At 33.8% G+C, this 72,089-nt stretch overlaps 3 protein-coding genes across 4 annotated transcripts; all 3 read left to right on the top strand.

The window, feature by feature from the left end:
- Positions 1-27,574: 27,574 nt before the first annotated feature.
- Positions 27,575-32,735, top strand: LOC108475731 (branched-chain-amino-acid aminotransferase 2, chloroplastic-like). Its single transcript, XM_017777721.2, has 9 exons — positions 27,575-27,731; positions 27,833-27,903; positions 28,328-28,499; positions 28,911-29,087; positions 31,636-31,767; positions 31,846-31,944; positions 32,024-32,236; positions 32,307-32,419; positions 32,488-32,735. The coding sequence occupies exons 1-9, from the start codon at positions 27,663-27,665 to the stop codon at positions 32,600-32,602; spliced, it is 1,161 nt and encodes a 386-aa protein (XP_017633210.2). The 5' UTR covers positions 27,575-27,662; the 3' UTR covers positions 32,603-32,735.
- A 1,094-nt stretch (positions 32,736-33,829) lies between these two features.
- Positions 33,830-36,137, top strand: LOC108476378 (uncharacterized). 2 transcript variants are annotated; one of them, XM_017778585.2, is made up of 3 exons: positions 33,830-34,537; positions 34,605-34,691; positions 35,789-36,137. In XM_017778585.2, the coding sequence occupies exons 1-3, from the start codon at positions 34,100-34,102 to the stop codon at positions 35,933-35,935; spliced, it is 672 nt and encodes a 223-aa protein (XP_017634074.1). In that variant the 5' UTR covers positions 33,830-34,099; the 3' UTR covers positions 35,936-36,137. The 2 variants fall into 2 exon arrangements, with proteins under 2 accessions (XP_017634074.1, XP_017634076.1); XM_017778587.2 differs by lacking the exon at positions 34,605-34,691 and having other exon boundaries at positions 33,987-34,537.
- Positions 36,138-36,146: 9 nt separating this feature from the next.
- On the top strand, positions 36,147-39,585 carry LOC108476377 (amino acid transporter AVT6A-like). Its single transcript, XM_017778584.2, has 6 exons — positions 36,147-36,249; positions 36,730-37,494; positions 37,590-37,742; positions 37,820-38,023; positions 38,424-38,889; positions 39,039-39,585. The coding sequence occupies exons 2-6, from the start codon at positions 37,071-37,073 to the stop codon at positions 39,070-39,072; spliced, it is 1,281 nt and encodes a 426-aa protein (XP_017634073.1). The 5' UTR covers positions 36,147-36,249; positions 36,730-37,070; the 3' UTR covers positions 39,073-39,585.
- The last annotated feature ends 32,504 nt before the right edge of the window (positions 39,586-72,089 follow it).

Below are 72,089 nucleotides of genomic sequence, written 5' to 3'. Positions count from 1 at the left end.
GTTGTTATGGTAAATCAAAACTTTTATTAAAATGATCAAATTACGAGGTGATTCGATCACACCTCATAAAAAGGATTGGTGGCGACTCCATTTTCATTTTTTAAAATAAAAAGTTGGTTTTTCAAACAAAAGGTTTTGACAGCTTGGCGACTCTACTGGAGACAAAATAAGAGAGTCAAGTCGCGAGTTGATTACTTTTGGTATTTTTGTCGAAAATTGATAATTTGGTTTAAATTTACGATCCCTTTTATTACATTTCATTCTTCATATTTTGTCTTTGATCTCTCGGGTTATATAATGATCTAGTACATTTGTTTTATTATTTAGGAAGTTTCGTTTTGTGTGATTTATGCATATTGCTTTTCATAATCATTCGATTTGGCCTTTCTTAAGTGGGAGTGAGAAACTATTTCTTCGTGAGGTCTTCACCTCCGTATAGGATAGTGGATCGCTTTCGGGATACATCCATACCTATGTCTTCGTGAGATATTCGTCTCCGTATAGCCATAGGGAAATGTATTCCCCTAAATTAAACTCAGTCTGTATGAGCTTATAATGGGTGAGGATCGATGAATCTATTGGATCAGGTACCCTTATTTTAGAACTGAACTGCATATAATGAGTCCTAATAGGCTACCTTAGGTAGAACCATACCAAACCCCTAGTGGTCACCTGAATATGTGATCTATTTATTATTTCTTACTTGCTTTAAATTCTAGCTTTGTATGAAATGTACTGACTTGTTTAGTTTTATATTGACTGTGATTGCATTGCATTTTCATCATAAAAAGGGTGTTGATTCACGTTCAGTTGCTAAATAGAGAGCTTGTCATGGAAAAGGGATTTCTTGATAAAGTGGAAGACAATGCGACAGTCCGAATATGGTCTGAGAAGACACAACAAGAGAAGGGCAACAGCCTTGCGAAGGGATATATGTTAGAATTATGGGATTTTACTTGCATCAGTGTGACTTAGAATAATCTGCAAGAGTTGAAAGAAATATAGAACCAATGGGATGACAAAACCAAGCAGTTATTTTACTGTAACTATGGGGATTTCCATTATTTACCCGATGTCAAAGTGGATAAGCATTTATTTCGAGCTCTCGCCCAATATTAAAATCCCGCCTGTAGCTGCTTTACTTTTGTGAAGGTAGATTTGGTGCCCACCGTAGAAGAGTGCACAACTCTACTTTGTTGCCCGAGGATCCAAGTCGACAAAGCCTATTCTAGAGCCACCAATGTCCTGACTTTCTTAAAGAGGCTAATGAAATAGTTGGAACGAGTGAGCAATGGGTCGCGGCCCGAATTAAACAAAAAGGAGATAGTAAATACATCTCTTGAAAAAGTTTGCGAGATTTTATCTTGGTACATCCCGATATGAAAAAAAGAGTCAACGTCTTCGCCTTGAGTATTTACGGGTTGGTCATCTTTCCCAAAGTGCTAGGGCATATAGAAGATGCAATTTTAGATCTATTCGATCGGCTTGACAAAAGGGTCATGCCTGTCTAGGCAATTTTGGATGAAACTTTCAGATCTTCGAATACATATCAGAGAGTGGGTGAAGGAAGATTTATCGAGTGTGCATAAATCTTACTAGCTTGGTTTCACAGCAACTTTTAGAAGGTTAAAAAGGTCTCTTATCAATTATTCTCCGAGGAACTACTCTCTGTTGAAAGAATTCATTGCTACATCAAGACAAGACAACATTTCTAAAGAAAAATGGATGGCAATTCTCTAGAGTCTCCAAGACAAAGACGTTGAATGGAGTGCCCCTTGGATGATCCCTGATGAGATTTTGTACCTATATGGAAACTTCGACTGGGTCCCTCTACTCGAGATATGGGGAGCTATTGGATATGCCCCTCTACTTGTATTGAGACAATATAGATCGAGGCAGTTCACACCATTAACGCAGGGGTTGGCTTAGTGCGAGTTTGAGTACAAGAGTGATAATTACAAGAAGAAGGTTTGAGAAATATCCAATGCTTGGAACCAAACTCACAGAATGAAAAGATTTGCTACAAATCCTATGAAGACCACTAAGTATGATTGGTGGTGGGGCAAAAGAGTCAACGATAATGTCCCTATGTCAAGATAGGAAAACACTAAGCCAATAGAAGAACACTTACAAGTAATCCTATCTAAGTTAGAGACCGTAAAGTTAGACTTTGAAAATAGGAGTTCAGAGCTGTAAAAAAAGATAGAATAGTTGGAAGAGGAAAAGAAGCAACTAGGATTAGACGTCGACGTCTAGAAGTTAGAAGCCGAGAAAATGAGAGAAGTAAAGAACAAGGCTGAGGAAGACTTAGATAATCTAAAAACAGATTATAAGAAGTTGCGCTTGTCAATAAGGACTACCAAATTGGGTAAAACATCGGAGCAATGGCAGCAAGAGATCGAAGAAGAAAATATTAGAGCTAATTAGTGGGAAAAGAAATTCCAAGTTGCTCGACGAGAAGATGCTTTAGAAAGGAATTTGTTAGAAAGCTGAAATTAAAAGCCTGGATTAAAAGCCTGGGTAGCAGAATTAGAAAGGTCATTGCGTCAATATCATAGTCACAACTCCGCAATTGAGTTGAAAGCAAGCCTAAATAAGATTGAAGAGTTCAAGAGAAAGATAAAAGAGCTCGAGACTATACTGCAAAATTATGAACTTCAAGTCGAGCTTCTTGAAACAAGCAATGAACACTGGAAAGAGCAATTCCAATGCTCTCAATGTCAGATTAGAGATAGAGATCACATCATGGGCAAAGCTGTGACTCAAGTACAAGAAGTAGTTTGTAACACCCTTAACCCATATCTGTCGCCGAAATGGGGTTACAGAGCATTATCGGAGTTTACAGAACAAATATAATTAATTCATTTCTTTTACTATTCATATCAAAAACAAAACATAATTCAATCATGTTGTCCCTTAAATGGATCCTCGAGGCCCAATTTATGCATTAGAAACAAGTGGGGACTAAATCAAGAACTCAGAAAACTTTTCACAAAATTTTAAAGTTTTTTCTAAATATAGGAGACATACACCTGTGTGTCTGTCCGCGTGGACAGAATAAGGCCATTTTTCAAGCCTTATTTCTCACCCTTTTTACCTTGCACCTACATCAACATTTCAATATATTCACCAACCAATTCAAGGAATATAAATCAATCTAATGATCAAGTTTTATGCATGGCACATTTACTCATGCTTTCAAGCATCATCTTTACATTAAAATTATATACATACCCAAACTTAATTGCATCTAATATATTAAACCAAACACATTCATGTACTAAATATAATAAACTTTATGCATAAGTATGCATTAAATTTACTATCACTAGCCATTTCAATGACTAGTTATGACCAAAACATTTACGTACGCCCAATTATTATCGTTAACCTATACATGCCATTACATCAAGGGAAGATTTCTATTTATACCAAAACGAGCTGGAGGATAATGTGATGATGCTCCAACCAATCTCCAACCTTTACGAGCTTCCGAGTACTATAAAATAGAGGAAAGAAAACCTAGTAAGCATTTGATGCTTAGTAAGTTCGTATAACAGGAAGTTCACTTACCAATCATGTTCATTTAAAATAAGCATATCAATAATATGCATCCCAACAAAATTAGTCATTTGCCTAATCACATACGCTAAATCAAACAAGTTAGTCATAAAATTTCTAAATACTTTTCAAATAATAATAATGATGATGATGAGCTCATCAGGTAATAACTTTCATATACATAATCCTTTCATATCGTATTTTCACTTAACTCATATGTTTCCATAACAAGTCATCTCAAGTTCAGTGTATACATGTTAAAACTTTACCCGTTGAGTTTATTTGAAATATTGATAGATACATCAGTAGTACACTCAAAGTGTACAAAACTGTAAATCTGTCAATTCGTATTCAAGGGTACCCAATTAGGGTACATTATCAGGAAGCATTCTCTCAATCCATGTAATAGGATGCTCATGTGAGCCATGTGTCGGAAGCTTATCCGGGATAAACAGAAAACTCATAAGAGTTTTAATCACGAAGCTCATTGAGCTTAACAGGTAACTCTGAAAAATTATTATCAGAAAGCTCTGGATAGCAATTTAATAGGAAGTTCAAGCAAGCTATAATAGGACACTCATAAAGAGTTGCGTTTGTGTCCGAAATATATGCAGGATCACAATCGATCATATAACAAGATGCTCACAAAGAGCTGCGGTAGTTCACAACACATGTAGGATCACTACTGATCAGGATGCTCATAAGAACAATATAATAGGAATGCTTGAGAAGGCCTTTAACAGGATGCGCGTCTGAGCTATAATGTCCGTAGCATATGCAGGACTATAATCAATATGGGAAAATACTGTATCCCTCGCATTTCATTATTCATACGAGACTTATCATTTATCGAAAAATATCGCGTATGTGATTAATTTCATACATTAAACATTTATGCAATTCACACAAATACAACATGCGATTCAAACATATTAATATATATGATTAAGTTACACTAACTTACCTCGACACTTGTTCGTGTATGAAAATCTACTAATCCAACCCTTTTTCTTTTCCTCGATCTAACTCTTTATTTGATCTTTCTGAATTTATATAAATGAATTTAGCATCAATTTAATTCACTTTATACTCAATTCAATTCAATTCACATTTTAGGAAAAATTACCAATTTGCCCCTATACTTTTCATAAATAACAATTTCGTCCTTAAGCTTGGAAAATGATATTCATGCAATTTAATTCGTATTTCAAGCCAAACTGAATTTTACATGTTACAATAACAACCCATGAATTTCACAAAAATTAGAATTTTTCAATTGGTTTTTATCATTTTTTTCAATTTAACCCCTAAATCATAATTTTATCAAAATTCTCTTTGTAAAAGTTGTTTATCTACGAACAACCTTTCATTTTCTACTATAAATTTCAAAATTTCAGCACTTACGTCCATGGAAAAAATTTTATACTTTGATATCTTTACAAATTAATCGCCAAAATAGATAGATTAAGCTATTATGAACTCGAAAATATAAAAATTACTAAAAACGAGATAAGAATGCTTACCCAATTAAGCCAAGAAAGCTTGCTTGAATGTTTTTCTCTTTCTTAGGGTTTCCATGTATTTTGGGGATGAAGATGATAATAATAATATGTTATTTCTATTTAATTTAATTATCATCCATTAATTTTTCAACATTCCAATTTAGTCCTTTTCTTTTTCTAATTTTCAATGGGTGATTCACCAAAAATATCTACTAAATTTTCTTAATGTCTATTTACCATATAAGGACCTTAAGTTTTGAATTCCATAGCTATTTGATAATTATAGACACTAGAACTCAACTTTTACATTTTATGCAATTTGGTCCTTTCCATAATTAAACATGAAATCGATAAAATTTTCTCATTGAAATTTTCATACATCTTTCCTATCATGATGCAGACCATGCAATAATTTTAAAATAAATTTTCTTTGTGACTCGGATTTGTGGTCCCGAAACAACTGTTCTGATTCATTAAAAATAGGTTCTTACATAATCGACCATTTGCAAACCCTAATGGTTCAAGCTGACATGTTGAGCTTAAAATACGAATCAGAACTAGATCGGGGGTCGAGAATTAGCTTGAGTTCTTAATAAAGTCAAGGCTTTGAGTATTAGGGCAAGCTCGTATATGTAAAATGTATCCATTTTATGTAAAGAGATTCATTTTCTAGTAAAGTTATTCTAATAGAATTGAATCAGAATCAGCGCCTCTTATTGCATTCATTTTTCATTTATCAGCAGTGCATTTCATCATATGTATTAAGTTTCATAAAAACACCCTAATTAATCAAAATTATGACAGTTTCCCTGGAAACCAACAAGAATTTACCAACATAATATCGTTACAGTACCCGATGTAAAATCAGAGCCATGGATCAAAGGTTAGAGAGATAGGAACAAATTCAGAAGACATGCAAGATCAGTTGCAAGCCTAGCTCCAACAATAATTAGCTAAAGTACAGCAAGATATGAGAGATCAAATACAAGAGTCTCAACAAAGCATGATAAGCTAGTTGACCCATTTGTTAGCCAGAGGGATTGAAAAAGGGAAAAGTACTGTAAATAACTTTGGGGATGATAATGAAGACCATATATGCCCCTAAGCTTTACCCCAATAAATGTCCAAGCCCAACCAAATACCTATCCACAAAGATTACCTGTTACCATAAGACCCTAACAATATCAAGCTGGCACTTCAGCATCGGTGAATTACCCAACAGGTTCGGGTTCTAACCTCGAGGACAATCTGACCAATCCAGTTGTTTCAGATTTGGATGACATGGCAGAAATGGATAAAGAAAAAGTAAAACTATCGAAACAACTAGAAGATTTGTGCAAGTGGTTGGAAGAGAAATTCAGAGTTATGAAGAATGTCAATTACCTTTGCGGGATTGATGCTAAGGAGTTGAGTTTAGTCCCTGATCTAGTGCTCTTACCAAAATTCAAAACTCTAGAATTTGAAAAATATAATGGGACTAGTTGTCCTAAAGCCCATATTACAATGTTCTGTCGAAGAATGACGAGATACGTCAATAACGACTAATTGTTAATTCACTACTTTCAAGATAGTTTAATCGGGTCAATCGCCAAGTGGTACAACCAGCTAAGTCGTGCCAAAATCAACTCATGGAAAGACCTAGGACAGACTCTCATGAAACAATACAGCCATATGATCGACATGACACCTGGTAGAATTACGTTGCAAAACATGAAAAAGAGCTTTTCTAGAGAAAACTTTTGGCAATACGCTCAGAGATGGAAAAAGGTGGCAATGTAAGTTCAACCAGCTCTTCTGGAGAAGGAGACAACAATGTTTTTCATAAACACTCTAAAAGCTCCATTCATTAACCATATGTTGGGAAGTGCTACCAAGAGCTTATCAGATATAGTAATCTCTGGAGAGATGATTGAAAATGCAGTAAGGAGTGGGAAAATAGACAAAGGGAAAACGCCAAAAGATCAGCCCCGAGAAAGAAAGAAAATGAAGTGAATAATGCGAGTGTGTATAATAAAGGTTATTCAAAATCGATCACTGTAGGCCAACCAAGGACCGTAACAACTAGCCATCAAGGCCCTCAAGGCAAGTATCTAACTCAAGACCAAACGCAGAAAAACTCCACTTCACACCTATCTCGATGACATAGAGGGAGTTACATCAGAATTTGTTTGATGCGCATCTGGTATCCCCATTTTACTTGAAACCCATGCAACCTCCGTTCCTAAAATGGTATGATACGAGTGCTCAATATAAGTACCACGCAAGAATAATGAGACACTCAATTGATAACTGCACTACATTTAAAAAGTTGATTAAAAGATTCATCAAGATGGGAATTGTAAGGTTCGATGATCTATTGGGACCTAATGTGGCAGGAAATCTGTTACCCAGTCATTCAAACCAAGGGGTAAACACAATAATTAAGAGTGGAGGAAAGATGGCCAAAACTGATGTTGCGAAAGTGAGATCTCCGCTAAAATGGGTGTGGCAAGAAATGATAAATGTGGGATTAATTTTTCAAAATTTAGAGGAGGTACCTAAAGGGATGAGGAGCTACTATGAGTTCCACACTGAAGAAGGTTATAAGATCTATGAGTGCATTGAATTTAGAACTTTGGTGCAAAGTTTGATGGATAACAAGGAGGTGAAATTCTTTGAAGATGGGAAAGGCTCGGAAGGAGGAGACATTTGAGCCTCAAAGGAAGGATCAACGGAGAAGGCCTACAAGGTCAATCAACCAGTGATGATTATTTCATGGTCAAAAAATAATGAAGCAATAACACAAACTGCGCCGAGAGTCATAATTCAGAAACTTGTGGTTTTTCCCTATAAGAATAACAAAAGGGTTTCACGGAATTATAACTGCAATGTAATGGTCACAGGAGAGGATAGCTCGGTGGGCACTTCAAAAGATGGCCAGGATATCAGTTTCTACACGCACAGTGGGAGGCGCTATGACCCTGCAAATGCAAGAACCTAGCCGGTTAAAAGAAAAACCCTGGCAGTTGAGCATAAGAAAGAAAAGACAGTTAGGTTTGAATCACCTATTAATGAGCCAGTAAATGAGAACGAGGATAAAGAATTCCTGAAATTCTTGAAGCATAGCGATTATAGTGTTGTAGATTAGCTACACAAACAATCAGCTCACATATCAATACTAGCATTGCTCTTGAGCTTAGAGAGACATCGTAGCACGTTGATAAAGATGTTAAATGAAACTTATGTCGCTACTGATATCTCTATGAATAAGCTAGATCGCCTGGTTAACAATATAAGTACCGAAAACTTTATCTTTTTCAATGATAATGGAATACCTCTAGGGGGCATGGAATCCACGAAGGACCTACATATCACTACTCGTTGCAAAGGATATACATTGCAAGGGGTGTTAATCGACAATGGATCTGTGCTGAACGTCTTGCCTCTATCCACACTGAACAGATTACTAGTGGATAGCTCTCACATGAAGACGTATCAAAATATAATGAGAGCATTCGATGGTACAGAAAGGAGGGTGATGGGAAGGATTGAAAAACCTCTCTCAATTGGTCTGAACATATATGAGGATTGAAGATTGAATATGTGTTAGTCGGGTCTCCTCTGAAAGAAGAATGTTACATCTTAAGGCATCAACAAAGTACTCTAGATCTTCTAGACATATATCAAGTTTAAAATGGTCCTTAAGAAGTTTTGTGTAGAGAAGCTTAAATTGCGATATTTGGTGTAATGGCCGATTTTCAGAAAAATCAGAATAGTGGTCTCGAGACCAAAAATTTGAGGTCAAAAAATTTATTTTAATATTATTTTGTGATCCAAAACATGCTAGTATTTTTGTATAAAAATTTCATTAAGAAATTTTACTGTTTGATTTCTTAATTTGATAAAAAGGACTAAATTACGTAAAGTGTGAAAGTTGTGTTCTATTAGCTAAAGGTGTTAAATAGCTATAGAACATTAATATGGAGGTCCTTAAAAAGTAATTAAATCATTAAAAGTGATAGCGGATGTGCACGGCTTGGTAATGGTGTAATTTTTAAAGTTAGGTAAGGGTAAATTAGTAATTAGGTAATTAATGATAAAAATAAACAAAATAAAATGAAAAGCCTTCAACTTTTACTATTTTTGTGCTAAAAATAAGAAGAAGAAAATCCATGGAAGTTTTCTAGGTTGCTCATTCTTGTTTTGCTTGCATGTAAGTATATTTAGGCGTCGTTTTTAACGATTTTTATGTTTCCGGGATCATTGTAGCTCAACCTAACTAACTAGGGGATTAAAATGCAAAACTATTTAATTTTTTGAGTTTTTCCATTGATGAATATATTGAGTTTTGAATTTTTAGGATAGAAAAATACTGGTTGTATATTGATATACATATTTTGTTAAAGTGGTTTTTGATGAAAATTGTCATTAGGGATTAAATTGAGAAATTTGATAAATTATGTGATAAATGTGAGAAATGGTGAAATGTATGGGCTAATATACGCATATGGTAAATTTGGCTAGGCTTGGCTAGGGGTGAAATTGCATGAATTTCATTTTACGAGCCTAGGGACTAAATTGTAAAGAAGTCAAAAGTATAGGGGTAAAATAGTAAATTTTACATAATTTGATTTTTGAATTGAATCGTATAGAATGAGACTTAGATTAATTAAATTTGATTATATAGATCAAGAAAAATAATCTACAAACTTATATCGGGGGAAAGATAAAGCGTTAGATTAAGCTATTAATTCTCTATACGAGTTCGAGGTAAGTTCGTGGATTCGAATTTAATTTCATTCTAATTTCTATCTAGTTAAGTAATTCTAAATTTCTCTTGATGTAAAATGTATGATTATATTTGAAAATAAGGTAAGAAAAATATATGAGGAAATTATGGAAGAAAATAATTGTATAATTGTCGATATGTTTGACTAGCGTTGGTTGCAATCTTTTGTCAGCTTGTCTGACTAGTGCTGGGTACACAACCGTCAGTTAATCCAACTACCACTGGATGCAATTATTGTTAGTTCACCCAACTAGAGCTGGGCTCATAGTTATTTCATCGGTATACCTGACTAGCACTAGGTGCAATTATTGTTGGTTTATCCAACCAGAGCTGGGCTCACATTCATTAACGTTGGTTAATCTGACTAGCGCTGGGTGCAACCTTTTCTGTGGTTTACAGCTAGACATCGAGTGCCACGTCATTAATAAATCTTAATGAGGTTACTTGAATTATTGGAATCTTATTTAATTAAGTTAGAAGTTTCTATTAATGGTGTTTGGAATTGGGTTTATCTAATAAATGGGATTTAATAATAATTAAATTAATTTACATGTTGCAAGTTAGATAAATAGTAGAATCGGACTCAACATCCCACAAGAATCACGGACTCAAAGTTTGTGACGTTTTCCTTTTGTGTTTTTGGCATACACCTAGGATGCAATTTAAAGTTAGTATCCTTTTTTGTTTAGTGAGCTTTAGGGTACATGATTTTGTAGGTGTAAATATTTGTGAATACATGTTGAAGTTCTATGCTATATTGAAAATGATATTGCTTAATGGAAATGGTCATTTTGGGATTTGTCTTTGTTGGTTGTTTAATAAGTTAAATAAAACAATTTCTTATTACATGGATTGTGAATTGGATAGAAATGATATAGCTAGGTTATGCACTTAGCAAATCCATTGATTGATTGTCATGATGTGCATCTTTTAAGTTTGTATTTGGGTTGGTTTGAAGGCTCAATATATTGTGGTCATGTGCATATTATTGAATTTAGGATGGCATGGGATTAGGTGAGAAATAAGGCTTGGAAAATAGCCTAGTTTTGTCCACATAAGCAGAGACACGGGCGTGTGTCTCGACACACGGCCAGGTGACACGGCCGTGTGTCCCCTGATACTTCTTTAGAAATCAATTCAGTAGCTTCACACGGCCTAGCACACGGGCATGTGGCTTAGCCATGTGGAACAAGTCAGTATACCCTCCAGTTTTCACACAGCCTAGCACAAGACCTGGTATACGGGTCTATGAGGCCATTTTGAATAGTACACAGCATGGCTGAACGGGTGTGTGGTTGGCCGTGTGGCCCAAGTCAGTGAGTTACATGGGGTCGGACATGGGTTGGGACACAGCCGTGTACCCCCATTCTGAATGCCCACATGGCTTGAGACACGGGCTTGTCTTTTGGTCATGTGAAATACATGGCCTGGCCACACTACCATGTGTCCCCTGTACTTTGAAAATTTTTAAAATTTTTCTAAAAATTCCTTAGGTACTCAGTTTAGTCCTGAACCACTTTTAATGTCTAAAAATTCCTCGATGGCTCGTATTAGAGACTATATGAATGAAGTTGAATGCTTTTTACGTGGCATGAGAACTAATTATGAAATGTACGATTATTTGATTTATAAGTCTGGTAATGCTTCGTATATCTATTTCGGCATTGGATATGAGTTTAGGGTGTTGCAATTATTGGTATCAGTGCTTACAGGTTTAGCCAATTCTCAGACTAAATTGACCTCTGAAGTGAGTCTAGAGATAGATGCCAAAGTTGAGTCGAGTTTGAGTGAGGATTGGATGCTAATAACTATTTTTTATTTATAGCATAAAGATGTCGGATAATACTAACAACGTAGTTGATCAAGAAGTACATATTGGTGATGAATCCACTGGGCAATTTGATGAATTTGAGTCAGTAACACTCAGTGTATGCATTGACGGTGTACGAAGACCTAATGTTAATAGTAGCCCAAATGAAGGGCAATCTGACAATGATGTATTGCGAGTGATAGCGGAATCTCTTTAGAGGGTAGCAAGAGTTGATCCATTCCTGATGACCACACCTGTGGCTAGACGAGCTCCTATTAAAGAACTAAGAAGATATGGTGCTACCAAGTTTGCAGGGACAAAAGGGGTTGACCCCTCAACAGCAGAATTTTGGCTTGAGTCAATGACTCGAATCTTACAATAGTTAGAATGCACTCCTCGAGAGAGCGTTATTTGTGTTGTTTCACTATTACAAGAAGAGGCCTATGCATGGTGGAACATAGTTACGAGGCACATTACTACAGAAGTAGCTGATTGGGAATTTTTCCAAGCGGAATTCCAGAAGAAATATGTTGGTGAGCTTTATCTTGAAGATAGGAAGCAAGAATTTCTCATTTTAAAGTAAGAAGATATGTCAATAATAGACTACGAAAGGAAATACTCGAGACTTAGCAAGTATGCCAGGGAATTGATTCCTACAGAAAAAGAAAATTGCAAACGCTATTTACGGGGCATGAGGAATGAAATTTGGACTCAACTTGTAGCATTGACAATGAAAGAGTTTGCAGACTTATCAAAACGAACAAAGATGGTTGAGCAATCTCTAGATGTATGCAAGAAAATTGAACCTCCTCGTACTACAAGCAAACAATTTGGGAACTGTAATCCTTCTTCTGCATCAAAAAGAAATAGAGAATCACGGGAAATTGGGAAATCGACTGCAAGATCGAGCATGCCAATTAAAGTGCAAGACCATCAACCTATAGTATTAATGGGTAGTGTAAAGGGACCAAATAAAGTTTTAGAGACGCAAAATTGTGAGCATTGTGGAAAGAAGCACTGGGGAAAATGTTAGAAATTGACAAAAGGTTATTTCCATTATGGGTTGTTAGAACATTTTGTTCGGAAATGTCTGAAACATGAAGATAATTCACAGAGAGCTACTTCCACGGTGAGGGGCCGAGGGATGAGTAGAGGTGGATTGATCTCAAGGAGTGGATCGAGAAGAAGGGATGAATCAGTTACTCATCAATCTAAGACTAGAGTGCCAGTACGTGCTTATATTGTGCGGACTCATGATGAGAGGGATGCTACCGATGTTGTAGTAGGTATCTTTCTTCCATTATCCACACCTGTTTATACTTTAATAGATCCTGGTTCTTCTTATTCATATGTAAATTCTGATATGGTTAAAATTAGAAGTATGAATTATGAAAAGTCGAATGTAGCCATGTCCGTGTCAAGTCCCTTAGGTCAAACTGTACTAGTAGATCAAGTTTGTAAACGTTGTTCTTTAGAGATTCAAAATTTAGTATTTCCTGTAAACTTGTTGATTATGCCTTTTGGTGATTTTGATGTAATCCTGGGTATGGATTGGTTGACCGAACACAGAGTAGTTTTAGATTGTCGCAAGAAAAAGTTTTCGATTCAAAATAAAGAAGAGAAGGTTATAGAAGTTTGTGGTGTGAAAACAAATGGGCCAAATCGAATTATCCCTTTGATACAAGTAGATAAATTGTTGAAGCAAGGTTGTGAAGCTTTCTTACCATATGTTATCAATTCGAAAATAGGAAGCGAAGATATTAGTAATATTCGGACTATTTGTGAGTTTTCTAATGTATTTCCTAAAGAATTGTCGGGATTACCACCAGATAGAGAGGTTGAGTTTGCAATCGAAGTGTTTCCTAGTACGGCTCTCGTATCTATAGCTCTGTATTGAATGGCTCCAACAGAGTTGAAAGAATTGAAAGTTCAATTACAGGATTTGTTAGAATGTGGTCTTATTCGCCAAGTATATCACCTTGGCAAGCTCTAGCGTTATTTGTTAAAAAGAAAGATGATTCGATATGACTCTGCATTGATTATCGTCAATTGAACAAGTTGAAAATTAAGAATCGATACCCCCTTTTGCGTATTAATGACTTGTTTGATCAATTTAAAGGAGCTTCCATTTTCTCTAAGATCGATCTAAGATTAGGATACTATCAGTTGAAAGTAAAGGATAGTGATGTACCAAAAATAGCTTTCCGATTGGAAAATGCTCCAACAGCGTTTATGGATCTGATGAATCATATTTTTCAACCGTATCTTGATCGGTTCATGGTTGTTTTCATTGATAATATTTTGATTTATTCAAAATCAGAAGTTGAACATGAACAACATTTACGAATTGTGTTACAAGTGTTACGAGAAAAATAGTTGTTTGGGAAATTCAGCAAATGTGAGTTATGGCTAACCGAGGTGGTATTCTTGGGACATGTGATATCAACAGATGGAGTTCGAGTAGATCCAAAAAAGATTAAAACAATTGTTCAGTGGAAGGCCCCGAAGAATGTGTTAGAAGTTTGTAGTTTTGTTGGTTTGGCCAGATATTATCGAAGATTTGTGAATGGTTTCTCGAAGATAGCAATGCCAATGACAGAAATTCTTCAGAAAAATGTGCAATTTGTTTGGAATGAGAAGTGCCAAGAGAGCTTTGATAAGTTAAAATAGTTTTTGACAGAGGCATCGATTTTAACTTTACTCGAGTCAAGAAGGGAATTCGTGGTTTACAATTATGCTTCACTAAGTGGTTTGGGTTACGTTCTGATGCAAGGAGGAAAAGTACTTGTGTATGCATCTCGACAGTTGAAAATTCATGAACGTAATTGTCTGACGCACGATTTAGAACTAGCTGTGGTTGTTTTCGCTTTAAAAATTTAGAGACATTATTTATACGGTAAGAAATATCGTATATACACGGATCATAAAAGTCTCAAATATCTCCTAACCCAAAAGGAGCTAAATTTAAGACAAAGGCGTTGGGTTAAACTTTTGAAAGATTATGACTGTGTTATAGATTACCATCCAGGTAAAGCTAATGTTGTAGCAGATGCGCTAAGTAGAAAAGTAGTAGCTGATTTACGAGCAATGTTTGCACAACTCAGTGTTAATTATGATGGCAATCTTTTGGCCGAATTAAGAATCAAGCCTGTATTATTCGATCAAATTAGTGAAGCACAATTGTCAGATCGTAAATTGTTAAAAAAAAGAAAATTTGTTCAAGAAGAGTCGATTAAAGATTTCAGCATTGCTGAACAAGGTTGTTTATGATTTTGTAATCAAATATGTATCCTTAATGTTATAGAGTTAAAAGAATTGATTTTACGTGAGGCACATGATAGTCCTTTTTCTCTACACCCTGGTGGAACAAAAATGTATCGAGATCTTCGGAAATTGTTGGCCGGGCATAAAAAGAGAAATAGTGGAATTTTTGGCTAAATGCCTAACCTGTCAAAAGATCAAGGCGGAACACTAAGTCCCCAAGGGATTGCTTCAACCTATTTCTATTCCTCAATGGAAATTGAAGTGTATAACAATGGATTTTGTCATCGGGTTACCGCTAACTTCAAACAAGAAAAATGTCATATGGATGATAATCGATCCTTTCACTAAGTCAGCTCATTTCAAGCAGTCTGAATGGATTGGTCTCTACAAAAGCTAGCTGAAGTCTACATTTAAGAAATTTTCAGATTACACGGCATACCTATGTCAATTATATCTGATAGGGATCCTCGATTCACTTCATGATTTTGGAAACAATTACATGAATTACTCGGGACTAGGCTAAATTTTAGCACAGCTTTCTGAACGTGTTATTCAGATTCTAGAGGATATGCTTCGAGCCTGTGTAATTGATTTTGAATTTCGTTGGGAATGTTATTTACCTTTGACTGAGTTTGTGTATAATAATAGTTTCCAACCAAGCATTCAAATGGCTCCGTAGAAGCTTTGTACAGCCGGAGATGTAGAACACCTGTATGCTGGTCTAAATTATGTGAGAAGAAAGTGATTGGGGTGGAGTTGATTCAAGAAACAGAAAGTATGGCTAAGGTGATTCGAGACAAATTGAAAGCAGCTTCTGACAGATAAAAGTCTTACGCTGATTTGAAACATAGGGACATTGAATTCTTAGTGGGTGATAAAGCCTTTTTAAGAGTATCTCCGTGAAAGAAAGTTTTACATTTTGGAAAAAAAAAGAGAAATTAAGCCCTCACTTCATAGGTCCGTATGAAGTCACTGAGAGAGTCGGACCCGTTACATATCGACTAGCACTACCAGTAGAGTTACAAAAAATTCATGATGTTTTCCATGTGTCGATGCTTAGAAGATATCGGTTGGATCCATCTCATATTTTAGTACCAGAAGAAATTGAATTACAGTCTGATTTGATGTATGTAGAGGATCCAGTCAAAATTTTGGCTCGTGAGGTAAATGAATTACGTAACGAACGAGTTCATTTAGTAAAGGTCTTTTGGCACAACCATAATGTTGAGGAAGCGACGTGGGAGTCGAAAAAAATGATGAGGTTACAATACCCTAATTTATTTTCTGGTAAGATTTTCGGGGACGAAAATTCCTAAGAGGGAAAGAGTTGTAACGGCCAATTTTTAGAAAAATCAGAATAGTGGTCTTAGAACCACAAATTCGAGGTCAAAATAACTATTTTAATATTATTTTGTGATCCATAGCATGATAGTATTATTGTATAAAAATTTCATTAAGAAATTTTACTGTTTGATTTCTTAATTTGATAAAAAGAACTAAATCGCATAAAGTGCGAAAGTTGTGTTCTATTAGCTAAATGTGTTAAATAGATAAAGAACATTTAGATGGAGGTTCTTATAAAGTAATTAAACCATTAGAAGTGATAGTGGATGTGCATGGCTTGGTAATGGTGTAATTTTTAAAGTTAGGTAAGGGTAAATTGGTAATTAGGTAATTAATGATAAAAATAAACAAAACAAAATGAAAAGTCTTCATCTTTTACTATGCTTGTGCTAAAAATAAGAAGACGAAAAGCCATGGAAGTTTGCTAGGTTACTCATTCTTGTTTTGCTTGCATGTAATTATATTTAGGTGCCGTTTTTAACGATTTTTATGTTTCCGGGATCGTTGTAGCTTAACCTAACTAACTAGGGGATTAAATTGCAAAACTATTGAATTGTTTGAGTTTTTCCATTGATGAATATATTGAGTTTTGAAGTTTTAGGATAGGAAAATAATGGTTGTAGATTGATATACATATTTTGTTAAGTGGTTTATGATGAAAATTGTTATTAAGGATTAGCTTGAGAAATGTGATAAATTATGTGATAAATGTGAGAAATGGTGAAATGTATGGGCTGATATACGCATATGGTAAATTCGGTTAGGCTTGGTTAGGGGTGAAATTGCATGAATCTCATTTTACGAGCCTAGGGACTAAATTGTAAAGAAGTTAAAAGTATAAGGGCAAAATAGTAAATTTTCCATAATGTGATTTTTGGATTGAATTGTATAGAATGAGACTTAGATTAATTAAATATGATTATATAGATCAAGAAAAACAACGTACGGGCTTAGATCAGGGGAAAGATAAAGCGTTGGATTAAGCGATCAATTCTCCATACGAGTTTGAGGTAAGTTCGTGGATTCAAACTTAATTTCATGCTAATTTCTATCTAATTAAGTAGTTTTAAATTTCTCTTGATGTCAAATGTATGATTATATTTGAAATAAGGTAAGAAAAATATATGACAAAATTGTGAAAGTAAATAATTGTACAATCGTCGATATGTTTGAATAGCACTGGGCGCAATCTTTTGTCAACTTGTCTGATTAGTGCTGGGCACACAACCGTCGGTTAATCCGACTAGTACTAGGACCAATTACCGTTGTTCATCCAACTAGAGCTGGGCTCATAGTTATTTTGTCGGTATACCCGACTAGCATTGGGTGCAATTATTGATGGTTTATCCAACCAGAGCTGGGCTCACATTCATTACCGTCGGTTAATCTGACTAGTGCTGGGCGAAACTTTTTCTACAATTTACAACTAGGCATTGGGTGCCACGTCGTTAATAAATCTTAATGAGGTTACTTGAATTATTGAAATCTTATTTAATTAAGTTAGAAATTTCTATTAATGGTATTTGGAATTGGGTTTATCTAATAAATGGGATTTAATAATAATTAAATTAATTTACATGTTGCAGCTTAGATAAATAGTAGAATCAGACTCGTCATCTCGTAAGAATCCTGCACTCAAAGTTTGTGACGTTTTCCTTTTGTGTTTTTGGCATGCACCTAGAATGCAATTAAAAGTTAGTGTCCCTTTTCGTTTAGTGAGCTTTAGGGTACATGATTTTGTAGGTGTAAATATTTGTGATTACATGTTGAAGTTCTATGCTGTATTGAAAATGATGTTGCTTAATGGAAATGGTCATTTTGGGTGATTTGTCTAGGTTGGTTGTTTAATAAGTTAAATGAAACAATTTCTTATTACATGGATTTGAATTGGATAGAAATGATATAGGTAGGTTATGCACTTAGCAAATCCATTGATTGATTGTCATGATGTGCATCTTTTAAGTTTGTATTTGGGTTGGTTTGAAGGCCCATTATATTGTGGTCATGTGCATATTATTGAGTTTAGGATGGTATGGAATTGAGTGAGAAATAAGGCTTGGAAAATGGCCTATTTTTTTCTACACGGGCAGAGACACGTGTGGGACAAGTGAGCATACCCTCCAGTTTCCACACGGCCTAGCGCACGGCCTGGCACACGGGCGTGTGAGGCCATTTTGAATAGTACACGGCTTGGCCACAGGGTATGCGGTTGGCCGTGTGACCCAAGTCAGTGAGTTACAAAGGGTCAGACACGGGTTGGGACACGGCCGTGTGCTCCCATTTTGAATGCCCACACGGCCTGAGACACGGGTGTGTCTCTTGGCTATGTGAAACACACGGCCTGGTCACATGGGCGTGTGTCCCTGCACTTTGAAAATTTTCAAAACTTTTCTAAAAATTCCTTAGGTACTCGATTTAGTCTCAAGCCACTTTAATGTCTATTTAGGGTCTCGATGGCTCGTATTAAGGGTTATATGAATGAAGTTGAATGGTTTTTATTTGGCATGAGAATTAATTATGAAATGTATGATTGTTTGATTTATAAGTCTGGTAATGCTTCGTAACTCTATTCCGGCATCAGATATGGGTTTAGGGTGTTATATTTAGGGCACCTATTTTAATCTTACTCATTTTGTATTTTAGCAACGTTTGCTATCTTTGATTAATCTATTCATTTCGAGCTCTGCTCCCAATAAATTTCAATCTTCTCTATTGTTACAATCTTTTTCAAGCATTTTTACATTGAAATAACGGTTAACGGACCAACAATATGCAAAAAAGATTATTTGCATATTGCTCTGAAAGGTTTCTAAAAAGTACAATGACCTAAAATAGAACCACTGGTCAAAACTAACAAAATCTAAGAGTTGGAAATGTTTGGGAATGAATAGTTTAAGTTATGATTATTTCTTCGGGTTTTCTGTCAAAGATACCAACTGAATAAGAAGGCAAGGTAAAATGTCAGTGATAGAACCTTGATAAACAATGAGCAATGTCAACCTAAGCATTAAAAGGGGAATCATTCTCGAAAATTGACATACTGCATTCATGTAGATATCATTCATACACATCTAGTTAGGAGCATTTGATTCATTCTGATCATAACATCCTAATCGCTAGGCATAAATATAGGCCCATGAAATGGATTCTACAGGTCAGGTTCCACAGAGAACGGTGTAATAGATCAGTGAAACCATAAATCCTATACCCCTAAAGTTACAGTAGGATGGATTGAAGCCATCGTGGCGAATCTTATCTCCCTGAAGTTACAACGGAACAGATTAAAGCTACAAGTTACAAATCTTATCTCTTTGAAGTTGCAGTAGAGTAGATTGAAGATAGAAAATCTTATTTCCCTAAAGTTACAGTGGAACAGATTAAAGCTACAAGTTACAAATCTTATCTCCCTGAAGTTGCAGTGGAGTAGATTGAAGATAGCGATTCTTATTTCCCTGAAGTTGCAATAGAACAAATTAAAACTATAAGTTACAAATCTTATCTCCCTAAAGTTGCAGTGGAGCAGATTGAAGATAGCGAATCTTATTTCCTTAAAGTTACAGTGGAGGAAATTGAAGATGCGAATCTTATTTCCCCTGAAGTTGTAGTGGAACAGATTAAAGCTACGAGTTGCAAATTTTATCTCCCTGAAGTTGCAATGGAGCAGATTGAAGTAACAAATTCTATACCTCTGAAGTTGCAGTGGGTTAGAATGAGGCTACTTGAAGAAGGGAAGCACCAAAGAAGTCGAGATTCGGCAAGACCAGGCAAAATTGGCCTTTTTAAAGTCTTTACTCCATTCCCGTTACACAATAATGAGCAAAGATGGGCAGCTGTAACAGGCCAATTCTACTCGGCCCACTATGAACAAAAAATAACAAAATAAATATAACCAAATAAATAAACAATCCAAAGTCCAAATTACAATGATAGCCTATTTACAAAAAAAAAAAAAAAACCTAAAGGCCCAAATGACCCAAAAGCTTAAAAAATTTTCAAAAACAGAAACCTAATCTAGTGCCTATGCGCCACTCCTCCCATGTCAACACCGCTCCTAGCCTCTGCCACCTCCAATTGCTCCTCAGCCACAACCTGCAAAAAAATAGCAAACAACACGCAAAATAACAGTAGCCAAAGTAAAGAGAAAAAGAAAAAAGAAAAGAAATATTGTAATCTAAAAACGACTATAAAAGTCGAATCTTTGAAAGGCTTTTGGGTTTTTTTTTTTTGGAATAGAAATCAAAGAGAGAAAAATACAAAAAAAAAAAATTCAAAACAGAACACAAAGAAAAATTAAAGACCGTTGACCCACTAGGGAAGGACACGTGTCTAGAAGCTTTGGTATAATTTCCCATTTAGTCCCTGCTTATTTTAGCGTGTTTTATTTTGGTCCTTATTCTGTTTTTTTTATTTTTACAATTTACGCCCCTAAATTTCATTTAAATTTTGATCTAGTCCTTATTTATTTATTTTATTACAATTTAGCCCCTGTATTATTTATTTGATTCAGATTTATCCTTTTAATTTGATTTAAGTTATGATTTAGTCCTTTATTTTTCACCTTTTGTAAACTGTTTGCTTTTATTTTTTATTTACATATTTATTTATTTTTCCTTTTATTTTATTCATTTACTTGCTTATTTATTTACTTATTTATATATTATTCAATTATTTTATTTTAATTCCTTTATTCCTTTATTTGTTATTCCTTTATTTTTCTAATATTTAAATTTTTCTATTTTCTTTTATCGAGTATTTATTTCTTTTTCTTCTTCATGCTGTATTATTATTATTATTACTATTTTATTATCTATTTATCTAGTTATTTATTACTTCTTTATTTTTATACATATTTAATAATTAAATTGCTTTCAATTATTATTATTATTATTATTATTATTATTATTATTATTATTATTATTATTATTATTATTATTATTATTATTATTATTATTATTTACCTTTCCTTGATTATTTATTATTAATACTAGAATAATAATTATAATATGATCTTTGCAATCGTCATTACAAATTGGCATTTTATCACTATCGTAGTTACATCATTGTCATTTGTTAGTATGGCATTTTATTTTTTTATACATCATCGTTTCATTTTTTATACACTTCTCTTTTTTTTTTTTGTTATAACAATGCCATAAGTTGTGTTTAAATGTACTTATTCATTTTTATGTTATGCCCAAGTAAGCTAAATACATATTACTTTAAATATTGTGTTCATTTTTTTGCACTATGCATAAGAAAGGAAAATTTTTAAACTGAGGCAATGATCATTATTTTTGGAATTAGAAGAATCGTGTCCCTAACTTACAGGCTATAGCTTCTTTTTCAAAACCGAAATAATCGAATATCCATTTCAAAAACATAAAAACAAGATTCAAGTAACGATTAAATGACATTTATTCTTGATTTTGAAGATTTAAGGCATTGTGTCCTAACTTACGGGACATTATCCTTCCTTCTCGATTAACTTGAAAAAAAGCCCTTTTCATGAAAATTAATTTAGTAATGCCTTAATCCAAAAAGGGAATGTGTTTTAAACTCCCTTTCAAATTTTTAATTCTCGACATTAAGACATCAAGTAATCAACTAGGTACCAATTTTGGGCGTCATGAGGGTGCTAATCCTTCCTCGTGCGTAACCGACTCCTGAACCAATTTTCTCAATTTTATAGACCAAAAATTGTTATTTTAGTAAATTAAACCTTTTATTAAAATGATCAAATTACTAGGTGATCTGATCACACCTTACAAAAAGGATTGGTGGTGACTCCATTTTTGTTTTTTAAAATAAAAAGTCGATTTTTCAAAAAAAATGTTTCGACACTTATTATGTATAAGCATTGTTATCATATTATGTAAACACCACTAAGCTCTTTTGGTCAACGTGTGGATTGTTTGTTTCTATGCGCAAGTGACTATTAGGTTTTAAACTGATCAAGGAGAGTCAACAGCATCCAAATCTCACATCTCGGCTCAACTAAACTACTGTAAGGTTTCGATATATTTGTGAGTTGTAATGGCATGTACCTAGGTAATTAGGGGGATATAGATTGTTGATATCTATGTTGGGACATATTTTGGCCACCTTGTAATCGTTGATGATGACATTTAGACAGGTAAGTATAAGTATTTGATGCTGCTAAATAATGAATTATATATATCTATGGGTGATACATTCATTGAGATATTACTAGGTGTTAATTATGTGTGTTTAGGAGCCAAATTGATGTTGGTTGATAGTATGCTATAATAGTTTTATACACGTATGATTTGGTGTCCTTAATGCATGAAGAAAAGTTATACATTTTGGAAACTTTACCCTTTGGTCTCGAGACAATAAGGCTATTATCTCGAGACACCAATAAAAAATTGACCATTCTAGGCATTTCCTGTGATATCCCTAATTAGGGCCTAATCGGAATAGTGGTTTTGAGACCACAAATCTGAGATAAAAATAATTATTTTATGATTATTTTGAGGTCTATGATATGATTTCATGATTGTGTGAAAATTTCGTGAAGAAATTCTATGCATAAAGTGCTTAATTTGAAGTTAGGGACTAAATTGAATAAGTTACAAAATTTGCATTCTAGAAGTTTCTAGTATTAAATTGCTTTGAAATATTAATTAGGAGGTCTTAAATAGAAATTTGACCAATTTCTAAGTTTATGGACAAAAATTGGACATGGATGGAATTTTTGAAAGTTTAATAAGGAAGGGCATTTTGGTTATTTTGATATTAAATGAAATAAAATGGGAAAAATAACACAAAAAATGATTATCTTCTCCATAAGTTGCTGCCAAATTTTGCTCTCCACCATAGCTAGGGTTTCAACACTTTTAAGCCTTGATTGTAAGTGATTTCTATGTCCGTTTTTAATGTTCTTTACATTTTTGAAATCCTCGTAGCTCGGTTTACCTGTTTCTACCAATATTTTGAGCTAGGGTTTATATTTAAAAATTTACCCATGAATGATATGCATGAATTTTGATATTTTATGGTAGAATATGAAGCTTGATATTGTGTTAAACAACTTTTGCTAAGTGATGTTTACGTAAAAACAACTAAAATGACATAATCGGTAAAAATACCTAATGTTCATAAGTACATGTTAGAGTGAGAATTGGATGTTGCTGTAGAAGGGAAAAATGATCAGAATATCATAAAACATAAGAAAATAGGATGAAGTTTAATTTACGAGGTTTGGGGCAAAAGTGTAAATATGTGAAAGTTTAAGGGCAAAATTGTAATTTTTCCAAAATATGATTTTGGGTTGATTTGAATAATATGAGTCCTAATTAGACTATATTTGAAATGATAGAGCAAGGAAAATCGAAATTCGGGCTAAAATTGGCAAAATACTAAGTTGTGGACAAAATGGTAAAAATGACTATTTTCGCATACGAGGTAAGTTCATATGTAAATATTGTAATATAACCGTTATTTTAAATCATTTAATGCTATTTATACGATATTATGATTGTTATCATGCAATTCTATGCTTTGTGGTCATTGTTGGACAACATGCAAAAAAATTTATGAATTATGTGAAAAATGTGAAAGACTACCGAAGTATCGTCATTGGGATTCCAAGGAGAATGGTAAAGGAGTACGAACGAGGAAAGTCCCGTTGAACCTTAGGAATAGATTCGGATATTTGAGTATCCGAACTCGTTGAGTTGAGTCCGAGTTCATTTATGGATGCGAACGTCCGAACTCGTTGAGTTGAGTCCGAGTTCGTGAGATGTAACTAGGCATCCGAGCTTGTTGAGTTGAGTCCGAGTTCACTTATGGATGCGAATGCCCGAACTCGTTGAGTTGAGTCTGAGTTCACTTATGGATGCGAACGTCCAAGCTCGTTGAGTTGAGTTCGAGTTCGCTTATGGGCGGGTTACATGGTAGCTTGGCTACATATGTGGCACTTATGTGCAAACTTTCCATGTATCCGAGTTATAGTCCGATGTGTTCAACGGGTAAAATTCTAGTGAAATGGAAGAATACTCAAGATGCAAGTGACGTATTGGTAAGTGTTGTGGAATGGGCACTTTGGACAAGTATGTACTTAACCCTCGGGTTGAGACTTGATACGACAACAATAATGTAGTAAGACGATGAATGATGAATAGAAATGTGATATATGTTTTGGTGATATTATGCTAATGTTGGTTGGTATAATTGCTTTGTTAAGTTATTTGTTATTTGCATGTGAACTTACTAAGCATTTCTGCTTACTCCTTCCCTTCCATTCCTTGTAGTTTTGACAAGCCGATTTGGAGATCAGGACGGTCGGAGGCACGCTCACACTATCAACGGACCATCTCGGTTTGGTGGCTTGCATATTTTGGGAATATGGCATGTATAGCATTATAATCCTTTTGTGTATATAATCTTATGATATAGCTCATGGATGGCATAGAAATGTTTGAGAATGATTAGCTATTGGAGTGGCTAATCGAGATTATATTGATAACACGTATGCTTTATGTGCTAACTAATCTATGGAAATCCATAAAATGGTGAAATTGGCTATAAAATAGAATCACCCAGCAGTAGTGACGTGAGTTTGAAAAATCACTAAAAATAGTAGAGATAGAATTATATGATGAATAAAATATGGAATCGAAGCTTAATGAATCTGTTTTCATGTGGAAGAAACAAAATACGTAAAAGAGTTTTATTTTATGAGATATTTACGTTTTGGTGAAATAGGGCCAGAGCAATTTCTGGATTCCCTGTTCTGACTTTAGAAATTCACCATAATTTGTGTAAAAATAATTAGGACTAAAAATTTATATGTATGGATTCCTTATTGAGTCTATTTGTAAGTGAAACAAACGACATAGTCATTGGATTTCTGTACAGAAATAAAATTGATTCGCAGTGCACAGGAGTCAGAGAAGCCGAACCCTAAAATAGGGGAGAATTTAACTAATAAACTGTACTAATTGGCCTGACCAAAAATTCTAGAAAAAAATTAGTAGATATATATATGAGTCTAGTTTCAAGAAAAATTTACAGATCTTAATTTCTAGTTTCAGAACTCGAGATATGATTTTTTAAACGACTGTGATGCAGTTAGCCAGCTTGTCTAGAAATTTTAAAAATAAATTGTTGGAGCTGTTTAATTAATGAATTAAGTCCGTTAACACCTCGTGCTCGACTCCGGCGATGGTCTCGGGTATGGGGGAATTACATTTCCGGAATAATCTCGAGACAAGTAAACATCGAAACCAAGGGTCCAAGATAGGGGAACTAGGCCTTAAGACATAAAACCTAATGTATCAAGACAGGAACATATCGAAGCTAAGGGGTTTAAAACAAGGGAAGTCTATCTCGAGACATGGTCCTCAATGTTTCAAGATAGCTAGTTGAATTTTTATGGTTGAGTTATTATTCAATTCTTGACTCCATATTTGACCCCATAAAACCCCGAGATTACTTAGATGAGATTGTTGGGCATTTGTAATGTATGTTTATACTTGAAATTTGAAATGGTTTAAATCATGTCATGTTTATATGCTTGATTAATTCATAAATTATACAAGTTAATTTGAGTTACTTCAACAATAAGGTGACATCACACATTCAGATCCAACAACCAAGTCAGGTGTGAGGTGTCACAAATGAAACCCTACAACAAAAGCATACATCAAATCCTCATGAACTTTGTCATAAAAAATTTTGGGAGATAAATACAATTTTCCACAACACTTGACATAATGAATGAGATTGTGTTTAGTAAAGAATGAATTATAATACTTGAGCTTTTCCCTTCATCACATTTCGTGTTTTGGAAACTCCTAAAAGCTTCCATGCATCTCTCTTAGATATGAATGACTTGTAAAGGTTTCTCTTAACACCAACAGCTAAAGGAGCACACTCATGTCATGAATAGTATATAACAGGTTTCTTTCCATGAAAAATGAAATAAAACAACTTCTTCTTCTTCTTCTTCAAAAGATTCATTTTTGCAAGAAACAACGATTTAAGGTTGAAGGGTAGTAATAAATTTTTTTAACAAGATGAAAGGAAAAAGATTATGGGGATAAAGAACCATAATCACTAGATAAAAAGAACCTTTCACCTTTTTCATTATTTTCCTTCTTATAAATGGTTGGGAAGGTGGGCAAAATTAATTTTCATGAGAAAAAGTAATCTTTTTTCATTAATCGAAATAATTATTAAATGAGAGAAAACATTTTTCACTAATCCTGATAATTATATAATGAGAGAGAGTTTTAAATCCTAAAACTTTTCATTAACCCAAGATAAGTTTTAAATGAGAAACAATTTTCTTCAAATTTGAATTTCAAACTCTAAAAATCCAAAGTAAGATTTCATTAGCGCTAAATTTAATCCTCAACATATAATTAGGAAGTTTATTTGATTCTTAAATTGAAAAAATAAACATAAATGACATTAAATAATAAGTGCATTCTTCCAAAATAGAGTGGGCTAATGAATACCATAGGTTGTTATTTTTTAGTGGTTGGCTTCATATAACTTAAAGTGAAATTAATTATTTACTTATTTATTAAGGTATAATAATTTATTTGACTTTTAATTTTAAAAAAATCATTTTAACCATTTATTTAATTTTTCGTTTTTTAGTCCTTAAATTTATATTTTTTGTCAAATCACTCTAAATGAATGAAAAATTCACGTCTGTTTTTTTTTACTTACATTACATGGATGACAAGTTAACATTTAATTAATTTTTAAATTTTAAAAGTTCAAAAAATTATAATAAAATATTTTTAAAATTAAAATCATAAAAATATTTTTAAAATTTTTAAAATTAATTAAATGTTGGTATGTCTTTTATGTGGCAATCCATGTGTATATCATGTCATTAAAGTTAACAAACCGTTGACTTTTACATTTATTTTAAGGTGATTTTATAAAAAATGCAAATTTAAAAGTTAAAAAGATAAAAATTTAAATGTAAAACTAATTTTTTTAAAAAAATTGAAGAGTCAAAAAATCATTATGTTATTAGTTAATACCTATAATGTCTTCCAATGTTATTAAACCTTTATGGAAATGGAATATATTTTATGATTAGTTATTTACATTTTTAAAAACATTCAGGATGAGAGAATTAATCATTGTTATTTACTGTAAATACTTTGGTTTCGATAAAAAAACTATTTCACTTATAATTTAATTAATATAATTTTAAACTAAAATTAAATGAAGGCCTAATTTATTTGGCTTAACCCCAAACCTATATACTCAAACAGGATAATCTTTATTTTCTTAGGAGCTATAAATTTTAGGTTTATTTGGAAGTCCAGATTTGATAGTGTTGCAGCTGTACAAAAACCCTTTACTATTATTACAACTTCATTATTTTCTTTTTCAAACAAACAATTTTAAAGAGCAAGAAGAAAAGATGAGTTTCAGAAGTTTATCATTTCAGCGTTGTCTTCAAACTTTTGTTGCCTCATCTTTTAATTCCAAGGTATCAATCTTTTCTTTTGAGACAAAACCTTAAACACGTGACAATAAAAAAATATATTATAATTGATATGAATATGTTAGATCATGTAATTTTCTTTTCAGGATAAAACTTATCGTTATTTCTCATCAAATCCTGCGTTTGCCTTACAGCAACCACGCAAGGCTTCGTACAAGTAAATATTTTACCACTAATCTTACTTTATCTTTCAATTTTTTCTTTCCTCTTTTTAATCGGCTTCTCCGTTTTAGGATATTCTTCCTTGCCAAAAGATTCATGCTTATCTGATTTATACAAACTTCTGTTTAAGATCTCGTTTACCATTGATATTAGTATAATTTTGAGCTTAAATGTTATATTTGCATGAGCAAGGCTTTTTGGGGCGGAAATCTTAGTTTGATAACTTAAGTTGAAAAGGCTTTTGCAGTTTAAAATCTTTGTTTAGTAACTTATCTAAAGTCGAGCATGAGGAACATAATTTCAAAATCGAAATTAAATTCAAACCTTAATTAAAAAAAAAAAAACAATATATTTTTATTAACAAATTCATCATCATCATCATTATTATTATTATTTGATGGAGATGATGGGATATATAGTGAAGATGAGAATGGTGATATGGAGTGGAAGAAGCTTGGATTTGGTCCCGTATCAACTGATTTTATGTACAGCATGAAATGCTGTGAAGATGGAAAGTTTGTTCAAGGAAACCTTACTCACTATGGGAACATTGAATTCAGCCCTTTCGCAGCGGTCTTAAATTATGGACAGGTAGTTGTCACCTTTCTTTTCTTTATTATTATTATTATTTTTGGTTTAATGCACATTTTAATTCTTAAAAGTTATCGTTTTTTCACTTTTATTCACAAAATTTTTTTTAATCCATTTTAATCGTTAACATTATCAAATGTAAATATTCTCAATTTAGTCTTTAATATTATTAGACACTTATGATTCAATCCGTAATGTAATGTTTATGATTGAATGAATATTTAAAGGAGTGAGGTGAATAAAAAAAAACCCAACCAAAGTTGGGAAAATGAGGAGGTGAACATATATTGCATAAAATATGAAGAAAGTTATAATATGTGATTTGGATTTAAAGTTGATTGGATGGTTAATGCTTAACACTAAATACATGAAATAATTGAGTTGGATATATATTTTAAAATAAAAATGCAGGGCATAATAGAAGGTTTAAAAGTAAACAGGAAAGAAGATGGGAGGCTGCTTCTGTTTCGCCCTGATCAACATGCCCTTCGCATGAAAATGGGTGCCCAAAGAATGTGCATGCCTTCTCCTTCCATCCATCAGTTTATCCACGCTGTCAAACAAACTGCTCTTGCCAACATTAGATGGGTATTTCTATTCTTCCTCTTACTTTCTTTTCTTTTAATATCGTGGTTTGTAAAAATATAATGGAAATTTTTATATTAAGAGTTAGATTTTATTTTATTTTTTCAATTAAAAATTAAGTAATTTAGTCCCTACAAGTTAAATAAAAGCGTAAATTGATCTTTTTATTAAAAAATTCATTTATTTCTGCAGTTAAAGATTGATTCATGTATGTCCGCATGAGGTACACATGGTATATCATATGCAATTGTCTATTTATTTCGTCAACTACACTAGTTCAACAGTAGAAATGAATGAAATATTTAACAGAAATGACCAATTTACTCTTTTAATCTAACGTACATGTACTAATTTACCTTTTTTTAATTAATAGAGTAAAATACAATTTGGCTTCTAATACAACAGGTCTCAATAATACTTTTATCCATCACAACACAAATAAAAATATATTTGTTCTTTTTGAAATTCTAAGTTCAAAGGTCTTAAAAAAGGTCGATCCAAGAGAGGAAGAGAGAGGCGGTCCCATTTTTGACATTTTTGAGGCTCTAGGAGAAACAATAAATTGAATCCCCTTTTGAAAAAAATTATAAAATGTAATACAATAAATAAAAACATATACTAGTAATAAAATAAAAAATTTGGGTCCCTTTTCTTTTCTTTTTTTCCTTGCCTGCAATGAAGTATCGATCAGAAAACTTAAAAAGCTGAAATCTTTTCTTCCATGTTAAAAGCTAGAACAACCTTAGGTGGCCGCACTCTCAAACTACTCCTAGGGTCAAGCTTAAAGAGAGGTCTTAAGATCAAGGTAGCTAGTACCGTTTCAGTGAGTGCGCTGTTTTTTTACTAGAACTGGTACATGCCAATATCGATCTCTTCTAACATACCATTTTAAATTTATCAAAAAAATTTAAAAAATTTAAATATATGTATATATTTAAAATATTAACTAATAATATTAAATAAATTTTAAATATAAAATATTTATCAATTATATAAAATTCTCAATATAGATCTATGAATCCAAAATTAACAAGGAAAAAACAATCTCATGTATTAAACGATAATATAATCCCCAACATTAGCCCATTCAATACTAACATACATATCAAAGCTGGAGGCTGAAATTTTAGGGATTTAGGCATTCAAGTTGTTTCCCTCTTTAGATGAAGGAAGAGAAAGGTGAGGAGAATTTTTTTTAGCTGCGAATGAGTTTATTTTTATTATAATTTAGTTTTATATTTTAAAATTTAAAGTTTGTTCAACTAAATGAAGTTTTTTATTAGTTAATGCAAGTGTTGATTTTTAAAGTTTAAAACAAAATAAACTATAAAAAAAATATTTTTCAATATTATTTGGTGCATCAGTCAGTGCATCATGTTCTACCTAGTGTAAATAAAATTGATCAGAGCAGGCTGACGTAATAGGAAAAGGGTTATTTGATGTTCCATTTTAGCACTAGGAAGGTGCACACCAATTACAACAATTAATCAAAACTGGTGTGGAACTAACCACCATGCTTAGGACCCTTTTTTCTTGAAAACATATTTTGGCATCCTACAAGTAGTTAGGAAGCTAGAAGTTTAAAAAATTAAAATTAAAATATAATTTATAATTTAATTAGGTTACAAATTTTAATTTTAAAAAGATTAAATGAGGGTCTTTTACTTAAATAATATAAAAATAAAATAAAAATACTGAAATGATATGTTTCAAAATTATGTATCAAAATAATACATTTAAAGGAGTGGAAGGTGGTGCATAGACACACCACCTAATATTCTGATAACATTCTATTAAAATAATAATAATAATAATATTTTAGTTGGTGCCCAAGTGATAGGCAGCACCACTTTTTCTTTTTAGTTTGTAAGCAGAGAATTATGTATCCAAATGAGTAATTATGTGAAATTTTTTAATGATATTTTTCACTTGTTTTTATTATTTTTAAATTTTTAAATATAATTTAAAAATAAATGGTAGAATTTTAAAAATCAACTTTAATGTATTAAATAATTATCATATTTAAATTATTTATTTTTATTAATTGAGCCTGATGGGGAAGGGGAAATACCAATGGTACCGTCTATCAGATAGACATCATACTTATATACCCTTAAGTGTTGTCACCTATTAAAATATTATTATTTTTTAACAGAATGCTGCGAGAATATTAAGATGGTGCAGCCTACGCATCACCCTCCACCCCTTTAAATGTAATATTTTAATACATAATTTTTGAAACATGTCATTTTAGTATTTTTTTTAATATTATAAAAAAAAACCGTTAAAATTAAATTTTACTATTAAATTATTGAAAAGGGCTAGACCATAAAATTGTCAGTCTTTGAGGCGAGGCTTTATTCCTAAAACCCTAGCGTCCCTCCTGCCTAATCTAAAACCCTTAATATAAAATTCAATTTCTTTTCTTGGATGGGATTGAAAGCCCTAAACTCCTGTTAAGGGTAATCGCAGGGAGCAACTAGAATAAGAGAAGAAAATAAATTACCCATTTGTTTATTTTGGATGACTTCAATTGGCAATAAATGAACAGGTTCCTCCACCAGGAAAAGGATCCCTCTACATTAGACCTTTGCTCATTGGAAGCGGTCCGGTTCTGGGCGTAGGTCCAGCGCCTGAATACATGTTCCTCACATATGCTTCCCCTGTTGGCAACTATTTCAAGGTGCTCCTTTATTTGAACGATAAGCAGTTAATTTTAACTTCAAATGAGATTGAGTTGTACGGATTGTTGATTAAACAGCAAGGCAAAACACCTTTGAGCTTATATGTTGAAGAAGAAGAGGTTCGTGCTTTTTCTGGTGGAGTTGGAGGAGTGAAATCTGTGTCGAATTATGGGCCGGTGAGTCCATTGTTTAGTAGGGGTAACTTGCATTGCATGGGACAGTATCAAGTTTCTAACTTTGGGTTTTATTTTGTAGGTGTTGAAGGCACTTGTTAGAGCAAAAAGCCTAGGATTTTCTGACGTTTTATACCTAGACTCTGTCAATAAGAAATATTTGGAGGAAGTCTCAGCTTCCAACATATTTACTTTGAAGGGAAATGTAATTTCAACTCCTCCTACAAGTGGGACAATTCTTCCTGGCATTACTCGTAAAAGCATTATTGAGATTGCGCTTGGTCTTGGTTTTCAGGTCAATCATTCTGTTCTCCCAAAACTTATACTGAACATAATAGCATAATTGATAATTAAAACTGAAACAGGTAGAGGAAAGATCTATATCAGTGCATGAACTGACAGAAGCTGATGAAGTTTTTTGCACCGGAACTGCTGTGGGAGTTGCTGCTGTAGGGAGTGTTACTTACCGAGGCACAAGGTATTTTGTTGTTTAAAGCGAAATTTTGACTTCACAAATCGTCTAACATATATTATCATGTGCTACAGATTTGAGTTCAAGGTGGGTGAAAACACTGTATGCCAAGCATTGGGCTCCACTCTTGTTGGCATTCAAACAGGGTTGACTGAGGATAAGAAGGAGTGGATTATCAACATTCACTAACTCTTTTATCATATATGAATCAGTATTGGTAGTTGATGAGTTCAGAATAACTTTTAATCAACTCCATGTTAAGTTCTTCATCGCTTCAGCAATACTACCTTATGAAAAATGTTTGATTTCGCAATACAAACAATGGAAGCTCAAAACCATCTGCACCATCAAAATACACGCCAAACAGCATGTTGTCAAAGAGTATTTTGAACTTGGGTAAATAATTTTTCATAAAAACTTGGTTTACACTAGGGGTTTCTTCCCCATCCAAAATAAGACTTGGACTTGTTCGTGATGAAGTCTTGAATAGTAAGGACAATTGAGAGTCAGGCAAATGGATCAGACAACCAAGTTTTGATAATGAAATTAAAAAATGTCAATTTTCTTTTGAATTTTAAAATTTTAGAAATAAAATAATAAAAACTCTTTAAAAATGATTTTAAAAATATAAAAATTTTCAAAATATATCTAAACTGGACCGGACTAGGATATCGGTCTAGTGAGAGGTAAAAAACTCATTGACCTACAAATTAATATGATTTGGTTGAATCGGGCTAAAAAATCAATTGAACTATCAGTTGAACTAACAGTTGAACTGGTTTTGAACTAACTTGGTCAATTAGATCCCTGGACAACCAATTCAACCGATTCAAAGCAAAAAAATTATTAAAAAATTAAAAAAAATAAGATTATAAAAATTAGTTCTACTACCAATTCAAATGGTTTTTTAGCTTGGTTTAAATCAAATAAATTATTAAAAATATTGAAAATAAAAATTGTTTCAACAGCCAATTCAAATGGTTTTTTAACCCTATTCAATCAATTTGGACTAATTTACGAGGCAACTAGTTTTTACTTCTCACTAGATCGATGCCCTAGTTCGATTGGTATCGACATTATTACCAATGTAGAAGGAAGTGAGTTTAAGTGCATTTAAAAGCGCGTTATCCTCCTATTTAATGATTGAGGAGGAGTTGCAAGTAGTTGTAGTTATTGTATAAAAAAACACAATGCAGACACATTTTTTATAAATTGAATCAATATAATAAATTATGCAAAATACGAAAAAACTTAAAGACAACACGAATATAAAAATTATTTTTTAAAATTGTGTTGCTATAATAAATTATATAAAATAAAATACAATAGCAAATACCATAAACACAACTCGTACCAGAAGTTTTTAAGATGTGAACATTATATATAAGTTTATAATACACTTAACATATGGATATAACAAGAATATGATATAGAAATAATATGGATATTTTATAAACAGGGGACGAGAAACATGACATAAAATTAAATAATTAAAATAATTATAATTTTGAAAAAATAAATATATTTATGCATCAAAATTTACTGTAACATGCAAAATTATTTCTGAATTCTAAAATTATAATCTCATGTTTAAAATAAAAAACCAGATTGGATTGTCAAGACCTGATTCGAATAGGAAACAAACCTACATTTTTGTCTAAATGGAGGGATTAACTGCCTAAGTTGATGGGAAATATTTCCCCAATGGAACTGGATTTTGAGTGCACAGATTTGAGTATTTGGAAAGAAGCTCTCTCCTCCTACAAATCTCGAATCCAATCTCTAAACAAGCCTAATTTGATTTCTCTCGACCAATTTTACACCCACGAACTTCCCTCTCTTCTCCGCCAACGAAACCCTAACCCTTTCATTACCACCGCCGAACTCTCCCGCCTTATGCAATGGAAGCTCACTCGCGGCAAATGGAGGCCTCGTTTGTTAGACTTCGTTTCCTCTTTGGACGACTCTTCCGTCCAATCCGTTTCTCAAAAGGCTTTCCTCTCCCTTCCCGACATCTCCAAAGCCATCTCCGAGCTTACGGTTTTGAAAGGAGTCGGCGCCGCTACTGCCTCCGCTGTTCTCGCCGCCTACGCTCCTGAAACGGCGCCGTTTATGTCCGACGAGGTAACTGCCTCTCCAATCTTTCCTTTATTGGTTTTTTATTTGATATGACTTTTAATTTATATTCAAGGCTATGTTGGCTGCGGTTGGAAGCTCCAAAGATTATTCGTTAAAACAATACTTGTTATTTGTGGAAAAACTAAAAAGCAAATCTAAGGTTGGTGAGATTCCTTTCTATCCTATTAGAGTTATTATTGTTGTTCTTTTGGCATGATCCTTACCTGTATTTAGTCTTGATGATGATGATCAATGTTGTGCAATTAAAATATGCTAGTAACTTTCAAGTTAGTATAATGGCAGTTTAATAAGAAATATTTAAAAAATACTTAGCTTTTTGCAGATGGTATCGATTAGGCTTTGAACTAGTTAACTTTTACTATTTAAGATGTTGATCTTTTTTCTTGTGGAGCCTGTTGGAAGTTCAATTTTGTACATTTTAGGTGGAACTTAGTTTCCATTGACTAAATCTCTTTCATTTTCATGTTCTGAAGTTCGTTTCCATTTTCCTTTTGCTTATTTTGATTGAGCACACACTTTGCATGGTTCCCCAAAATGGTGTTTGCAGGGGAAATTACTTGACAATAACATAGTTTCGGGAGTCAGGACCACAAGTGTTCTTTCTTTCTTTTCCTGAACTCATTGTTTTCAGAGTTGATAGCTGGTCAAGGGTCGCTTTATATTGTTCTGAAGCTTCATTGTTGTCTCACTGAATTTGTAGCTTTCTGATGCCAGTCTTATTGTTTTGTTTCTATTGAATGTTTTATGTTGTTGATAGGTGATCCTTAATCCGTCTCTAGTTTTCCTTGTTTCTGATTCTTGGCTAATTGCGTTTTGACCGGGCAACGCTATCATATTCCTTAAGGAACAACAAGGCAACTCTAGTATTCTCTAATTGTTAATATCCACTGGAACCTTTGCCCATTGTATGTCTGTTTGAAGAACTTATTCAATCAGTGTAGAAGCCACTGAAGTTTTGGCTATACTGCTTATGACCTAAAATTAATAGCCTACCAGTGATAAAATTGATTAAGGAAAGATGTGAATTCTTGATGTTGACAAGTGATAAGCTTTTCACTTCGTCCTCAGTCTGTGCCCCTTCTACGTACCTTTGTTGGCTTTATTCATAGGCTAACAAAAATATTTTCTCATAATGTAATGCATGTTGTTATGGGGAAGGATCAATTAATCATTCATCTATGTGCCTGATCCAGGAAATACCTTTCCGAAAAGGATGATCTATGTTTCTTATTACAGGAACTAAGTTCAATGGGTGACTTCTTCAGACCTTCAGATGTAGAAAGGGCTTTGTGGAGTTCAGCTGTAGGCGTAAAGTTGCAGTCTTCACAGACAGCTCCGGACAAGAAGATCAAGGGAAGCAACAAAAGAAAGAGAAAACATTGAATTATCTATGTGCAAGATGATGGAAACTTTTGTGAGTTCTAACATGGCCAAGTATTAATCTTGTTTACTTGATACTAACACTTTATCAATGTGATGTTGTGCCTTGGTCATATATCTGGCATACATGCATGGAATGCAGCCTGAAATACCTTGTGTTGGATTTAACTGTTTTAGTATGGTTAACCCTCTGATATTAGTTAAATATTGACAGTAGCACAGTACCATGCTATGGCACCTTGCATGAAGTTACTTTGAGAAAATGTCAGAGACCCAAGTTATATGATGAAACCCTTGATCCATCTTTAACTTACGAGGTAATTTCAGTCCTTTTTTCCCCTACTTTATGGATGGTAATTTGCTTGTGGGTGGAATGGTAAAGTGCAGTGCAGGTGCTTTAGATTCAAACCACAGCGTTGTTGAAAGCTAGGTGAACGTACCACCCGGGTTTGGTACTTGAATTAACTAATTAAAGGGACCACGTTAGGCATTATTAACCCACCCACAAGCAAATTAGGGTTGGCCGAAGGACAATGGTCCATTTATGGACTCTTTAATGGTTAGCCTAGCTGTTGCAAACTGAAAGCTAAAAAAGGCTCTCAAATGGCAGAAAAAACATAATTTACACCAATGAAATTCTCGTTTTCTTGGTAAAACAAAATGTAATTTAATAATTGAACCAAAAAAAAAAAAAGAATGCAGTTTTACTATAACAGAAAGAAGTAACAGGAAGGTTTAATAAAATTTCCATTTTGAGCAACCAAAAGCTTGGTTTTTTTTTTTTTTTTTTCATGTAGGGAGATGAGGTCATTGGTTTATAGGTGTCAAGTCGCCATTCGCTTTCCTTGTACTTCCCGTAACCGTTGTGTTATTGGAGCCTTTCCCTTTCGATCTATAAAATTACACCAAAAAGAAAGGCCGTGACGGACGAAATCTTCAAAGCCCAAAGGACCCTCTCTCGCTGGCTGCGTTTCTATTTTCTGGAAACTTTCACGGTAGTTACACGTGTTCGCAATTTATCGTCGGGTCACTTCCCGCGTGAAGACCTTCCCGACTCGGGACTTGCTATCATCTTCAAAAACTTCCTAAGTCTCTTCTTCTTGAACGGCCTCATTCAACGGCTTTAACCACCAAAGTGATGAAAATGAATATTATGCCCTCCTTCTCAGACAGTAAACACCGACGGAGTCCCCGAGGAGAGGCTCTCCTCCCACAAAAGCAGGGCTACCGAGTACTCGAGACTCCCGAAGCCGGCTTTGATGGGGCTTCAACTTCAGGAGCCATTTTCAACCTCTCGACCACAGTTGTGGGAGCCGGTATCATGGCGCTCCCAGCCACCGTCAATCAGTTGGGCCTAATCCCGGGTCTATTCGCAATCATATTCGTCTCTATGCTAACGGGATCATCCATCGATAAGATACTTAGGTTCAGTCGAGCCTCCAAGTCGGCCACGTATTCAGGCGTTGCCGCTGACGCTTTCGGTGGGACCGGCCGTAACATCCTTCAGGTTTGCATCGTCATCAACAATTTGGGCATGCTTGTGGTTTACATGATCATCATAGGTAAGTTTGAAACCCTCCCCCAAAAGAAAAAAAAATTAAGCTTCGTGGAACGACTAATTGCCCTTCGATCACCTCTGAATTTGAATTGATTGCAGGTGATGTGTTGTCGGGGACATGGGAGGATGGGTTCCACCACAAGGGAGTTATGGAAGAATGGTTCGGTGAACACTGGTGGACAACGCGTTCGGCTTTGCTCATGTTCACCACGCTCTTCGTTTTCGCACCTTTCATTTCATTCAAACGCGTTGGTAACTAACTCACTCCTCAAAAATTCTAAATTGCTGCTATACTTTTATTGAATGCTTGTTGTTTTTCGTGATTTTAGATTCATTGAGATACACATCGGCATTGTCAGTTGGTTTCGTGATTGTATTTGTGGCAATAACAGCGGGAGTTACCATTGTTAAGTTGATGGAAGGGAAAATCGAAATGCCTCGTTTAATGCCGAAACTTGAAAACCAGGCATCGTTTTGGAAGCTTTTCACCACTGTTCCTGTTCTAGTCACTGCTTATATATGCCACCATAACGGTAAGTCATCAGAGATTGATTCCTTCTACACTTCTAAGTATTTATTATCATAATTTGGTTTTGTTTAGTTGTTGGTTCAAGTTGATTATCTTCCAATTTGTACCAAATTAGTTGCATCTTTGAGTTGATTGAATGCTTTAACGGTAAGAGATGCTTAATGTACCTGTTGATACCTAAAACTCTGCGAAGAACAAGTAATCCATTTATGGTTCAACATTACATAGAATTACAAATATGATGCGCTATTGTAACAAAAGTTTTCTCTGAAATAAGTGTTCCAACAACTCTCCTCCTTACATGGCAAATATTGTTAAAATTTTAATATATGCTTGTTTATATGACAATTGATCAACCCTTTTGTTTTTATCTTTTTCCTTTTGTCTTGGATACACCTGTGCAGTACTCCCAATAGCGAATGAACTGAGAGACCCTACACAGATGAAGTTAATTGTTAGGAAGTCCCTCATGTTTTGCTCTTCTCTCTACATTGCCACCAGCTTCTTCGGATTAGTTCTGTTTGGAGATCATATTTTGGATGATGTGCTTGCCAATTTTGATGGTGATCTTGGAATTCCGTATAGCTCGTTGCTCGATGACTTGATCAGAGTGAGCTACGGGCTTCACTTGATGCTTGTTTTCCCAATTGTGTTTTTCTCCCTTCGTCTCAACGTAGATGGTCTTTTATTTCCATATGCCATTCCTATTGCCTTTTCCGAAAAGAGGTTCTTCTCAATGACAGTAGCTCTTATGGGTTTTATCTTTATGGGAGCCAACTTTATTCCTAGCATCTGGGATGCCTTCCAGTTCACTGGTGCCACCGCCGCAGTTTGTGTTGGTTATATCTTTCCAGCTGCCATCACCCTTAGGTAAAGTAATAGATGTTTTGTTGAATTCAGTGTCAAATGAACTTTCATGCAACCCCTTGTTAGATGGTGTAGTACTATATATGTTTATAACAGAGTGCACCAGACATTAAAACTAGTATTGAAGATTAGCTACTGGGTTCTTTATGCAGGGACATGGAATTGCAACAAAGAAAGATAGACTAATATCATGGATGATGATATTTCTTGCCGTCTCAACAAGCACGGTGGCTGTGACAAGTGACATTTATGGCATTTTAACAGTTGACAAAGGAGTTATAACCTGATTCTATCGAGGTGTCCGTTTATATATATCCAGTGTTCCGGGTGCAGTGCACTGTTGGAAACCAGAGCTAATGGGCAAGGAGACGATCTGGGTTCTATTCATGCGGTTTACCCTCAAAGCTAACTTGACAAATAGGGGATATGTTTTATATGAGCTTGCTGGGAATAAAGTGAGTTTTCCAGCGTGTCATGAGGTTTGATATGACCTTTTCGATGAAATTCAAGGTGATTTAGCTGTTAGTTCTTGGTCCTTTAGGTGGGTAACAAATAGGAAAATTTTATTGATTGATTATTCATGATCTAAATTTAATTGAACGTGTTTCTCATTATGTAATCAAACTAAATTCTTACCGTTGCATGGGTTACTGTATTATTATTATTTTTTGAGAAGTTAAAGTTACAATTTGCTTAAAAGTAGATGTATTTTTCGTATATTTGGATTTTTATTCGAATTTATTCTTTACTTTTCAAAGTAAAAATTTAAGTCTATTTATTAACACTATTAAAAATTTTTGTTGAATTTACTGGCAAAGCATCTCGAAATTTAAAAAAAAAAAATTCGTTTGGTATCCATATAAAAAAAAAACATTATAATGGACATCAATTTAATAAAGAATTCTAATAGTGCTAATAGTTCTTAAAATTGATATCATCATTCTAATTAGAATAAATAATTTAGATTAGTTAATGACATTATAAAAGTTAAGATATCAAATTATGTCAAAATTAAAGTATATGGATTAAATCTCAAATTTGAGCAAAATATAGTAAATTGTCCATAGGCGGGCCACCCGGTCCATCTAGAAGATCTGCCTAAAAAGTAAGAGGGTTTAGGCAAAAATATAGGCCTGAAAAATAGGCTTGGACAAAAAAATAAGTCTCGTTTGAAAAACAAGTTAAGTCTCGGGTAAGATTTTTTGGCTTAAGCCTAGCCTGAATTTGTAAAAAAAAAAATTATGTTGTTTTATTGTCATTTTACTATTATATTGCTACATTTTGTTGTTATTATTTGAATATTGTATAACTTTTGATTTATTGTTAATTTTAATATTATTTTAGGAACATTCACTTGTTAAGTTGCATCTATTTTAGTGTTATTTAAGTATAAATTTTTTAATTTATTTTAATTTTTAGAAAATATTTATTTTAATTTTTAATCTATTTAATGTATTATATTTTTTAAAAAATTATATAAAAATAAAATAAAAATTTTAATACGGACAATCCGAATCAAACTTGAGCAAAATTTAAGACTATTTTAGGCGGAGCTCATTAATCAGATCTAAATTTTTGTTAAGGCCGATAGCGGCCATGAACAACTCTAAAATATAGAAATTAAAAAAAAAGAAAATTAATCATTGTTATAGGCAGAAGAATTAAAATTGAAATTGACCAATATGTTCGCAAAGGAAAAGACAATGGACAGGTGTCCAGGCACTTTTATATTTATTTATATAAGTACAGATTTTCATATTATTTGTTTGATTTTACACTTTAAGTCATATTCAGATATTATAACAATATTTTTGGTTTATAAAAATATTATAATTTTTGTGAAAAATTATTATTTGTAAAAATAAGAAATTATATTTATACTATTTTGAAAATTATAGTGCAAACCAAATGTTGATGTTGAAGTATAGTGCATTTTTTAAAATATGCATATATTTTCTCCATAAGTGTGAAATTAATTTTAATTACTAAAACTGAACTGATGTTTATACCTTTTAAATTTTAAAAAGTAACAAAGTTATGCCATTTAAATAGTTAATTGTATTATTTTATTTAAACTTCAACTTATTAATATTTAAAAATAGATTTCATATGGTATTAGTCTACTTCAAATTTAATAAATTTAAATATGGAATTTTAATTTATTTCTTTAAATTTCAAATTAATAAATTTTCTCTATTTTGGTACGTTAAAAATAAAATAATTTAATTTAATTAAAATTAGCTAATTAATCAACAATTAAGTCATTGAATTTTAAAGTTTAAAGTTGATTTTTATAAAATTTGTTACAAAAATTGAATAATTTATGGATAAAAATATACTAGATGGTATATGAAGGAAAAATTATATATAATTTTAAATTTTTACAGAAATTATATAACGACTTACATGAAAAACCACAACTCATATATTCTTAAATTTTATTGTTGACAATTTTTTATTTTGTATTTTTTCTTATCTTTATTGATGAAGAGGGCAACTTCCATAAACTCTCAAGTAAATCTGAAGTTATTGCGAGTTTTAGAAGACTTATGTCTTGGGCAGCAAACTAGGTACGTTCAAAGCCGAAAAACAACATAGAGTGTGAGAATTGATGTAAAATAATAATAATAATAATTATAAAAGCAATTAAAGTGAGAAGCGATTGGAAATACGACCCCTTGATCGAGTAGAAGTAGAAGCAAGGCTGGCGATTTGCTTCTCCTAATTAGAGTGAGAGTTTGAATGGACTTAGGAGTTTGGAGAACTTGACTTTGCTGCTGGAAAAACAAAGAAATTAAATCAGCAATTAAACAGCAAATACGATAAACAAAATTGAAGGAAAAGCCAGAGTAGAGTAGGTTTGAGGCAAGAAGAATGATTGAATGTCTAGAAGCTTCCAAGGGAGAAACCAACTCCGGAATGCTGCCTTGATATCTAACATCACAAAAATAACAACTAGATTAAGATCAAATAATTAAGATAATAAAATAATCAAAGAAACCAAAAAGGAGTTGTTGAAGGATAAAACCCATGGATTGTAGAATGGAAGGATAAGTGTAACACTCATTGACCAACCCGACCACCGAGTTCGAGCTACAGAATGTCACATTCGTTGTAGAAACAACTATTGTCAAATATACCATAAATAAGTCAATCAAACATACAAACATGTCTTAAACACATTTTTATTATGATAAGTCATTAAATCTGAGCCTTAATCAAGCTTACGAAAGTTTTTTTGTTGACCCAAGACTAAAATAAGACCAAATTGTAATTTTTTATAATTTCAAGGCTGACATCGTGACATCATCGAACAGTTTGTCATCTCATGATGTCAGACCACAAGTCGTTGCTACGTTGTCGTGTTGCCACATACTATCGACCGATGTTGCGACGAGGAAGTTGTAAATATGCTGAAATAATTTTTTTTAGAGAATTTTCTCTTTACAACCTTCTCTTGAATTCAAGTGTGTAAAAAATAATGAGTCAATGCTGGAGAGTTTAGAAAGTTCAACTATTATTAAACTTAGTCCCTTTAATATAAATTTAGTATAATGTTTATTAAGAAAAATATTAGATTAAAATTATTATTAAATCTTATTAAATTAATTTTAATATTAAGATAATCACTTCAATATTAAATTAATAAAATACTATCAAGATAAATATTAATTTTAAATTTAAATTTATTAAAATAATATTATTTTTAGAATAGTTAATCTGAAATCAAATAATCTGGTAGTGTGCCACTAGTAGTGTGATTCCTCCATTTCTCAACCATCGAAGGACCACCCGTCGGCCACTGGAATGTTGTCATCGCCGGCACTGTCATGTTCGGTGGTGCCATCGCGAGTGTAACACCCTCTCAACACCCCAAGTTGGTTCAACTGTTGTCAATTTTGTCCAGGTCAGTGACAACTCGACCAATTCGTTCTTGCAATCGGTTAGACCATCGACTCGATTTCACATACCAGACCTAGTTCAACCAATTTTTAAGTCTTGGTCTCTGTTTTATATTCTCGAGCCCAATTTTGATCTTAAGTCCATTTTTCAAGTTCAATTACTCATTAGGTCAATTGTCTAACTTGAAAATTAATTTCTAAAAATATCATATTTATTTTAATTAATTTAATTTTACTTAATCAAAAATTAATTTTCTAAAAAAATCACTGAGTTTTCCAAAAATAATTTTTCAAGAAAATTTTTAATCAAAACTTCTAGTAGAACAATTCTCACGATTGTCAAATTTAATTCCACATAGAATAAATCGACTCAATTAAATTATTTTCAAAGTAATTGGATTCAAATACAGTCTAATCGAGCTTTTGTTGAGCTAGCATAGGGACCAATCAGACATATACAATTCGGCTCTAGTAATTGCAATGATGTCTAGAAGAATCATTTTGATAATTTACAATTACTTAATCATGGAGTCAGTCCATAAAAAGTACCATGATTGAAAACTCCTTATTGTATACTTTTTATGAAAGTAATTCATCCAATTGCTTTGTCCAATGACCTCGTAATTTGTATGTTACCCTCATATGATATCCGTGATTCCTTTGAGTTAAATTCATTGCTCAATACAATCCTATTTTATCTCATTGTCACCATTGTGTCTTCTTAATGATTAATTTGAGCATTGCTAACAAATAACTGTGATAAATTGCTTGTTTGAGAGCAAGCAACTCGTGACCAAGTTCTATATTTATCAATCTAGACAATGCCAATGAGAGGATATTGTTAACTCTTTAATCAAATTATGAATTCTATTGTTGTTAGTAAAGTCATGTCATACACAAGTCATGTACCCAATATACCATCTATTGGCTCGATCATCTTTAGAGCATAAGTCTCCACTTATATCAAAGTACATAAGTTACATACGCATGGTTAGTGATTAACTCAGGATTTAGGTAAATTACATCATGAAAGTCACAAGTGAATTAATTCATAGTTGGATTCAGAATTAATTCATCTTGGGTCTAGTCTAATGTATCATTCTTCCAATAAATAAATCTATGTCTCTACTCGTTGAGTCAATGATTCCGATAGTTAAGACTCGCCATCTCCCCAATTGGAATTGTAGACGATATAATAATCCTTGTAAGTATTTGAATCAAATGCTCACATTGATTCTTTTACGAGATTACAGACTCATTTAGATTATCTACTAAAGTAAATTGTCTTTCTCGCAATGTAAACGTTCTTACAGTGCCACTTATCATCTATTTGAACTTAGACAATCAATGAACTAATATTTGCTTGTCATATTTTTACTATGTATACAAAGCATGAAAGATAAAAAGAAAAGAAAAGAAAAGAAAAGAAGATATAACAGTGAAATGTGAAATTAACTTTATTTATTTATTCATCGTTCAAATACATAGAAAATAGTTACATGTTAACTATAATATGGGCACATTTCCCAACAATCTCCCACTTTCCCTAGTGAAGTAAATGTGTCATGTTTCGTATTCCGATATCTTCGACGTGTTTGTTAAAACTCCTAGTTATAAAAGTCTTAGCAAACGAATCCGCAAGGTTATATTCAAAAACTACTTTCACCACATCTACTATTTCTTTGGATAAATAGATATCTGGACATGTGCAAAACATGACATACATAAGGCTTCCAACTGCCAAAGCATATAGAACCTTACTCATATACACTTTTTCTTCCGCTGTGTAACATCCCTTACTCGAGTCCGACACCATGACAGGATACGAGGCATTACCGGACTTAAATACCAGTAAACACACGCACATCCAGCCATAAAACTTCATTCAAAATGAATTCATTCATATATATGAAAATTTCCCCTTATATGGGCCTATTAGGCCCAAAACATACGTCGGGAGTAGTTTGGGACTAGTCCAAGAACTTTAGAGAACTTAGAAAATTTTTCATGAAATAGGGTCACACGCTCGTGTGGGTAGGCCATGTAGCCACGCACGTCTGTGTGGCTTGGGACACGCACGTCTGTGTGGCTTGGGACACGCACGTGTCCTCAGCCCGTGGAACTTTTTGTTTATGACGTCATCAACACAAATAGGGTCACACGACCAAGTCACACGCCCATGTGCTTAGGCCATGTGGCGAATTAAATACCAAAATTAGGTGCAGACTTCACATGGCCTGGGCACATGCCCATGTCCTAAGGCCGTGCCTTTCACACGGCAGAGACACATGCTCGTGTCTTGCCTGTGTGTTTACTACTGGGCATTCTATTTTGCATTAATTAGGGTGCAAGGGACACATGGCCAGAGTACACGCCCATAAGGCAGACCGTGTGTCACACACGGCCTAGACACACGTCCATGTGTCTACTTGTATGGACAACTTTGAGGCTATTTTCCAAGCTTTTTGTTACCCTTAATGTTACATGCACATTTACACATCTCAATGACATTCTACATGGCATAAATGAGTACTTATACCTTCACAAACTAAGCTCATGCATAACAACTTCTTATCAGTTGGTACTTGTTAAGGCTCCATATTTTATTTGAACTAGGCTTACCAAATCACATGCAATACACAACATCAATTTACTTCCATTTTACACATTTATATCGTAGTTATTATTATGCTATTTACTCATAATCCATTGTCAAACATCAATAATCATATCCACAATTCATCCATTTCAAAATGAATTTAACCATATCATGAATGACCTTAGCATAAATATGCATATATGAATAGGATTACATCCCCATAATTAATATGAGCCATATCTCATGGCCATATACAAAATGAATCATCAAATCATTATAAGACAACATTTAACTAACCCAATATGACATATAACAAAAAGACTAAGTCCCTATACATGCCATACTCAAAATGTTGAGACTAACTATACCCAAATGTCCAATTGATAGAGTGATCGAGTCTCCAATGTCCTTTGATCCCTGAGCTAGCTTGGCGATACTATAAGAAAATGGAAAAGAGAAAGGAGTAAGCATATAACTTAGTAGGTTCACATACAAATAAATAGCAACATAATCACTAATATATATAGATACCATTGACATAACATAGTTTACATATGTGTCATCATAAATTCATAGGCATAACTTAAATTTATAGGCATAACTTACACATTTTCAACCTTATTAAAAGATCATCACATATGGGGTTCATTCATAAGAGTTTTTCTTACATACCTGTACTAACTCGTAATACATTCTCATATTTCGTCATCAATGACTTACTTGTCAAACAACTCACTGATTTACTCGTTGAACACTTGGAATACTATCGGATACACGGAAGGCTTGCACATAGTGCTTCAAACGTAGCCACATGCTACCTCATATCACAATCACACATTACTCACTCTCGAGCTAATCACGGGCCTGCTCACACAAGCTGATAGTCAGGACGTAACTACTCGGGCTACTCACACAAGCTGACAGGTACCCGCAACACATGCCGAGCTACCCAGCCACTGGTAGAACGTACAAGACTAGCACCCGGACTCAGTTAAACACATATCACATATCTTATGAGCTCAACACATATATTTCCTAGTGACATGCCATATTGTATCCTAAATTATTCCTAAGGTTCAAACGAGATTTTTCCTGATATCACATGTTCGTCGAACTCGTTCCCAATGTTATGCTCGTAGATTATAACATCGTTCATACACTTGTCATAATAATTAAACATAGAGACTCGTACATTAATAAAATATTAAAACATGATATATCATTACATTATTTACACATGAACTTACCTCAGTGCAAAATATGGACAATTAATTCGATTTAGTCCAAAACCTTGTTCTTTCCCCGGTCTAGGTCCGGACTCCGTTTTTCTTGAACTATAATAGCAAATTCAGCTCATTTAATAGTCACATTATTCAAATCAGTCCAAAAACTATATTTAGGCAAAATTATGATTTTGCCCATAAACTTTTACATATTTACAAATTAGTCCCTAGGCTCGTAAAATGAAATGTGTTTATTTTCTCTGTTACCTAAGCCTAGCCGAACTTATAACATACTCATAGCAGTTCACATTTCTCATTAAATCATACATCTTACTTCCCATTTTACAAACTTTACAAATAAGTCTTTTTTAGCCATTTTCACTATAAATCACTTGGTAAAAGATGTTTATCACACGTCAAACATTCATATTCCTCCATTAAACATCAAAACACATGCATGTCATACATGGGTCAAATTTCAAACATGAACCCTACTAAAAAATATGGCTAGAAATAAGTAAATCGGGTTATGAGAGTTTCAAAAATGTAAAAAGCATTAAAAACCGGGCTAGGATGCACTTACTATTGAGCTTGAAAGTTGAAGAAATCCTAGCTATGGAACCCTTGAGATTTTCGGCCAAGGTGGGAGAAGATAGACACAATTTTGACTTATTTTCCCCTTTTTATTCTTTTATTAACCAAATGACAAAATTTCCCTTAAGGCATTTCTTTCAAATTTTTCCTATTCATGCCCATTTTTGTCCATAAAAATAGAAATTGAGAAAATTACTATTTAAGGACCTCTAATTAATAATCCATGGCAATTTCATGCTTAAAGATTCTAGAGCTCACATTTTGCAACTTTTGCAATTTAGTCCTAAATGTCACATTTGACACTTTATCAATGAAATTTCTTCGTGAAATTTTCACACAAGCATGCAATCATATCATAGACCTCCTAATAATCATAATATTTCTACTCTAGATTTGTGGTCTCGAAACCATTATTCCAACTAGGCCCTAATTTGGGATGTTACAATTCTTCCCCTTAGGGATTTTCGTCCCCAAAAATCTTATTGGTGAAAAGGTTTGGGTATTGGTTTCTCAAGTTTTCCTCAGTCTCCCATGTAACCTCTTCAACCCCATGTCTTTGCCATAAAACTTTCACAAGGGCAATTCTTTTGTTTCTCAATTATTTGACTTCCCTAGCCAAAATCTTAACCGACTCTTCGCCATAAGTCAAATCCTGTCGGATCTCGACCTCTGTCGGTGAAATCACATGTGAAGGATCAGATCGGTATTAGACAACATAGACACATGAAACACATTATGAATCTTTTCCAATTTAGATGGTAAGGCTAACCGATAGGCAACTGGCCTTACTCTCTTGGTGATCTCATACAGTCCAATAAAGCGTGGACTTAATTTGCCTTTTCTACCAAATTGCAAAACATTTTTCCATGGAGACAATTTCAAAAATACCTTATCACTAATCTAAAACTCAGTCTTTTTTGATTTCAAATCAGCATAGGATTTCTGTTTATCTGAAGCGGCTTTCAAACAATCACGTATTATCTTTACTTTTTCTTCTGTTTCTCTGACTAAATCAACTCCATGAATCTGCTTCTCTTTGATTTTGGTCCAATACAAAGGCGTTCGGCACTTACACCCATACAATGCCTCATAAGGTTCCATTTTCGAACTCAACTGAAAACTGTTGTTTTAGGCAAATTTTATCAATGGTAAATGCTTTCCTTAATTACCTTGGAACTCAAGAAAACAACACCGCAACATATCTTCAAGAATTTGAATTACTTGCTCAAACTGACCATTGGTCTGCAGATAGAAAGCGGTACTAAAATTCAACTTTGTAACTAAAGCTTCCTGCAACTTCTTCTAAAATCGCGAAGTGAACCTCGGATCTCTATCCGATATAATCTATAAAGGCACTCCGTGCAACCTCACTATTTCAGAAATATACAACTCGACTAGCTTATCAAGTGTATAGTCAGTGCGTATCGGGATAAAATGATCCGAATTTTTCAATCGATCTACAACAACCTATATGGTATCATTTTTTTCGGTGTCAAAGGCAAACTCATTATGAAATCCATAGTAATACGGTCCTATTTTCACTAGGGAAACATCATAGGCTGAAGTAAGCTTGAAGGTACTTGATGTTCATCTTTCACTTGTTGACAAATTAGGCATCTCGAAATGAACTTGGAAATATCTCTTTTCATACTCAGCCATCAATACAATTTCTTCAAGTCATTGTACATTGTCGTACTACCCGGATGCATAGACAAACGACCTCTATGGGCCTCAAGTAAAATCTTCTGAATCAACTCGGTATTCTTAGGAATACAAATCCTATCTCAAAACATCAAGCAACCATCAGAACTAATCCAAAAATTTGATTCTACACTCGAATCACAGTGGACTCTTTTGGCTTGCAAATCACCATCACTTTGCTGAACTTCATAAATCTCTTGGAGAAACATTGGTCTAGCTCTTAACTCAGCTAGAATCGAACCATCATCTGATAAGGCCAACTGAGTGTTCATAGCCCTCAATGAAAACAAGGATTTCCTACTCAAGGCATCGGCAACCACATTCGCCTTCCCTGGGTGATAATCAATCACTAACTCATAATCTTTTATCAACTCTAGCCATCTCCATTGTCGTAGGTTCAAATCCTTTTGAGTCATCAAGTACTTTAGACTTTTATGGTTAGTATACACACGACATTTCTCACCATACAAATGATGTCTCCAAATCTTCAACGCAAACACAATGGCAACCAATTCCAAATCGTGTGTTGGATAATTTTTCTCATGCGGTCTCAGCTGCCTCGAGGCATAAGCTATCACCTTGTCTTCTTGCATAAGTACACAACCCAATCCATTCAAGGATGCATCACTATAAACCACAAATTCTTTTCCTGGTTCAGATTGTACTAAAATTGGAGCCTCAGTCAATAATTCCCTTAGTTTCTCAAAACTCTGTTGACATTTTTTCGTCAATTCGAACTTGACATCCTTTTGTAACAATCTCGTCTTCAGAGTAGCAATCATGAAAAATCTTTTAACAAACCGTCTGTAATAACCGGCTAAGCCTAGGAAGCTTCTAACCTCTGACACATTCCTTGGCGGTTTCCATTCAACAATAGCCTAAATCTTACTTGGATCTACTTGAATGCCATCACCCGAAATAATATGCCTCAAGAATCTGACTTCTCGAAGCCAAAACTCACTATTACTAAATTTAGCATACAATTGCTTGTCTCTCAAGGTTTGTAAAACCGTTTTCAAGTGCTTGGGATGCTCGGTCTCATCATGAGAATAAATCAGTATATCTTCCATAAAAATAACCACAAATTTATCTAAGTATGATCGAAAAATACAGTTCATTAAATCCATAAATACCTTGGGAGCATTCGTTAAACTAAGAGGCATAACCAAAAAATCATAGTGATCATACCTCGTCTGAAACGCAATCTTCAGTATGTCTGAATCTTTAACTCTCAACTGGTAGTAACTGGACCTCAAGTCTATCTTAAAAATACTGTGGCTCCCTTCAATTGGTCAAACAATTCATTGATTCTTGGTAAGGGGTAACTGTTCTTTATGGTTACCTTATTAAGCTGTCGGTAGTCAATGCATAATCTCATTAAACCATCTTTCTTTTTCACAAATAGCACCAGTGCGCCCCACGGAGAATAACTAGGTCTTGCGAAACCTTTATCCGTTAACTCTTGTAACTGGACTTTTAACTCTTTTAACTCCGCCGGAGCCATCACATATAGAGTAATTGAAATAGGTGCAGTACCTGGAACTATTTCAATGCCAAACTCAACTTCCCTAATTGGAGGCGATTGAGCAACTCTTCCAGAAAGACATCTGGATATTCTCATACTATCGGCACTGACTCAATTTTTAACTTTGACTCATTCGTATTCAACAGAAAGAAAAGATACGCTTCATAGCCATTTCTCATACATTTCTGAGCAATCATAGAAGAAATCACTATAGGCAAGCTATCCAATTCATTTAATTTAACCTGAAGAATATCACCATTTTCACATTTCAATTCAATGATTTTCCTTCCACAGTTTATTACTACATCATGCATGGTCAACCAATCCATACCAAGTATTATATCAAATTCATCAAAAGGTAAGAGAATGAGATTAGCAAGAAAACAATTACCTCTAATCATTAAAAGGCAGTTATTACATATTTTGTCAACTATCACATACTTGCCTAGAGGGTTTGACACTTTTATCACAAATTCTGTAGACTCAACGAGCATATTCATGCTAGACACCAATTTCACACGTACATACGAATGGGTAGATCCCGGATCAATCAAAGCAACAACAGAAGTATCATAGAGAGAAAAAGTACCCGTAATCACATCAGGGGATGAAGCCTCTTTGCGAGCGCGAATGGCGTAAGTCCTCACAGGTGCTCTACCCTCGGATCTCACAGCTGGTTCCCTAGGTGCGATCATACTACTCGCCCTGTTTCCTGGATTCTTCTGTGGTCTCACTGTAGAAGTAGCATTGCCGATCTTGCACTCTGAAATTTTTCCTTTTCAACCGTCTCAGGACAATCCTTGATAAAATGATCATGTGAACCACACTTGAAACATGCCCAGTTGTTCATCCAACATTTACTGGGGTGACGTCTGCCACAATGTTGACACTCAGGTCTATTAGGTCGAGTGTTACCTACACTCGCTATCGAAGTAGTTTGAGCCTTATGACCCGAATACTATTTTCCATGGTTTCTGTTCGAAAACCCAGCTGAAACACTCTATCAAGTATTAAACTCTCTCGGTTTCTTAGTTGAAGACTAAAATGATTTACCCATCTGTCTCTTCTTCGAATCTCGAGACAACTTAGCTTTTCTCTTCTCTTTAGCCAATTCCTCGGCCTTACAAGCTCTCTCTATGAGCACAACAAATTCTCTCAGTTCAAAGACACCCACCAACAATCGGATGCCTTCGTTTAATCCATCTTCAAATCTTTTGCACATGATGGCCTCAGTCGGTACACATTCTCAAGCGTATTTGCTCAATCTCACAAATTCACGCTCATATTTCAGTTCCTTCATTTGACCCTGTTTTAACTCGAGGAATTCCTTCCTTTTCTGATCAATAGATCTCAGGCTAATGTACTTCTTACGGAATTCTTCTTAGAAAAATTCCTAGTTAATTCTCTCGATTAGGTACCACCGGCACAAGGGTGTTCTGTAACGCCCCGCATCCGAGACCGTTGCCAGAGTCGAACACGAGGTGTTAACGAACTTAATTCATTTATTTACACAATTCATTTTAAAATTTCCAGACAAGCTGGCTAACTGCATCACTGTCACCTTAAAAATCATATCTCGAGTTCCAAAACTCAAAATCTGATTCCGTAAATTTTTCCTGAAACTAGACTCATATATCCATCTACATATTTTTTTCTAGAATTTTTGGTCAGGCCAATTAGTACAGTTTATTAGTTAAAGTCTCCCCTATTTCAGGGTTCGACTACTCTGACCTTCATGCATTACGACTTAGATATGTCCCTATACAGGGATTCAATACATATGCCGTTTCTTTCTAATGAAACTAGACTCAAAAATGAATCTTTACATATAAAGAATGACTTCTAATTATTTCTGGTTAATTTATGGTAAATTTCCAAAGTCAGAACAGGGGATCCAGTAACCGTTCTGGCCCTGTTTCACGAAAACTTAAACATCTCATAAAATACGGCTCATATGGTCGTTTCGCTTCTCCCTATGAAAATAGACTCATCAAGGTTCGATTACATAATTTATTAATTATTTAATTGCATTCCTACTATTTTTAGTGAATTTTCAAACTCATATCACTGCTGCTGTCAGCATCTATTTTAAGGGAAATTTCACCTATTCCATAGTTTCCATGATTCAACTAGCCATTGGACATACATAGTACCAAATATGATCGTGATTAACCATTCCAATGGCTAATCATTGCCAAGCATTTCCACACCTCTCAATAGCCATATATATACAAAATGATTTTAATATTATGCTCAAAATATTGAAGCCATTTTCGCATGGCTATCCGAATATATACACATCACCAAAGGTACTTGATTAACAACAAAGGTTAGTCCTATACATGCCATTATCAACGTTTAACTAAAAGAGTACCAAAAGGGCTTAGATAGTGTGGACGACTTCGACTTCGACAATCCCGATTCCGATAGCTGACGAACAAAATCTATAAAACAGAGAATTAAAGAAACGGAATAAGCATTTAATGCTTAGTAAGTTTTGAGTAATGAAATTATTTACGACTAAAGTATAGCGTTCATATGACTAAATGAATAATTTCATATATGCATATTCTCAAAATCATAATTACTTCACGCTTCAACCAATATATTCATACGTGGTATCAAACCTAACTAAAGGCCTAAGCTCGTTAATCAATTGAGCGAGTACTATTTGAAAGGAGTCAACCTTTCCGATGCATATACGAAACATACCTTATCGTTTGTATTTTATGAGCGTATTAATTGAAATTATTACAGCAAGATCGCTTGCTTCCAAACCCAAGTATCTTCGGGATTTAGCCGGATATAGCAACTCGCACAAATGCCTTGGTCTTAGCCGGATATAGTCACTAGCATAAATGCCTTCGGGACTTAGCAGGATATAGTCACTAGCACAAATGCCTTCGGGACTTAGCCGGGTATAGCAACTACTCGCACAAATGCCTTCGGGACTTAGCAGGATATAGTAACTTGCACAAATGCCTTCGGGACTTAGCAGGATATCATCCGAATAATCAAGCACATATACCAATAAATCATGACACATCCATATTTCATTATCATAACTAGAATTCAAACACAAGACGCTTATCAACCATTACCATTTTCGGCTCAATAGCCATATACAAAGAGCATGATTTTGATTTGCTTTATAACATGATCTCTATACACATTCGGCTACCGTCATAGGTATAAACTAATCACCTCAATATACAATTCAAGTAGAATCATTATATCACCGTTTATTTGTTATGCTTATATGTCATGACTTAATCAAATCATAAACTAAGTTTCATTACTCGAAAACTTACCTCGGATGTTGTCGAACGATTTGGTGACTATTCGATCACTTTTTCCTTTCCCTTATCCAACTTTGATCCTCTAGGCTCTTGAGCTAAATCAAACAATTTACTTCCCAAATCAAACATAGTCATACGACATCCATATACATTTTATACTAGCGAAATGTACCATCAAGATATACTTTACTCAAATAATTTACCTTGGCCGAACATGTATAATGTTTTGTAGCTTAATAAATTTAACATACACTATGTATTTATAATATTTGTGCAGCCAATTATCCATGGTCATACACACACACAATCAAAAATAAATACCAAAATTTTCATATCCTTTATGCCCTAAGCCGAATACACTTGTCATGTTCACCTACATTTTTCAAGTACAACATTCTCATATTCGGCATTAGTATCAAGCATAATAGCCAATTCTTCCCACCTTGAATCTATGCATCTATTTAATCATAGTTTGTTCAAGCACTCATACAACAAGATACATCCAATTTAACAAGAAACAAAAACCTTATTTCTCCATAGCTACTATGGCCGAAAGTTCTAGGCATCTCAATACCGAAATTTTTAACATGGGTTGCCTAAAGAACTTGGTGATGAGTTCAAATTAATCTAACATTTCAAGCAACTTAACACATCCATATAACTAAAAATTCTAAGTTTAAACACAATCTGACATTTTAGCACCATGGCGAATACTTCATGAAGTTGTCAAGACCCATCCTTTTCAAATTCTCACACACACTCACATCCAATCCTTTTTATTAAGCACTCAAACTCAATCATCTTCATGCCTCATCACCACAACATCAAACACCAACCAAGAAGACAACACCCATGGCCGAGTATCATCTCCATCAAATAGCAAAAAGAATTTAAACCATGGGCTAGGTAGAATTCAAACTAACATCTGAAAATATGCATGAACTTCATAGAATAACATCAAACATACCTCTTCCTAAACATCAACCAGCCGAACATGAACAAGAGAATCCTCTTCTTCTTCCTTCCTCAAGTCACGGCAATGGGGGAGCATGGATGAGACAACTTTGTTTTCATCACCCCTCCCTTTTCATTACTTTATTACTAACCTTTTATTTTATTATTTCTAACATAAAACATTAACACAAAATGTTTATAATATGCTTTAACCCATAGCATGGCCGGCCACCATCTAGATTTTGGTCAATTTGACATGCAAACCCATCATTTTTATAACATGCATTAATAGGTCCTTATAGATTAACCTATCACCTTTTAAAAGTGTCACACATAAGTCCTATTAATTAAATTCACATGCAATCGACTAAATCGAAGCTTAAAACTTTCACACATTCATATTCACATATTTTAGACAATAAATATCATATTCAAATACTTCGGTGACTCGGTTTAGCGGTCCCGAAACCACTTTCCGACTAGGGTCAATTTAGGGCTGTCACATGTTCCACCACTGATAAGCCAAGTATCTCAAGAGGGAGACAACACACTTCATACATTCCTCAGGTGTGCATGATAACTCATCAAACACCCTAATGGTATTTTCGAGCCAAAACTCTGCCCTCTCAGGGTCATCATCTTTACTAGCTCGGAACTCTTCGACCCCTTGCTTTTGAATTTTATCTACTGGATGTCTATTTAGTCTCATAAAACCTATATCTTGGAGTGCTACAAGAATAGGCGGGGGTGGAGGGGGTTGAGTGTTCGGGTTCGTTCGAACGAACTCCATATACTAGACGTCCATCATATAGAGAAAGGCTTCCCTACCTCCTTCTCCTCGACTAACTGTAGAGGGTCCACTATCAGATGGCCCTGCCCCTTCAGCGGGTGTAGGTGCGTTACTTTCAACATCATCTGCCATAGCTCTGTTGGGATCCATTTACTATATGAAAATACATGTCAAAATCATCAAAAGTCGCCACACTATCATAATATATTTATGGCATGTATAGCTAGACTCATACACATGCTATGTTAGTATGATAATCGACTAAACCATAGCTTTGATACCACTAAATGTAACACCCCTTACCCAAGTCCGACACTAGGACAGGATACGAGGTATTACCGTACATAAATACCAGCAAACACGCGCACATCCTGCCATAAAACTTCATTCAAAATGAATTCATTCATACATATGAAAATTGCCTCTTATATGGGCCTACGAGGCCCAAAACATATGTCGGAAGTAGTTCAGGACTAGTCCGAGAACTTCAGAAAGCTTAGAAAAAATTTAATGAAATAGGGTCACACGCCCGTGTGGGTAGCCCGTGCGGTCACACACGTCTCTGTGGCTTGGGACACACCTGTGTCCTCAGCCCGTGTAACTCTCTGTTTATGACGTTATCAACAAAAATAGGGTCACACGACCAAGTCAAACGCCCGTGTGCTTAGGCCGTGTGGTGAATTAAATTCCCAAATCAGGTGCATACTTCACAATCCTAGGTACACGCCCATGTCCTAAGGCCATGCCCTTCACATGGAAGAGACACACGCCCGTGTCTCTGCCCATGTATTTACTAGTGGGCATTCTGTTTTGCATTAATTAGGGTGCAGGGGACACACGGCCAGAGATGCCCATAGGGTAGACCATGTGTCATACACAGCCTAGACACACGTCCATATGCCTACCCGTGTGGACAACTTTGAGGCTATTTTCCAAGCCTTTTGTTACCCTTAATGTTACATGCACACTTACACATCTCAATGACATCCTACATGGCATAAATGAGTACTTATACCTTCACAAACTAAGCTCATGCATAACAACCTCTTATCAATTGGTACTTGTTAAGACTCCATATTTTATTTGAACTAGGCTTACCAAATCATATGCAATATACAACATCAATTTACTTCCATTTTACACATTTATGCCTTAGTTATTAAATCCATCGTCAAACATCAATAATCATATCCACAATTCATCCATGCCAAAATGAATTTAACCATATCATGAATGACCTTAGCATAAACTTGCATATATAAATAGGATAACATCCCCATAATTAAAATAAGCCATATCTCATGGCCATATACAAAATGAATCATCAAATCATTATAATCCAACACATTTAACTAACTCAATATGACATATAACAAAAAGACCAAGTCCCTATACATGCCATACTCAAAATGTTGAGACTAACTATACCCAAATGTCCAATTGATAGTGTAATCGAGTCTCCAACATCCTTCGATCCCCGAGCTAGCTTGGCGATACTATAAGAAAATGGAAAAGAGAGGGGAGTAAACATATAACTTAGTAAGTTCACATGCAAATAAATAGCAACATAATCATTAATATATATAGATACCATCGACATAACATAGTTTACATATGTGTTATCATAAATTCAAAGGCATAACTTACACATTTTCAACCTTACCAAAAGATCGTCACATACGGGATTCATTTATAAGATTTTTTCGTACATACCTGTACTAACTCTTAATACATTCTCATATTTCCTCATCAATGACTTACTTTTCGAACAACTAACTGATTTACCCATTGAACACTCAGAATACTATCAGATACACAGAAGGCTTGCACATAGTGCTTCAAAAGTAGCCACATGTTACCTCATATCACAATCACACATTGTTCGCTCTCGAGCTAATCACAAGCCTACTCACACAAGCTGATAGTCAGGATGTAACTACTTGGGTTGCTTACACAAGTTGACAAGTACCTGCAACACATGCCGGGCTACCTAGCCACCGGTAGAACGTACAAGACTAGCACCTGAGTTACTTAGACACATATCACATATCTTATGAGCTCAACACATATATTTCCTAGTGACATGTCACATTGTATCCTAAATTATTCCTAAGGTTCAAATGGGATTGTTCCTGATATCACATGTTCGTCGAACTCGTTCTCAATGTCATGCTCATAGACTATAACATCGTTCATACACTTGTCATAATAATTAAACATAGAGACTCATACATTAATAAAATATTAAAACATGATATATCATTGCATTATTTACACATGAACTTACCTTGGTGTAAAATATGAACATTTAATTCGATTTAGTCTAAAACCTTGGTCTTTCCCTCGGTCTAGGTCCAGACTCAGTTTTTCTTGATCTGTAATAGAAAATTCAGCTCATTTAATCATCACATTAATCAAATCAGTCCAAAAACTATATTTAGGAAAAATTACGATTTTGCACCTAAACTTTCACATATTTGCAAATTAATCCCTAGGCTCGTAAAATGAAATGTGTTCATTTTCTCTGTTACCCAAGCCTAGCTGAACTTATAACATACTCATAGAAGCTCACATTTCTCATTAAATCATACATCTTACTTCCAATTTTACAAACTTTACAAATAAGTTATTTTTAGCCATTTTCACTAGAAATCACTTGGTAAAAGATGTTTATCCCACATCAAACATTCTTATTCCTCCATTAAACATCAAAACACATACATGTCATACGTGGGTCAAATTTCAAACATGAACTCTACTAAAAAATATGGCTAGAAATAAGTAAATCGGGTTATGAGGGTTTCAAAAATGTAAAAAGCATTAAAAACGGGGCTAGGATGCATTTACTATTGAGCTTGAAAGTTGAAGAAACCCTAGCTATGGAACCCTTGAGATTTTCGGCTATGGTGGGAGAAGATGGACACAATTTTGACTTATTTTTCCTTTTTTATTCTTTTATTGGCCAAATGAAAAAAATTCCCTTAAGGCCTTTCTTTCAAATTTTTCCTATTCATACCAATTTTTGTCCATAAAAATAAAAATTGAACAAATTTCTATTTAAGGACCTCTAATTAATAATCCATGGAAATTTCATGCTTAAGGCTTCTAGAACTCACATTTTGTAACTTTTTCAATTTAGTCCTAAATGTCAAATTGGACACTTTATCAATGAAATTTCTTCATGAAATTTTCATACAAGCATGCAATCATATCATAATCCTCCTAATAATTATAAACTAATTATTTTTACTTTGAATTTGTGGTTTCGAAACCACTATTCTAACTAAGCCCTAATTCGAGATGTTACATGCTGTCTTAGGATAGTCATCAAAAGAAAGATGAAAACTTGATACAGTCGGCTGAGCGCTTGATTTTGCATTGATCAATTCAAATTGTTCTAGTACTTTATTGATGTATGAAACTTGTGATAGAGCAATCATTTTATTCTTTCGATCCGTAAGGATTCGAATTCCAAGAATATAACTAACTTCACCTAAGTCCTCCATGCTAAATTGTTGTGCTAACCATTGTTTAACCGATGATAATTCTCCTATATTGTTTTCAATAAGTAGAACATCAGTAACATACAAAACAAAGAAGATCACTTTTTTATCCTTTATACGCTTATAAACACAAGGTTCATCAGTGTTTTATTCAAACTCAAAAGTCTTGATTGTTTGATCTTTTGTGCCATGAGAGGGACACCTGTAACACTCCTCACCCGTATTCAACACCGGAATAGGGTTACGGAGCATTATCAGACTTATAACACATATAACTGTACTTTTCTCATACATTCAATCAATTCATACAATCATCATTCAATCTCTATCAAATTTTCCCTTATAATAGCCTACGAGGCCTTAAACATGCTTTAGAAATGGTTCGGGACTAAATCGATAATTCAGAACATGTTTGGGAAACTTAGAAAATTTTGCTTCAAACAGGGGACACACACCCGTATGGGTAGGCCGTGTGTGTCAGACAGCCACTAGACACGTTAGTATCATTGACCATGTAAAAATAGGGGGTACATACTGACTTGGGTCACATGACCAACCACACGCCTGTATGTCTAGCTCATGTGCCTTTTGAAATGGCCACATACGGCCGTGCCAAACTTGTAGGTCTGACTTGGCTGTACTAGGCCGTGTGCCAATTAGGGGGTATACTGACTTGTACCACATGGCCAGTCACATGCCCATGTGTGAGATCGTGTGTCATGCATGGCTGAGACACACGCCAGTGTAGACAAGACAGGCTATTTGCAAAGCCATTTTGCCACCCTATTTTTACATACCTGCACAAGCATAATTTGCAACATTTGTAATCCAATAGGTAGCAAATCCACAACATTTCATACACATTTTATACCAATTCGACATAGTATTCAAATACCTAATTAATATAATGCATTTTCCATTCATATGCTTATCACATATCAAGACAACATTGCATATTTCTATTCCATCTACTTCTTGCCAAAACATACCATATTTGAGTGCTTATACACAACCAAAATATTATACGAAGTTAAGCCAAATCAAATGGCTTTATCATGTACCACAACATGTACCAAAATCACCATCTCAAGTAACTATAACTACCATATTTATAACTACCCTATACATGCCATATTTACATATATCCATAAGTTCAAAGGTACCAATCGACAACTGGATAGTGTTATGCGTAACTCATACTTATCCGAATCGTGCGAGCTATTGAACCTCTATAAAACATGGAAAAAGAAACAGAGTAAGCTTTATAGCTTAGTAAGCCCGTATAATTCAGAATTTAACTTACCTTTTAAATATAATCAAACAATTAAACAAAGTATATCAAACTCATTTGCCAAATACCTATACACAAGCATTCATCCACAAGTTAGTCACATAAGTGCATGTAATCATCCATTATCTCAATTTAATACTCAATACATTATATCATATCACATATATATCATGTACATCATTTGTAAATAGTAATTCATTCGATAACAGTAATTCATCCGTATGAATAGTACTTCATCCATATAACAGTAATTGATCCGTAAAACACATAGCTTTTTCACATAGCCAATAACAGAATTTATGCCTGTTGTACCTATTAGAATATCGATAGATACATGGGTGATACACACTAAGTGAATTAATTGGTAATCCGTCAATTCACCATCATATTCACTGTTTCGAGCTATGATCGGTAAGCTCCTCTTGAGCTGATAGACAGTAAGCTTTATTGAGTGAAACGAAGCTCGACGGTGAGAACGATGAAGCTCTTACGGTGATATATCAGTAAGCTCATACGAGCTGCGGTGAGTGCAGGATCTCAACCTAAATGGTAACCCTAGTGACATGTCACTCGTATCCTATGAATTCCTACGGTTCAAACAGGGCTCAGTAACTATTAGACTATATCAATAAGGCATTCGTATTTCAAGTAGATCAATTACTCAATTATATAAATTTATTTCATTTAATTACAAGTATTTAAAAGTTTGATTCTGATTATACGAACTTACCTTGAGTTGCTGTAACGACAAATTAGGTCGACTAATCCGATACTTTATTTTCCCCCGTTTTAGATCCAATTCTCGTTTATCTCAATCTATATAAATTAAAATTTACTTATTTAATCATCATTTCATTCAATTTAGCACAATTTACACATTTTGGCAAAATTTCATTTTTGCTCCTATTATTTCACATTTTTGCAATTTAGTCCTTATCACATAAAATCACAATTCATTCAATTTAATACAAATTCATGCTAACCGAATATTACCCATTCTCATATCAGCCCATATTTTTCATTTATTTTATAATTCAACCACTATATTTACATATTTCACAATTTAATCCAAAATTGACATTTTTACCAAAATTCACTTTACAAAACTTGTACATCTAACAACAATGATTTATTTTCCATCATCAACTAACAAAATACTCATGCATTCAACAATGGCAATATTCAAATACTTTAACAGTTTTGAAATCGGAGATACGGGCTAGCTAGATTAAGCTGCAACAATCTCAAAAACATAGAAATTAATAAAAACCAAGTCAAAATCATGTACTAATTACTCATGCAATTGCCAAAACCTAAAATAGCATCCATGGCTTCTTCTTTCCTCTTACTTTCAGTTAGAGGATGAAGATGACCCAAAATTATAATTTTTGTTTTATTTATTATGACATTATTAATTAATTACAAATTTAACCTTAATTATAAACCATTTAAATCATCAATTTAATGTCCAAATATGTCCACTCATATGTCAAATGATCAAATTACAACATAATGGCCTCTAAATTAAGATTCCATAGCTATTGAATACCTTTAGCTAATGGAACTTCACTTTTACACTTTACGCAATTTAGTTCTTTTTATCAAATTGACCATTTAAATGATAAAATTTATTCAAGAAATTTTCACACATACATGCTATCATGCTGTAAACATTAAAATAATAATAAAATAAATATTTTGACTTCAGATTTGTGGTCCCGCAACCACTATTTTGATTTGACCCAAAAACGGGCTGTTACAACACTTGCTTAAGTCCATAAATGGATCTTAACAATTTTAAACAATCTTGCTCCTTTTTTTTTCGACAACATAGCTAGTGGGTTGAGCCATGTAAATGATCTCATTAAGATTGCCATTTAAGAATGTTGTCTTGACATCCATTTGACAAATGTCATAATTGAGAGTAATAGTAATGGATAAGAGTATGTGGATAGACTTGAGCTTGACTACCAAAGAGAAGGTCTTGTCGTAATTAATGTGTTCTTTCTATAGGTAGCCTTTCCCTACAAGTCTAACTATATGTGTTTCCATTTTCCACATTTCTCTTTTTCTTGTAGATCTACTTACACCCTATGAGTTTAATCTCAATAGGTAAGTTTACAAGTTCCCACACGGTATTGAATTTCATAGAATCCATTTTGGCATTCATAGTCTATTTTTAGAGCTTGGAATCAATTTCCTGCATAACCTTATCGTAAGTGAGTGGATAATCATCCCTATGATTGGCTTCCATATTATAAATACTACCATTATAGGTGAAGAAGTTCAATCTCTTAAAAACTCTCTCACTACGATGGATTCCCCTATGTTGTTGTTCTTTTGCAAGTCTTTCTACAACTTTCTCAAGAACTGAACTTGGTGATTATACTACAGCTCTCAAAAGTTCCTCAATTACCACTTTACTTCGAGGTTTAAAGTTATCCATGTAATTTTTCTCAAGGAAAGTAGTATGAGTAGAAACATCAGCCGTATTGTCTTTCAGATCGTAGAATAATCCACCCTTTATTCCTTTTAGATATCCTACAAACATGCATAATTCAGTCTGTACATCAAACTTCTTTGCATCCTTATCTATAATGTGGGCTGGACAACCCCATATTCTAAAGTGATTTAGAGTGGGTTTTTTTCCATTCCATAGTTCATAAGGTTTCTTAGAAGCAGACTTGGTTAAAACATCATTCAGAATATAGCAAGCTATTTGTATTGTATATCCCTAGAAGGAAGTAGGGAGTTCTGAATAGTTTAACATTGAATGAACCATTTCAAGCAAGATTTTGTTCCTTCTCTCAACTACACCATTCTGCTGTAGAGTTCCCAGTGCAGTAAACTGGATAAAATCCCATTCTCTATAAGGTATCTTAAGAACTCATCGGAAATGTATTCCCGACCTTGATCAGACCGAATATTCTTTACAGATAAATCTAATTACTTTTCCACTTTTGCACGAAACTCTCAAAATTTATCCAAGGTTTCACTTTTGCAATGCATTAGATACACATATCCATGTCGAGAATAGTTGTCGATGAAAGTCACGTAATAATCATAACCTCCTTGAGCATTGATGGTCATGGGAACACATACATTAGCTTGCACCCCCTTGTACCTTTCACATTAAAAGATCTCTTAGTCATTTTACCTTCCAAGCAAAATTCACATTGTGGAAGACTAACTTCTTTAAGCATACTTAAGGGACCATCTTTCACGAGTCTAGTTAATCTTTCTTGGTTAATATGACAAAGTCTTAAGTGTCATAAGTACCCCTCATTAGATCGAGAAGTTTTAAGCTTCTTATTCACCATTTCACTTTGAAGTATCGAGTAGTTATTTGGTTTGATGAAGTAAAAATAGTTTCATATCCATCCATTACAGATTAAAAAATGATTTTTGTGAACAATAATCCCTTTATTAGATGTTGCAGAATAAACGTCATTAAATAAACATGCTACAGAAATTAAGTTCCTCTTAAAATGAGGTACATAACATACGTTCTTTAAAACAATGTTCCTAAAATCATGAAAATTAACTTCTCCTACTGCTTCGGTTGAAACATAGCTCTCATCTCCAGTCTGCAACGAAAGGCTTTTGTCACACAGACTTCTCATTTTGCTGAACTCGTGTAAAGAAACACACACATGGTTAGTGGTTATAGAATCAATAACCCAATTGTCAATTGATTCTTCCATTGAGTAAGCTTCAACCACAAAGAGTTCATATTTTTTCCATTTTCGACTAGGTAACCTAAATACTCATTACAGTTTGATTTAAAAGTGTCGTTTCCTATTGCAGAAGAAACATTTGATCTTTTTAAGATCTTTTAACTTTTTAGCTTTCTTCCTATCCACACGAGTTGGAACCAAAAACTTATTTGGTTTCTTCTTTCCCTTAGCTTTCTACTTTGCCTTAGAGGACGATGAGCCTATAGCTAAGTTTGCCTTAGGTTTCTCCTGAATCGGCTTACCACCGTTCAATATCAACTCATAGGATTGTAATTCCTTCATGAGTTGACGCAAGGTAAGCGCCTTGTTCTCTAAGTTGTAAGCAGCCCTAAAGTAGTGAACTCCTTAGTCAAAATTTTGAACATTATTTCAATATGAGTGTTCACATCTAGTTTAGATCCCCATTTTTACAAAGAATACCATAAGCTTAAGCATATGTTATTTGACCGGAGTGTCAGGTTTCTACTGAGAGTTCATCAAATTTCTAAAAGTGGATTGTCAAGCCAATATGACTTAGCCTTCGAGCAAATCCTCCAAAATTTTCATGATCTCTTTAGCAATATAAAAATTCTCGTGTTACTTTTATAGCACACTACTCACGCTCGTTAACATATGACATCGAGCAATTAAGTTAAAATCTCTCTAGTGATTTCTTGCTTTGGGCTGAGCTTCAGGTGGGCAACGTTCATCAAGAACAAATTTCTGTTTCTCATAACTGAGAACTAGCAACAAGTTCCGTTTCCATTCTTGAAAGTTATCCCCCATTCAATTTATTTTCAATAAGAATGTTAATAAAATGAGTAGGAGACATATTTGAATTGAAAAAACAATAAAGATTCACTAATTAGTATCTTTGTATTAAGCAAATATTTTTATTTCAACAACATATCAAGAATGCAGTATGATGCGTGCATATTGTATTAAAACCTTAAAAAGACATTTTTCCATTTCTATGATCATTCTCACACCTATTAATCATATCACCTTGAGATCCCATGATTAACTAGTAAGAACATGGATTACATCTAATCAGTTCATGAATCTTAATTCTTAATTCTTAATTCTAGCTTAAATATTGTATCTTGGGAAAATATTTAATAAGAGACAATCTTGAGTGTGCAACCATTGACTCAACACCTATTATGAACATGCTTTCATTTTTGAGTCATCTTGGGATAATCTCACTAAAAGTCATGTATAGCTAGTTGTCCTTAAAAGGAAATCCTATCTAGTGAACCCACATGATAAAGTTTACCTTAGGTGCAGCTAGGTAGGAACCGACTCGAAACTTTATCATGATATTACTCGAGGACCATCAATGGATGCCGTAGGTCTTGTTCAGGGAGCTTCTTCTACTCAATATTTTAAAAACATGTAAAGTTTGTATTCAAATTTCAAGAATGATCATACAATAGTCCTAGTGACATTCTTACCTGATCTTATATGACATACTTCCAATATATACATAACATGCTATAACAATTTTATAACATTCACATTCATTTATTCATAAGAATCAATCAATCATAAAACAAATAATTTTGATTCTCCACAGTTTTTCTTTTAAGGGAAAATCGAAGAAGTGAATGTGAACCGTACACCAGGTAAGGTCATAGGAAAGGGAGATGAGTCTTATTTGACCGCTTCAAAACCAAGCCTTTATTTACAAAAACAAATCCTAGACAAGCACCTTTTTATTACCACACTTCTCACTGCAATCGAATAACCTAAAGAAATGAATGGAATGATACAATTTCGCAATATCACACTTCTTATCTTTAATTGATCAACTGTGGATCATCTCATACATATATATCACAATCATAACATTATATAATATAAATATTATAAACAATTATAAAGCAGATATAAAAGAAGATAGATAATTAAAATAAAATTGTCAGCCAAGGTTTCTATGGTTCTATTTCTAGAAAATAAATGAAAAAAAATTACATAGCTTTTTGCCACAAGAAATTCCTTGGGTCTTCAACCGCCATCGCTCCATCTTCTCCTCGTCATAGGCTCCTTTTGGAAAAAATTACATTTAAGTCCTATGTCCATTTCCGACTCACAAAAATTCTATGAATTTTAAAAAAAATAATCCTAAATAGAGATAATAGTCCATAGTCTATTTTCTAATAACCATAATGTAAACCCCAAACCCGGCCTAGGCGCTATGGCAGGATTTCGCGATGTCACATGATAGAGTGTTTGAAAACTGTGTCCTTGCAATAAAACCATTTCCTTTGAATTACTTATCTTAATATCTTATCAGTTCCAAAATTTTGTTACTCATTTAGTCGATAGTTTCAAAATGTTTGTTCGATGCAGAAGCTTTTTAAACAGTTAAAACAATCGTGCATTTTTTAAAATCATTTGTTTCTTTTAAAAATCGAGGTTTCCTACTGCTAGCAGTTGTAATATATAAAGTGGAGATATTTAAAACCCAAAACCAAACCAAAATCCGAAAGACCAATTACAACCTAGAAACTTAACCAGTAAAAATAGAATAAAACCAATAATCATAAATTAAAACCATGACAGTCCAGAACCGTGGTCACCAACGAGTCTCTCGCTACACCGATCCGTCTAGGCCAGGGGATTACCTATGCACATTAAACAAAGAGGGGTGAGTTTTTATAAACTCAGTGTGTAATCCTGTAAACAAAACAAGTAACAATCACAGTGCATATTCAATAGCAGTCTTAGGTCTAAGCCTATTTCAGTATCAGAATCAGTTAGGCGTTAGCCCAATACTGTAACACCCTTAACCCGTATCCGTCGTCGGACTAGGGTTACGAGGCATTACTAAACAAAAACATAATTCCAAACATTCACATCTTCATACAATTCATATTCATATATAATAAGCACATGGCTAATTAAATATTAATCATACATTATTAATCATATTACATTTACGAATCATACCTCAAAATTTAATCAAATTTATAACATTAAAATAATCACATTTTTATTAGCAAATATATATACATACGCATATACTTTCATTATAAATCAAACCATTATGGCGAGCATCATTGAATAAACAACATGTACATATGTATATATACATATAATTAACATTTTGTTAAAATTCATATAATTCCCAAAGTGTATTATTACACAAATCATTACTCATTTGGTAAATTATCTTTATCTCACTTATAATCTATATCAAACAAAACAATCTCAATAGATAATCTTTACTTAACTTTATTAACCATATCTATATAATTAAACAACTAATCACTTTAAGTATACATACACTTTCCATGCAAACCGAACCAATTTCTATTCATTAATACAAAACATACCATATATCATGCATATCAAAATATACTTTAAACTAACTTAAAATTTAACATATGAACTCATGTTATAATTAACTGTACATGTACCATAATCTAATTATCTAACCTCATTTATACATACCATGACCGAATTATCAATCACAACCAAGTCTAATAATCATATTTAAGCTATTTCCAATACACATATCACAAATCACATATACCTACCATTCATTTCACATAACTTTAAAATCAAAACGGAATAAACCATTGCTAAACATAACCACATCCAAACATTTAAGATAAGCCATATTCGCATGGCTAAGTTTATACATATCCAAAGTTGAACAAAATATTTATTAGCCTATACATGCCATAAGTTTAAAAATAGACTTTACAAAGTACCGAAAGTGGATGATAGTGTGGATGACTTCAATAACGATCCCCGAGCTCGTAACTTACCACCAAAATCTATATAACATAGTAACGAAAACACACACAGAGTAACCTAATTTAGCTTAGTAAGCCTTAAGCAAATTTAAACTACTCAATGAATATTCAAAACAATCAAACAAATCAAATTATATCAATAATGTTATACTTTAACACAATAAGCTACCTTGACCGAATGTTCAAAAATCAAATATATAACATCACATGGACACTTACATGCATGGAAGAATATACAAGATTCACTATATCATCACATGTGGCCGATTATAAAAGTTAAATAAAACAACACATATAACCTAAAGTTCAATTTCAATAGAACATCACATATAGCCGAATATGTACATGCAAGATAACTTCACATATAACCGAATATACAAGTTCAATATAAGCTCACATGTAATCAAATACTCAAGTTCAATATAACTTCACATGCAACTGAATATACAAGTTCAATATAAGCTCACATGTACTTACCTATGTGACCGAATATAAAAGTCATTTAGATCAACTTACTTGCTCAATTTCCACATCGATGTAAAGTCTTATAGACATAAAGTTGAAATAAATCATCGCCATAAAACTTGCTAGGCATAAACCTGAATCACACACCGGCACAAGGCCTGCTAGACCCAAAGTCTGATATTTATTCACCGGCAATAATCTTGCTAGGCTCAAAGCCCGAATATCACAATTATAGAATCATTCCACAACATTTCATATATCGAAATCATCCAATATTCCATGTAATACATACTCACTTTCAGAGGTTTTTAAAACAGTCGAATAAAGCTCAACCACATTAATTCATTGATATATCACATTCGGCTATTATACTAATAGATTATAAAATTCGAATCATCACAGTAAAACATTCTATGTTCAAAATAAATCTTGTTTAATTGCTTAAAGACTTACCTCAGATATCGACGGACGTTACAAATTGGCTATTCGTCTATTTTTGTTTTTCCCCGATCTAAGTCTGATTTCCTTTGTTCTTGATCTTAAAATTGAATCAACAATGGCCGAATACCTTATTTCTTATTCTTTTCTTTCTTATTTTATTTTCTGCAATAACAAAGTAATATGATACCTTATTTTATTTTTTTATGTTATGATATATTATAAATTATTTCATAAGTTACCATATTAACCTTTATTAAATAATACAAAATAGTTATTCATTAAGGTCATGACCGTCCAAGACATATTATCATGGAAAATTTGCAACATAAATACGCCATAATTAAAAGCCACTATCAATTTAACCTTTATGTTTTAAACTATCAAGTTTTCAACTTACGCGATTAAATTCTTTTATTAAATTAAGCATACAAATAATCAAATTTAAATAGAAAACTTTCACATATTCAAATTCACATATAATAAACATGAAAAATAATATTTAAATATTTTTGACTCAGATTCGTGGTCCTGAAACAACCATTCTGATTAGGGTCTAAATCAGACTGTTACAAATATAGTATCAAAATCAATATACACAAGGGCCTAAGTCCATCAGTAATAGTAATATCCTACCCAACCAGCCTCTACACACCGTCTCCGTCCAACCCTACACTCCATGTGGGGATTTAATCAACCTACCCATCCCTACACTCCATGTAGTACCGAATGCTACACAAAACAGAAATTTGCAGCTGAGCTGCCAGTATATTAGGCTTAAAAAGCCTTTCAGTACACTTCTTCCAATTAATATCAACCCCATCCCAATGCAATGCAACATACAATAATATGTCATGCTATAACGAGTCTATTAGATACATATACGGTTCAGTATACATGCCGGTATATAACAAGATCAGTGCGTAATTCACATAATCAATAACATACAGTTAAGAGTCTAAGAAGTGCTTACTGACCCTATGGAAGGTTCACAGTTGACTTGGGCTACCCGTGCAACCTTAGCAAATATTTCAGTAAAAATGGGCTCATATGCCCATGTGGTCTGCCAGTGTGGGCCCACACGTCCGTGTGGCTTACAAGGCCCAAATTTTCCTTGGCTGTGTAGATCACATGGCCTGGCCCAAAATCCCACATGCCCATGTGGCCCACACGGCCTAAATTAGTTTAGTCCTAGTGTCGAACACGGCCTATCTGGCCATCACACGGTCGTATCTTGTGCGTACGGCCTGGCCTCATCGACCTCACGCCTGTGTTAGGGCACATGACCTACCACACGGGCGACCATACACCCGTGTGGTATCGACAGTGAGGTTTTTGGCTTTCACTAAAACCTCATTTTTTGTGCAATCTAGTACAACCTATATTGTTTTCGATGCATAAACATTCATAAGCCTCCGGAACCTAAAAATTGACCAAAATATCACTCAATTAATCACTTATTTCGATTCTCAACCAACTAAAATCGGAAGGAACACACCCTAAACTCTAACGAAGCCTTTACCTTCAAGCAAGAACAACAATTTCACACACCGGAGCATCGACTAGCTGTCCACAGCCCCTTAACTCCCACCTAAGTACCAACATAAGCCCCCATTAACAGAATATTCGTTAACCAAAACAAAAATGCATTTAATCAAACTTACCAAATCATACGGAAACAATAGATAGCAACACCGCAATTTGAAAGGATGTAAAGAGAGTATTAATCGAAGAGGAAAAGAGCAGTAGAGAAAAGAAAAGAGAAGAAACAGAGGGGATGTCAAAACTTTTGGAGAAAAACTGAAATTTTTGGGAAAGGAAGAGGTAAAAATGAAAAAGAAAATTAAAAGATAATATAACCCCCTTATTTTCCTCCCACAAATCCACTAACCTACAACCACTCCAGAGTCTCCACTCTGCCGAAATTCTTGCCCATCACTGAGCAAAAATAAAAGCCATGCTCCTATAGGGATTTGAACTCCAGACCTCTAACATACCATCACACAGCTTAACCATTAGACCAACAGGCCCATTCGGTTATAAACTTACAACCAATTAAATAAAAGCCTACTGAACAAGGTTAACGCTTAGTTCATAAAAACACCAAAATTTGCCCAAGTCATGGCTTGAGCTTGGGACCTCTCACACATGCCCAGAACACTTAATCATTGAAGCAAATACTCAATTGTGTCACGTATACCCAAAAAAAAATTAAAATTTTGGGGCGTTACACAAAATCTTGACAAAAATAACAATTATATAACAAATATATAATATCTCATCTATTCTCATATATAACTCAAAACATGCATAAGATTTAAAGAATGTCACTTTTTATGGGATCAAATTATTTAAGAAGAAGAGAAATTTATTTTGATTATCTATTTATACTTATAAATAGAACATAACCTGAATTTGATACCGATTGTTAGAAAAATGAGTTTGGAAAATGCAATGAAAATGTTTTAGAAAAAACTTAGAGTTTTATTTTTTTTTCAAAAACAAGAACTTCGTTGTGATATCTAAAGTAATAAACACTTAATAAAAATTTTACCTTTTTGATTTGTCTAGGATGGATGCTTCGACCGAGTAGTCTTCTCTGCTATCCTTAAGCTCAAGTCAGTCGAGTGTGGGCTCGCTTTGAATTAGAAATTTTTTCACAAAATTACCAGTAGGGTAATTTTGTAATTTATCTAAATTTTGGGGTCAAGTTGTAAATATGAAAATATCTCTAAAAATTTTCTGAAATAATTTTTTCAAAGTATTTTCTCTCTACATATTTCCCTTGAATTCAAGTGTTTGAAAAATAATAACCCAAGGGTCTCTTTATATAAGAGGAGTTTAGAGATCAACTATGATTAAACTTAATCACTTTAATATTAAATTAATATAATACTTATCAAGATAAATCTTAGATTAAAATTAAAATTAAATATTATTAAATTAATGAATATTTATCTATAAGATAATTATTAAATTAATTTTAATATTAAGATAATATCTTTAATATTAAACTAATAAAATACTATGAGGATTATTAAATTAAATTTAGGCATAATTGTAAAAAATGCCCTCAACGTTTAAAGGTTTTTGGGTTTGAGGCCTTAACGTTCTTTTTACACCCTCAATGTTTTGATTTTTTTCAAAAATCGATCCAATTTTAATAGTCAACGTGAGTTGACCGTTAATCAAACTGCAGGTCAACATAGTAGCCTATATAGCATGCCACATAAGTGCACGATGTCATAGATGATGCCATCTATTTAACAAAATTCTTTTTTTTTTTCATTTTCTTTCTATTTTTCCTTTTCTGCTTTTGTTTCTAATCTTAAAATACATTGAAACAGTGCTGTTAGGAGATGACACAATCGCCTTTTCCTCAACTTCATCCGCCACCACCACCACCAACGGTAGATGGTTCACGTCTAACCTTCTTCTG

The sequence above is a fragment of the Gossypium arboreum genome, chromosome 3 (genome assembly GCF_025698485.1).
Source record: "Gossypium arboreum isolate Shixiya-1 chromosome 3, ASM2569848v2, whole genome shotgun sequence".
Classification (NCBI taxonomy): Eukaryota; Viridiplantae; Streptophyta; class Magnoliopsida; order Malvales; family Malvaceae; genus Gossypium; species Gossypium arboreum.
This window is presented reverse-complemented; position numbering and strand designations above follow the sequence as displayed.

Bases quoted from the DNA above. Each gene is read 5' to 3' on its own strand.
- LOC108475731 (XM_017777721.2), top strand. From the start codon at position 27,663: ATGAGTTTCAGAAGTTTATCATTTCAGCGTTGTCTTCAAACTTTTGTT. The intron at 31,768-31,845 runs GTGCTCCTTTAT...TTGATTAAACAG, and splicing joins CTGTTGGCAACTATTTCAAG to CAAGGCAAAACACCTTTGAG. The intron at 32,237-32,306 runs GTCAATCATTCT...AAACTGAAACAG, and splicing joins CGCTTGGTCTTGGTTTTCAG to GTAGAGGAAAGATCTATATC.
- LOC108476378 (XM_017778585.2), top strand. From the start codon at position 34,100: ATGGGAAATATTTCCCCAATGGAACTGGATTTTGAGTGCACAGATTTG. The intron at 34,538-34,604 runs GTAACTGCCTCT...TTTATATTCAAG, and splicing joins CGCCGTTTATGTCCGACGAG to GCTATGTTGGCTGCGGTTGG. The intron at 34,692-35,788 runs GTTGGTGAGATT...TTCTTATTACAG, and splicing joins AACTAAAAAGCAAATCTAAG to GAACTAAGTTCAATGGGTGA.
- LOC108476377 (XM_017778584.2), top strand. From the start codon at position 37,071: ATGAAAATGAATATTATGCCCTCCTTCTCAGACAGTAAACACCGACGG. The intron at 37,495-37,589 runs GTAAGTTTGAAA...AATTGATTGCAG, and splicing joins GGTTTACATGATCATCATAG to GTGATGTGTTGTCGGGGACA. The intron at 37,743-37,819 runs GTAACTAACTCA...TCGTGATTTTAG, and splicing joins CATTTCATTCAAACGCGTTG to ATTCATTGAGATACACATCG.